Raw genomic sequence first — 55,189 nt, forward strand, 5'->3', positions numbered from 1 at the left:
ACCTCTAGGGACCCGCCGTCCCAACCGACCCCAGTTTTAACCGAAACCTAACCCGGACTTCCCCCTCTGGACTCAAATCGGACCAACTTTGGATTTTCCCCTCCCCGGATGACCAATCAGATTCTGTTGCCAGGCAGACTAGAGCCGCCGCCTGTGCGGGCCGGCGCCGAGTCCCGGCGGCGGCGGCGACCAATGAGCGAGCAGGCCGTCGGAGTATCCGGGCAGACGGCGGCCGGGAGCCATTCAGAAAAAGCGCAGCCCAGCAGCGCAGGCGCCCGCCGGCCGGCCGAGCGCGGGGCCGGCAGAGTGAGGGCGGCCGCGAGGTAGTTTCTCTTTCTCCTTATCTTTATTGTGGCGTGCGTTGACGGCGGCCGCTCCGAGGTAGGGAGGGGAGATGGGAGTTGGGAGGAGAGCAAAGAAAAGATAGATTCCGGCCTGTCCGCAGCTCCCCGCACGCGCACGTGTCCGAGTCGGGACCCCTCCCTCCCCGGCTCTCCGACGCCCGGCTCGGAGTCCCGCGGCCCCGACCCGCCGGGGCGGGAGGGAGGGGGCAGGGCGGGGGCGCCGGCGGGCTGTCGTGGGAGATGACGTAGGCCCGCGCGGGCGCGGGGCGGCGGGAGCGGCGACACTGGGCTGGGAGCTGGCCGGGCTCTCCCCGCCCTAGCGAGGCAGGGCCCGCGCGGCCCCGTGCTTTCTCACCTCGCAGGTAAGATGAGAACTGAACTTTGTTTTGCGGTTGTTGTTGCCGTGTTTGAGGGGGACAAGGACAGCTCGGGACTCCAGAAGAAATGAACATTTCTTTCTAACGTGGATTCCCCACCCCCCTGTCTATTCCCGGACGGTTTTCCAATTTTAGGAGTCTTAGAAAGGTGGGCAGAGAGAATGGAGATGGCAAAGATCTCTTTGTGTACAGAGGGCCCTGGTGAAGTAATGGAATGATTTCTGGATTTTGGAGACAGTTAGTGGCGAGAAAAAGATCACTGGGGAAATCTGGAGGCTCTTAGTTTTTCTTTCTGGGCAGAGATGAGGGCTGCCCTGAGATCTTCAGGGGAAGAGAAGGCCAGTGTGAGTTAAATCTTCATATCCTGTCCCTTCTCAGCTCTAGCCCTCATGCCAGGATGGCAGAAGATGAGCCTGATGCTAAGAGCCCCAAGACTGGGGCAAGGGCCCCACAAGGTGCTGAGGCTGGGGAACCCACAACCCTTCTCCAAAGGATCCGAAGTACCATTTCGTAAGTACTCATTGCTATCTCCATATTCCATATCCTACTCCAGAGCGCAGGATAGATCCCTGTAGCACTTCACTTTCTTGGGAGATGAATTGCGTCTTCCCAGACAGGTGCCTCTGAGCAAGGCAAGATTCTTGGTCATTCTTGGTCCACAGCCCTTGAGCACCCGCCCGGTGTTTCAGGCCTTTACCCTCCCTAGCAGTCAAAGGGATGGGAAAACAGTGTGTGTGACCTCCAGCTTTCTTTTTTTCTCCACAGCAAGGCCGTACAGAACAAAGTAGAGGGAATCCTGGTAAGCATGTTGGGAAGAGAACAGCAGAGAGATGGCATTGGTGGGGGATGAAGATGGTGGGATGCTATGGGTTTATGTCTACCTTGTCAGAAGATATTGGCTTTGCAACTTGCTGCCAGTTTGATTTTGAGCATCTTACCTCATCTCTCTGTGACCCCTTGTGTACATGTCCAGTAGAGATAAGATCAGAGCTGATCCCCTCTGCTTTCTTCTCTCTGTGAGAGCCCATAGGGTTCCTTAGAGCACAGTGAGCACCCAGCAGCCTCCAACCTCAAAAATCATTTATTTATTTTTTGGTGTTGGAAATCATCAAACCCTGGGTCTGGTGCCTGTGAGGCCAGTGCTACACCACTGAGCTATCTCCCTAGCCTCAAATCATTTCTAAGGTCCCTTCCTAGTCTTGACAATCTCTAAGTCAGCTGAATTCAGACTTTGTGTAGGGATTAGGGGGTCCTACATTTCATTGTTCTTGGCCTTATTATTTCTCCTGTGTCTCTGTTCCCTCCTACTTCAGCAAGATGTTCAGAAATTCTCAGACAATGACAAGCTGTATCTCTACCTTCAGCTCCCCCCAGGTCCCAGCACTGGAGAAAAAAGGTAAGCCTTGGTGGTAGTTTCGGATGTCAGAGGTTCTCATTCTCGCTGAGAATGGCAAGCTGAGTTGGATTCATAGCTGTTGGCCTTGATCAAAAGGGAGGCCCCTGCCTTGGGTTTGGTTTCTCAGAGAACAGTGAATCTGGATGAAGTAATTTGGTTCAACATCATTGAAGTGTTAGTCTGGGAAGGACTGTAACACTGAGCATGATGTCAGGTGGGTTCTTTTGTCTCATGAATTTAAAGAATGAGATACATGTAAAGGACAGTAGAATAGCAAGATTTACTTAAAGCAGAAAAAGCTCCTGAGGTGCAGGAGGGGTCCCAAGGGAGGGTACGGGTCTACTGTCTTCTGTCTGGAGTTTAATTTTTTTTTAGTTATAGATGACAGGATGCCTTGTTTATTTTTATGTGGTGCTAAGGATCAAACCCAGTGCCTCATACATGCTAGGCAAGTACTCTGCCACTGAGCTATAGCCCAAGGCCTGCCTAGGGGTTTTTAATGGACTTGATCTGTCCCTATAGGTGACTGGTAGGATGACATGTAAATATAGGGTTCAGAAAGGGGCTAATCAACTCTATTTTGTCATCTTGAGCAAATCAGGAGAGAGTGATTTCTAAGCCTTTATTAGCATGAGGGTAGAGGTGAGGGTTTATTGGTATAAGAGGAAGTACTATAGAGAACGTTTTGTGGTTGGTCATTGCTAGGGGTTGTTAAGGAACTAACCTCGTGGCTAGGACCAGCTGGGGACAGAAGCTTAGTTTCCCAATCCCCTCTTTCTCCTTTTTTTCTCTGAGACCCTTTCCCTAGCTGCCTATGTATGGTCTATCTTCCTGTCTCAGAACCAGGACAGTTGTTGAGATCTTGGTAATACTTGTTCCTTTAACTTCTTTTGCAGCTCAGAGCTAAGCCCACTCACCAATGAGGAGTACATGTATGCCTATCGGTGGATCCGCAACCACCTAGAAGAGCACACAGATACCTGTCTGCCAAAGCAGAGTGTTTATGATGCCTATCGGTGGGTGAAGGGGTTATGCCTGAGTTGGTAGGTACGGGACTAACCCTCATCCCTGGAGAGAACCCTGCCTTGATACAGCCTGACTTTTAAAAGAGTTGCCCACACAATCCCTAGGAATCCTCTGTATCCTCCTTCTTTGAGTAACTTCCCATTCTGTACTCTACTCACTCAGGAAGTATTGTGAGAGTCTTGCCTGTTGCCGCCCACTCAGCACAGCCAACTTTGGCAAAATCATCAGAGAGATCTTCCCTAACATCAAAGCCCGAAGGCTTGGTGGCCGGGGTCAGTCCAAGTATCCTTGACTGGAGAGGATGGAGCTGGAGGACATGGGGAAGAAGACATAGGGTATGGGGAACCAGCAGTGGGAACAGCCTAACTTGCCTAAGGGGTTGGGAGAACCCCAAGTGTTGGCTGCTCCTTAACTTGCATCAGGTACTGCTACAGTGGCATAAGAAGGAAGACCTTGGTATCTATGCCACCCCTACCTGGACTGGACTTAAAGGGTTCTGAGAGTGTAAGTAACGGCCCTCCCCTCTTCTCTTCCCAGTAAAAGTTGGAGGTCTTCGGGACATGTTTTAAGGACTGACACAGCCTAGCTCATTGTACACATTGCTTCTGGGTGCCCTTTGGCTACCCTGAGACCAAAGTAGATGAAAAAGAGTTTGTGGGTTCTGGGGCAGGATGGGTAGAGGCTACTCCCAACCCCAGTCTATTTTCAGCTTTGGTCAATTAGTAGTGTCAGGAGGAAAGGTCCTTTAGTATGGAATGTGATTGGGCATTTCCTTTCCCACCACAGCCAGAAATGGGTCCAGAAGTAACCCCCGCACCTCGGGATGAACTGGTAGAGGCAGCCTGTGCCCTAACCTGTGACTGGGCAGAGCGAATCCTGAAGCGGTCTTTCAGTTCCATCGTTGAAGTCGCCCGCTTCCTGCTACAGCAGCATCTCATCTCTGCCCGATCTGCACATGCCCACGTGCTTAAGGCCATGGGGCTTGGCGGTGTGTAGAACCCCTCTTATGTTTAGTACTTCTCTCATTTCTGAGAAACCCTCAGCCACTTTCCACTTTAAAGGCCTTCCCACATCCTAGAATAGACACACCTTGGAATTGCCTTCTATTCTTGGAGACTCTTCTTTGTTTTTTAAATTTATTTTTTAGGTGTAGATGGACACAACACAATGCGTTTTATTTTTATGTGTTGCTGAGGATCGAACCTGGGTTCTGCCCGTGCTAGGCGAGTGCTCTACTACTGAGCCACAATCCCAGCCCATATTCTTGGAGACTCTTCTTTTTTTGTTTTTCTTTTTGGTACTGGGCGTTGAACCCTGGGGTGCTTTACCACTGAGCTACATCCCCATCCCTTTTTTATTTTGAGAAAGTAGGTTTAATAGCCTAACCCTCCCCATCGCTGGGATTATAGGCATGTGCCACCATGCCTGGCTTCCTGGACAACCTTCCAAGGCATGCTTTAGATATCCTGCTTTTCCCTGCCTGTCCCTTCATTCCTCAGTACCCTCCTTCACCCTCACTTTATCATCTTTTCTGGGCACCTCTGCAGAAGAGGATGAACATGCCCCTCGGGAACGGTCATCGAAACCCAAGAATGGAGTAGAGAACCTGGACGGGGGAGCCCATAAGAAACCAGAGAGACTGGCCCAGGTAAGGAGGTCTTGTCCCTGACTTGCTACCCTGGGCTGGGGGTTTAGTATAAGTATATCCTTTTCCCAGTGGGTCCCCAACTTTTCCAACTCTGGTTTCTCCAGTGCCTACATTTCCTCCAGTATTCAGTCTTCACACCTTACTGTGGTCTTCTCTGCATTTTAGTCTCCAAAGGAGTTGGAAACCCGGGCTGGGCCCAGCCCTCAGGCACGTGGAGAGCGCAAGAAGAGTGTAATTGAGAGCTCTGCACCATCAGCCAGTAACCCGCAGGTCAATGCCCTAGTGGCCCGGCTGCCTTTGCTCCTTCCCAGGGCCCCTCCCTCACTTGTTCCACCAATCCAAGTTTCTTCACCCATCCTGGCCCCCAAGCTTTCTTCAGGCACCCTACTGCCCCTGCCCAGTAGGGTTGGGGGACCCCAGGCAGCTGTGCCTATCATTAACATGATCTTACCAACAGTTCCTGCTCTGCCTGGACCTGGGCCAGGGCGAGCTTCACCTGGGGGACTCACTCATCCCAGGGGCACAGAGAACAAGGAGGTAGGCATAGGTGGTGACCCAGGACTCCATGATAAGGGTGTCAAGAGGACAGCTGAAGTACCTGTGAGTGAGGCCAGTGGACAGGACGCACCAGCTAAAGCAGCAAAGCAGGATACAGAGGATGTAGCAAGTGATGCCAAAAGAAAACGTGGGCGCCCTCGAAAAAAGTCAGGTGGAAGTGGGGACAGAAATTCCACCCCCGAGAAGTCAGCAGCTGCCACGGACTCTGCCCACTCCTCGAGGTTACCATGGGAGACATGGGGCTCAGGAGGGGAAAGCAACTCAGCTGGAGGATCAGAGAGGCCAGGGCCAGGGGTAGAGGCTGAGCAGGGAACAATGTTTGCCCAAGCTCAGGAAGATGGTGCCGTTTCCAAAGGAGGAAGGGGCCCCAGTTCCCGGCAAGCCAAAGAAGTAGAAGATAAAATTCCTCTTGTCACCTCAAAAGTGAGTGTCATCAAGGGCAGTAGAAGCCAAAAGGAGGCTCTTCAGTTGGTAAAGGGAGAGATAGATGCAGCAGCACAGGGTAATAAAGTCTTAAAGGGGCATGTGCTTCAAAGTTCTTTAATCCATGAGCATAAAGACCCAGAAGCAACACCCCCATGATATCTGTGGAGAAGAGTGTCTGTTGTCCATATATTAACTCTGCCTGCCTGCCTGGTAGAAGCCCTTCTTTACTGCACTTGCTTCTCATTTGCTATTCTTTGCCTAAGGTAGTCATTCTCTGTAAGGACAGCTGAGTCGCCCAGTCTTACAGAGTGCCTGGTGGCTACCTCTAACCTTTCCAGCTTAATACCTTGGCTTTAGTGTAACCAATAAATCTGTAATGACCTTCTTACCTGAATCCCTGTGCTCTCCTGTGGGAACACAGGGATGGGTAAGTATGATGGATATACAGGTTAGAGATTTTCTGGTTTTCAATATAGAAAAACCTAACTCAAACTGGCTTAAGAAAAAAGAATTGCTGGGTGTGGTGGTGCATACCTGTAATCTCAGCTACTTGGGAGGCTGAGGCGGGAGGATTACAAGTTTGAGGCCAGCCTAGGCAACTAGATCAGGCAATTTAGGGAGACCATGTCTCAGAATAAAGGTATAGGCAGAAAAAAGTGGCAGAGACACTTGGGGGTGAGGGTTGGTGGGTAGAGAAAGTAAAAAGGATTTATTGTGTGTAACTGGAAAATCCAGAGGTAGTGCCAGATCCAGTGAAGCTTGATATGGTTGCTCAGTATGTCTCTAAATATCTGATTGGTTTTTAATCTCACTGCTCAGCCTAATGTAAAATCATCTTAAGTCTGGGCTACCTCATAGCTAGCAGCACTCCTAGGATTATGTTTACTCATTTATGTCTAGCCAGAAAGAGAAGGTATCATTGTGCCTGAAAATCCTGAAGATTGGTTCTGATTAGTCCAGCCTGGGTCAACATCCACCCCTCAGTGTGGCCAGTAGGATGATACATTAAGTTGCTTATTCTATACCATGGACCATACCATTGGGGAAAAGGGTGGTGGAATCAGAGTCCACACATGGAGACTGGGCAAGGGGAGTTGCTAGGAGGCAGCTGACACCCAACTACAACTACAAAGTGCATGTGGTCTTGCCTTGCTGGGCTGAGACCAGCTAGGGCTGCTTCTTTTCTCAGTCTTGTATTTCCCTTCCTGTAACTCTAACTTCTTTCTTCTTGTGCCAATCCCAGAAAGAAGGAGAGGGAATTCATTCTTTAGGGACTCTTCTCAGTCTTACTTAGATGGCACCATCTTTTTTTCCACCTATATCTCAGTGATGGAGCTCTTTCCATTTCCTGTTTGAACTTTCTCCTCATTTTTGCTTCCCTATCTCCTTACTGACACTTTCACCAACTAGAGTGAAAGATTTACTTCCTAGTCATTTCTCTAAATTCATTCTGCGTCCACCAGGTGTCAGTCTCTTGTCGTACATAATCAGGACGGACTTGGCAAGACTGGGGTTTAGGCTAGAAGTATGGAAGGACGTTGTTCTGCATGTCCTGGAGCACTAAAGGAAGGAGATCCAGACCTTCCTCATGTGTCCCTGGGAAAAGCAGTAAACCAACTCCTTTGTTCTCTACATAGGGTAGCTTTGGTCAGGGAATCTTGGTTCTTCCCAAGAAATATGGATTTGTTTCAGGGAGATACTCATTTGCCCATTTGTTTCCATCACAGCAGATTTTTTTTAAAAAAATATGTAATATTTGATATATAAAGAATATATGTAACATGAGTAAATTATGAAATATAATAATAAAATGAGTAACTATGACCCTGTACTCGATTCACACATTAAAATACCATTGAGTTTTTGATCCTCCCGATCTTGTCCCCCCCCTTCCTGTCTTTAGAGGTGAAGACTGTCCTTAATTTTGTGTTTATTAATTAATTGTTTTATATATATATATTTTAACCACATATGTATACTTTAAAAGTATATTGTTTAGTTTTGCTTGTCTTTTAGCTTTACAAAAATGTTACTCTACTACTACCTTGATGTTTGCCTTTTTGCACTTACCATTGTTTCTGAGATTCATCCATGTTGTAATAGCTGCGATTAACCCATTTTCATCTGTATAATATTACGTCAAGAGCATAAACCACAAATTATTCACCATTCACCTCTCAATGCATATTTGGGCTGTTTCCAGATTTTTGCTATTATGAACAATGCTGCTATGAACATTCTTGTACATGTTAGTGCCTTTGTTTTTAGCAAGATTTCTAAAAAGGTTTCTAAGATGGTCCTTTTGATGGTACACCTTTTGAGCTGGAAATGTTCCCTCTTGTTTTATTCTCTGGATGAGTTTATATCAGAATGAAATGAACTGTTCTTGAATATTTGGTAAAACTCACCTATAAAGCCACCTTAGCCTGGTGTTTCTTTGTGGGAATAATTTTAACTATTGGTTCAAGTTCTTTATTAACATAATTAGACTATGTAGGCTTTCTGTTTCTTCTTGAGTCAGTTTAGACCAAGTGTTTCCTTAGAATTTTTGCAATTCATATCTTTTCTTCCTCTTATTTTCTTACATGATGTACTTTTTCTTTTTTTTAAAATTCTTTTTTTTTAATATTTATTTTTTAGTTGGACATAATATCTTTACTTATTTTTATGTGGTGCTGCAGATCGAACCCAGGGCCTCGCACCTGCTAGGTGAGCGCTCTACCACTGAGCCACCCCAGCCCACATGATATATTTTTTCTATTTATTTTTTTCTGCTCCTGGGTAGTTCATATCTTCCTTTTCATTTCTTCTGTTTACTTGCACCTCTTTTTTGCTCTTGATCAGTTGTACCAGAAATTTGTGTATTTTATTTTTTTGGTACCAGGGATTAAACCCAAGGACACTTTTAACCACTGAGCCATATCCCCAGCCTGTTTTATTTTCATTTAGACAAGAGCCTCCCTAAGTTACCCAGGCTGGCCTTGAACCTGAAATCCTGCCTCAGCCTCCTGAGTAGCTGGCATTACAGGCATGTGCTACTACACACCCAGTTGAGCTTCTCTCGTGTGTGTTTTCTGTTTTCTTCATAACTGCTCATGTATTTATTTTCTTCTGCTTTCCTAAGGTTTTAATTTTATGTTCTTTTACTTAAGTAATTTTAAGACTCTTCTCTACATCCTATATATTTTTGTATTATACAGTATTTTGATTATTATTTAGTTCTAAAGGTATTTAAATTAGCTTTGCCACTTTTTTGATTCATGACTTGTGGGCTGGAAGATACTGGGGATCAGACCCAAGGCCTTGTACATGCTAGGCAAGTGTTCTGCTACTGAGTTAGGCCCCCAACCCCTCAAATTATTTAGAAATGTTTTGTAAATTTCCAAATATCTGGAACTTAAAATTTTATTTTTTAATACTAATTTTCAAACTAATAATTTGTATTCAGGAAATGTAGTGTGCAGTGTGTCTGCTACCCCCCACCCTCACCCCCAGTGCTGGGGATTGAATCAAGGGCCTCATGGATGTTGGACAAACACTGTATCATTTACCTATATCCCCAGCCCTTTTTATTTTATTTATTTTTAAAATTTTATGAATTTATTATTTTTTGTGTGTATGTGATCCTAGAGATAGAGCCCAGGGGTGCTTTATACCTGAGCTTTATCCCCAGCCTTTATTTTTGGTGGTGGTAGTAAACAGGGATTGAACTCAGGGGCACTCAATCACTGAGCCTCATCCCCAGCCCTATTTTATATTTTATTTAGCAACTCTCACTGAGTTGCTTAGCACCTCACCATTGCTGAGGCTGGCTTTGAAATGGTAATCCTCTTGTCTCAGCCTCCTGAGCCACTGGGACTACAGACGTGTGCCACTGAACCTGGCCCAGCCCTTTTTTGAGAGTTTCACTAAATTGCCAAACTTGCCTCCAACATACAATCCTCTATTCTCATTTTCCCAAGATTCTGGAATTACAGGAGTACACCACCACACCCTGCCCTGCTACCAATTCTCAAATTTGATGGGATTATTTAATATTCTGCAACTATTTTTTCCATTCCTAGTCCTTTTTACTTTTTGAGACAGGATCTCACTAAATTTCAAAGGCTGGCCTTGAACATGTGACCCTCCTGCTTCAACCTCCCTTGCTAGGATTACAGTCATGCGCCACTGAACAGTCTTCTCTAACTTATTTTAGATGTCTGAATCTCTTTCGTTGTTTTCTCATCAGAAAAAAACCTACTCTTGGTAGCTTGTTTCCTTGTATATTTTGTATTTGGGGGTTTAGAACTCATTTCGTTAAACTTTATGGAAGTCCTAAGGGTCTAAATTGAGGGGTACTTTCCTCCAGAGGGGAATGTACATTTGCTTGTCAGGAACCAAGCGATGTTCTTGACCTGGGACTATGTTAGCCCCTTCAAGAGTCCAGGTTTAGTGGGATAGTGCATGTAGCTCAGTAGTTGAGGTTTGTCTACAATGTGTGAAGCCATGGGTTTGAGTGGGGAGGGAGTCCAGGTTTAATTAAAAAGTCCCAGATTTTTCACACCTGCCTGGACTAGACCCAAGATTGACTCTGTTCACAATGCTGACTTTGGCACTTGTCCCCAGATTAAATCTATTTCTGCATGTTGCTCATCCTTTATATAATAGTTTATAGCTTAAAGTTATATATTTTTTCTCCTCCTTTCCTCCCATCTTCCCTTCCTTCCTTTTTTCCTTTTATTTTAAGATGGTGCCTCCTCCTTTCACCCAAGTTGGCCTTAAACTCCTGGATTCAAGTGATCCTCCTGCCTCAGCCTCCCAAGTAGTTGGAACAACAGGTGTGTGCCACACCTGGCTACTTTACTGCCTTAGTTTCTAATAAACTCAGCAATGTGCTAAAAAATATGAAATTGCTGTAATTTATCTAGAATCTAGTTGTAGTTTAATGGGAAAATGCTTTCTTTTATCCATGCTGCCAAAAGCAGGAATCCATTAATGTGGTTTTGATTAGGCACTTGTTAAAAGTTGTTTTCCTGCTGGGAATGGTGGCACACACCTGTAATCCCAGAGGCTCCAGAGGCTGAGGCAGGAGGATTGTGATTTCAAAGCCAGCCTCAGTTTAGCAAGGCCCCAAGCAATTCAGTGAGATTCTGTCTCTAAATAAAATACAAAAAAGGGCTGTGGCTCAGTGGTTTAGTGCCCTTTGGTTTAATTCCTAGTACCAAAAAAAAGTTAAAAAGAAGAGGGCATTCCAGGAAAAACAAGGTTGTAGAGATGTGGCGTGGTGATGCAGAATAGTAATAAACATCTCAACCAGAAAAGATGTACATTAACAACAGTAATTAATAAACTAGAGTCCAGGAGCAGTGGTACGTCGGGAGGCTGAGGTAGAACTGCAAGTTTAAGACTAGCCTCAGCAACTTAGCAAGACCTTGTCTCAAAAAATAAAAAGGACTGGGATGTAGCTCTGGTAAAGTGCCCCTGTGTTCAATCCCCAATACCTAGAAAGAAAAGAAAAACTACAGGCTGAGGACACAGCTTACTGTCAGACTGCTTGTCTCACATGCCTGAGACCCTATGCTCACTCTTCAGCACTACGATAGATAAATGGGTAAGCAAACTAGAAGACGAACACAGACCATTATCAATCATCTAGTTTTTAATTTTTTTTAAGTTATAGAGGGATATAATACCTTTATTTATTTGTTTTTTATGTGGTGCTGAGGATCAAACCCAGTGCCTCACACATGCTAGGTGAACACTCTACCACTGAGCCACAGTCCCAGCCCTATCTGTTGATTGAAAAAATAAATGAATGAAAGGCATGAAGTTTGTATTAGAGAATAGGGAACTGGAGTCCAAGGAACTAGTCAGGCAGCTACTGCTGTGATCCTTATGTGAGATGACTGACCCAGGCTGCTGACAGATTACAGGTGATAGGCATATGGAAAAATAAACCACTGGTACTAGGATAGAAGCATCCAAGGAAATATTGTCCTTACCAAGACGTAGGTTGGAGATGTATCCATTTACTAGGATACCAGGCTACTGGATGATTTTTATATTTGCATGAGTGTTATGGGATTTAAGAGTAGCTTCATCTACACTGTTTTTAAAATGTAACAAAACAAGTTGTTATTCTATAGTTCAAGCAATCTTCAATTTTTAGATGAAGGGCCGGACTTAGATTTGGGGAAGTATATACTGCTTCTACTCTACCATTCCTAACTCTCCCTTTAGCAACAATTCTCTGTTTCCCCACTCCCATTATTCCCTGCCCTCCATGTCTTTTTTTCATTTTAATGTTACCATAAAATAAAATTTAATAAAGTAATCTTTCTATTAAATGAAGACAAACTCTATAGGCCTAGTCTATGACCTCAAATAAATGAATCTATTTATGTGGTTAACAATCTGCTTTCTTTAGAAACTAAAGCAAATGTTGCATCCACAAAGCATACTGAATGGGGGAATTAATGTCATTATGTATTTGTCTATAAGTGTTTTTCTCATATTTGGTTCCTCAGTAAACCTACATCATCTGCTAATTTCATCCTATGAGAGAAAACTAAGCATTTTATACATACAGATGGACAGATAAATCTCACAATATTTCTTATATACTCATAAGGGAGCACTTGCCTAGAAAACGCAAAATCCTGGGTTGAACCCAACACCACAAAAAAAAAAAGAGAAGAAATGCTCATAGGGAGACATTCATTCACTGGAAAGATGAATTAGGTTCATATCTTAGCTTTTCTGATTAACATATGATTTGGTGGGGGGAGGTGTTTACGGGGATTGAACTCTGGGGTACTTGACCACTGAGCCACATCCCCAGCTCTATTTTGGTATTTTATTTAGAGACAGGGTCTCACTGAGTTGCTTAGTGCCTTGCTAAATTGCTGAGGCTGGCTTTGATCCTCCTGCGTCAGCCTCCCAAGCCCCTGGGATTATAGGTGTGTTCCACCGTGCCCATTTATTTAGCCCAGTTTTTTCAAACTGTAGATTGAATCCATTAATGGGTTCTAAAATCTGTTTAGCAGAATGCAAAACAATTTTTTAAAAAGTGAAATAAAATTGAATCAAAATATCAAGAGTGTATTGCACATAGAGTCAATATTGTTTCATGAAACTTATTTTAGCTAAGTTATGCTTATGTGTTCTTCAGTGGTCATGATAAATAAAATGCATTTATTTTGGAATGAAGTAGAACAATTTTTAAAAGCAATGACTTAAATCATTCTGAAGCTCAGTTCCCATAATATGAAATACAGTCTCTTTCACGGGGGTTATAGTGAGGTATAAATGAGGTAATGTTTGTGTTCATACATAATTATTGCTCAAAAAATAACTGTTAGCTGCTTTTTCATTTCTCAGGGAAGAAAAGCCCATAATATCTATGATTCAGGAAATAAATTAACTCTTCCTAAAAAAATATTAAGCCACAAGGGTATTTGAGACATAAGTGGAACTGTGTTATGACATAGGTCCTCTATTTTTATGAACTTTTTAACAATAAGCCTACTTCTGTCCCCTATTTGATGAAATTTAAACAAGACCAATAAATGACATTGTCTTGCCCTGTTGGTACTTTCCTGCACTCCCCAAAACCCAGTGTACCACACATGCATATTTTCCCACCAAGGCAAGAGGCTTCAAATGTATACACAACAATGTGGGTTCCTTTATAACCACCTGTCATCCACGTACCACCATTCACACCTGAATGGCTCCCTGGGATCTCAGAGGCGATTTTTTTTTTTTTTAATCAAAAGAGAATTAAAAGAAAAAAAAAAAAGGTTCTGCCTACCACAGTGGCACACATCTAGGATCCCAGTAACTTGGGAAGCTGAGGTAGGAAGATTATAATTTTGAGGCCAGCCTCAGCAACTTAATGACGCCCCCTAAGCAACTTAGACACTGTCTCAAAAATAGAAAATAAAGATAGATGTGGCACATGCCTGTAATCCTAGCAACCCAGGAGGCGGAGACAGGAGGATTGCGAGTTCAAAGCCAGCCTCAACAATTTAGTAAGGCCCTAAGCAACTTAGCAAGACCCTGTCTCAAAATAAAATATACAAAATCCAGCTGGGATGTTGCCCAGTGCTTAAGTGCCCCTGGGTTCAATCCCCAGTTCCAAAAATAAATAATAAAAAGTACTGGGGATGTAGCTTAGTAGTAAAGTACCAAGTTCAATCCCCAATAACCCTCACCCCTCAAAAACAAAGGTTCAGTGGGATGGGGGATTTTAAAGAATCTGAAATTTTTTTTTTTTAAAGAGAATTTTAAAATATTTTTTATTTTTTTGTTTTTGGTGGACACAACATCTTTTTTTTTTTTTGAGAGAGAGAGAGAGAAAGAGAGAAATTTTAATATTTATTTTTTAGTTTTCGGCGGACACAACATCTTTGTTTGTATGTGGTGCTGAGGATCGAACCCGGGCCGCACGCATGCCAGGTGAGAGCGCTACCGCTTGAGCCACATCCCCAGGCCCGACACAACATCTTTATTTTTATGTGGTGCTGAGGATCGAACCCAGCGCCCCGCGTAGGCCAGGGGAGCGAGCTACCGCTTGAGCCACATCCCTAGCCCCTGAAAACTTTTATACTTTAAAATTTTTTTATATTTAGTTGTTGATGAGCCTTTAATTAATTAATTAATTTTTATGTGATGCTGAGAATTGAACCCAGTGTCTCACACATGCCAGGCAAGCACTCTATCGCTGAGCCACAACCCAGCCCTTAATATGTATTTTTAAAAAGTTTTACTAACCAGGTGTGGTGGTTGCATCTGTAGTCCTAGCATTTGGGAGGCTGAGGGGGAAGGATCACTAGGGCCCAGGAGTTTAAGACCAGCATGGGCAAGATAACCAGACTCCATCACAAACACATACACACATCCCTCAAATAAAAAACCCAATATATTTAATTTATTAACTTACCTTAAATAACTATATTTCCCCAGGCATTAAAATAATAGCCTTGTTTTACAATTGTAGAAATCTTTTTAATACTGACTGGACTGCCTTATCTGCTTCTACATTCAACCCGGTTCTATATCAACAAATATGAACTTTTTTCCTGTGTTAAAAACTAGGATACAGCCAGAATTCAAAGATGAGTCCTTTCCTGCTTTGAGGAGTTCACACTAGAAGGGACTAATAGAAATAGGGCTGGGGGCTGGGGATGTGGCTCAAGCAGTAGCATGCTTGCCTGGCATGGTGGGGTGCTGGGTTGGATCCTCAGCACCACATAAAAATAAAATAAAGATGTTGTGTCCACCAAAAACTAAAAATAAATATTAAAAATTTCTCTCTCTCTCAAAAAAAAAAAAGAAAGAAAAAGAAACAGGGCTGGGGTGTATAGAGAGCTCAGCGGTGAAATAGGTGGTTAGCTTGCAGATAAGGCCCTGGGTTCAATCCCCAGCACCAAAAAAAAAAAAAAAAAAAAAAAGAAAAGAAAATTATAGAAGCAGAGAGTGACCCAAAAAATAACTATTGAAAGGCTGGGGTTGTGGGTCAGTGGCAGAGTGCTTGCCTCACACATGTGAGGCATTGAGTTCAATCCTCAGCACCACATAAAAATAAACAAATGTATTGTATCCGTGTATAACACTGTAAGTTTTTTTAAAAGGCATAAAGACGAATTAATAAATAGACACAAAGAAATTTACACATATGAGCCCAGCTGTAAACAGAAAACTGAACTATTCCCTCCTTTAAATACTGTTGTGTATGTAAGAAAGTGGAGTGGTCTCACTTGATTAAGAAAAGACTTGCAACTGACTGTAGGTATGAAAAAGTTTCTTTTTAAGTAGTTTCTTCTTAAGTTTGAGCAAAGCTATTCCCAGAATCTTGTTTTTTTGTCACTGGAAAAGTTAAAAAACTTTCTACTTAGAGGGCTGCCACATCTACTTCTACAATGTTTCAAAAGCCTAGTCTTGAGGCCCTTTGGAACCCTATCCCCTTGAGGGAATGTGCGACATTTAAACTCTAAGCTAATGCAGGGTCATCACCTCTTGCCTGACAGCTGGTTGGAAGCTGCCCAAGAGCTGCTGGCCCTGACAGGTGGACTGGTGATCCCCACCTCAAACCAGTGGTAACAAATTTAAACTATCTTTGGCACTCCTGATCTCTTTCTGCTCATCTTTCATTATTGTACTACTGCTTTAACCTAGCTTATCTCTTGCCCTGTTCTCCATGATTTGAGCAAATTCCAGTTTCTATTCCTCAACACATTATTTTTTGGTCTTTCAAATTCCCTCTCCCCTTTTAATTTTTAAAATTGTTGAATTTTTAAAATTTAAGTTTTATTTATTTATTTGTGAACCCTGGATGCTCAACAACTGAGCTACATCCCCCATCCTTTTTATTTCTTATTTTGAGATAGGGTGTCAAAAGTTGTTCAGGCTGGACAACTCGCAATCTTCCCACCTCAGCCTACTGAGAGTTGTTGGGATTACAAATATGTACCCTTTTTATTCTGCTGGATCATACCCAAATCTATTCTAAGACCTTGCTTACAAATATCTCTAAGAAGTCTTCCATTCATTCACTCACTATATACTGTGTAGCTGGATTCTTCATATCAATTTAACCATACTCTGCCATGTTCCTTCAACAATTAAGTACCCATTTTTTCTGTTTTGTACATACTGTATACTTTACCCAGGCTACTCAAGCTATTACTCTTTATTTTGCCCCCCAATTAAACACTTTTCTTTCATCATCTTTCCTGTATTATTGGCCCAATAATAGTAATATAGTACTATATAGTAATCTGGACTCTCTTGACCCACACAAAATCCTGTAAGGTGTTAATATTACTGCATACACCTTGCAGACATAGAAACTAAGTTCAGCTGGGCACAGGTGGCGCCTGCCTTAGTGTCAGCTATGAGAGGCTGCAGAATTGCTTAGTCCAGAAATTCCAAACCAGTCTGGGCAACATAGTGAGAACAGAAAAGGGGAAGAAGAATGGGAAGGGGGAGGGAATGAAATTGAGGGAAGGGAAGAGGGAAGGAGGGAGAGAGGACAGAAACTAACGTCCAAAGAGGTTACATCAGTTATCCCAAAACAAACAGCAAGGGTGTGAGGGCATCCAAGATCCCAGCTCAAATAGCTATGCTCGATGCAGAATTGATTGATTAATTAATTAATACCCTATGAGGGGTGCTGGATGTTAAGTAAAGTCCTAGAAAAGGAAAGGGAGCTTCTGAGGAGAAAGAGGGCTCTCAGTCAACCCTGCTAACAGACAAAACCGCCACCAGAGGCCTGCTGGCGGGCGGCTTTGGAGATTTGTTTGGTCTTGGAAAAAGGTTTGTGTTCCCAAGTCTTGGCCATCTCACTCACCTCTCCCAGCCCGGCTCTGTTCAGACCTCTCCGTGGAGGGGTCTGCGCCTGGATGCGGAGGCCAGAGGCTGCCCAGGTAGAGGGTGACCTCGGAGCAGAACGGCAGCCTCGAGTCGGCCGCTAACGGCGAAAGACTGACGCGGTTGGACCGCGCCATTCCGGAAGCGATAGGGGCATAAACTTGGCGTCGTCCTTAAAGATGAGTATGAAAAGGGTAGTGAGGGTGACTGTCTTCCTCGGGGCCTCGCTCTCTTCTCTCCCTTATGCCCCCACAGCATTCCTTCCGCCGTCTGATTTACTAAGACAGTCCTGAGTGACTGGGGAGGGGAAAGTCACTGACTGCAATGACGCTAACTCGGCGGCTGACTCAAAGGGCTCATTTGCATACAATTTGCATGTCAATATACTTATAGAAGTACACAGCATATCAATACTTCTTAAACTGGGCACCCACGCCCTCCAGCCCGCACTGCCATTTATCCACCAACTTCTACTTCCTTTTCGGCTTCCTTAGTCGAGCAAACGCTATCTTTTAGTTCCGCCTCTCAAATGTTGGCCCCTCCTCCTACCCCCGCCCGCTCCTCCCCTCCTAGCTTCCAAACATCTTTTCCCCGCCCCCTTTTCTTTTTCTGAACAGGCGTGTTCCAGGCAGCTCCTCCGACTCCTTAGATTACTATGGCATCGGAAGGGTCCTGAGCGTCGGGGAAGCAGGAAAGCAAATCCCGGGAGAAGGGCTTGGGCTCAGAAGAAGAACCTTACATCGAGACCGGCTAGAGGGTTGTTTGTTTGTTTTTTTGGTCCTGGTATTGCGGCCCTGTCCAACTTGAGGCAGAGTGAAGGCCCCTTCAGGCAGCGCTGCGGGCAGCCCCGCAGCCGGGGCCTGGTGCAGCCGCCGCGGCCGCTGTCAGGGAAGCGCAGGCGGCCAATGGAACCCGGGAGCGGCCGCTGCTGCTGAGGCGGCGGTGTCGGCAGTCCGACCCCGACCGCCCGCACCCCTTCTGCGGGGGTCCTCCGGAGGTAAGCGACTCCTCCCCGAAAAGTCACCTTTGCTCTGTTTGGTGTGGGGGGGTGTCCTTTTCCCACCCCACCCTGCCCCGCACAGCCTCCCTCGACCTGGGGTCGACTTCAAAACTGCTCTCTCGGTGGCTGCTGCACCCTGGGTTTCTTCTCCTCTCAAGCCTGGGGTCTTTCTCTGCTTTTTGGCTTCCTTTTCTGTTTAGCTCCTCCCTCTACCCTGGGGATTCCCTCCCCCCTTCTTACCCCTATTGCCTCCGTCCCGAAATATTTTTTTAAAGTCGTGAACCCTTTTCACATTAGACCCCTTCCATTTATATGTCTATCCTTGCTTGTCCTTCCTCATCGTCCGTGCTTCAGCCCCAGACCTTCTCATGGACCCCGCCTTATCCCTTTTCCTATTTTACCCCACTCCTTCAGGATCTGTGCAACCTCAGCACAGAGTTCCTATTTTCCTTGAGCTAAAGATTGTATCCCTCTCTTCCTCTGCCTTTTCTGATTCCATTACCTCACCATCACCTACCCACCCAGCTCCTGGCCTCCAAAAATTGCCTATTCCCCTCTCCGAAAGGGATCTCGGGCCCTCCTCATCATTCCCAAAGTATCATTTACATTCTACTTTGACCTTAGTCCTCACCATTTTTCTTTAGGGTGTTTTATGGTCCCTGTAGCTGTCTTTACCCTCCCTGTCCCCCTTCTCAATCCCCAGACCTTTGCAGGATTGTTCCCGTAGGAGAGAGAGCTGACAGTACCCCTTCCCATTGATTTCCAACTTTGACACCTCCCTGTAGTTGGAAGGCTTTTGCTGATCCTTGTGTCATTTGGTTCTGTTTTCCCTGTACTCTTTATGTGTTCTCTGTCACACTCTTTATCTCCACATACCACTTATTTCAGGATCAGCTAAACCTTGAACTATGAAGAAAATGTGTTGGGAGGAGGGGGAGCCTCAGCTGTCTCAGGCTTTTCTGAACAGAAGGGTGTTTCTGAAGGATGGAGCAAGTTTTGAAGAAGTCCCTATCAGATTACACTTTGTTGACTACTCAGGAGCAGCCACTAGGAGGGATGAACAGGCCTGCATGGAAACTGAATGAGGTTGTGAGAAATTTTGTTTTGGATTATTTATTTTGGGGCTTGTGTTAAACAGATCACAGAATGAGTGTCTTCCCACCCCAATCCAGATCTAAGAGGAATGAGTTTACTGACTTTGCCTTACAAGAGTAGTTTTGGTTGATTTCGTAAGCTTTCAGGCCTGGGGTGGGGTTGGGGGGTAACTGGGAAAAAGAGGATGAGACAATGGAAAAGTTTGTACATTCAGAATCAGGACTCCTAGGTTCAGCATGTGACTTACTCACTTGACTTCCAGAATGGTCGTTTTGAGGAAATGGCCCACTCTATAGGCATCAGTGCAGTTACAGGCTAATAATAGTAGGGTGTGGGTTGGGGAAAGAATTAAACTTTGTTGACAAAACTTTCTGGGTTCTGAGACAAAGGTATTTATTATCAGAGGTCTTATCATCCTGAGAATTTTTCTTCATCTCAGTCTTTCTGTTGGATCTTTGTGGTCTTAAGAGTGTCAGTTTGAAACTCAAGCTCCTGACTTGTGTTTCATCTGCCTTGCTTTTTACCCCCAGAGCATTAAGTTGCTGACCACCTACACTATTCCTTCCATACTTAATCCATAACTGCAGATTCTAAGGGAAGAAAGAAAGTGTGTTTTTGGAAAAGTTCTTTGAGGAAGCTGACTTGAGAAGAGAACTTGGAGTGAGTTGGGTCTTAGGAAACTAGTTGCTGCCATGTCTTTCTCTTGGCCTGTGATAGTGAAGAGTGCACATGAAGTTCCATCCATCTTCTGACTCTAGACCCATCTCATTCCACTTCTTCATTTCCCCCTTGTAGTTAGCCAAAGTGCATTCTGCTTATAATCCCTTTATAAGAGAAGCCTCACTCCTTGGAAGCAGCTCACTCAACCAAAAATCATATTTACCCTAGTTTCCCTGATTCATCTTAGCTGGGTCCACACTTAATGAGAACACGTTTGCTGAACACAATCCAAAGGAACCAAATGAGAGTCTTTGATTTGGGAAAGAGGTTTGGGAGAATCCTTTCAATAATTGGTATCGGACAAGAGAGAGCCTGATCCAAGTGCAATTAGGACTGGGAATGGGGAGAAGAAACAGTTCAGAGAAAGGTGAGCATACAGGTTGCTTTCTTTGCCATCTCTCTGTTTCATCAGGGGCTCCCAGAGCTGGCTTGGGCTGTCTGGCTGGAATCTGCTTATACCAGCTTCATGGCCCTGCACAGAGTTCTCAGCCTGATTCAATATTGACTTAACTACCTTGAGACCACTGCCTTCCGGAATGCCCTCTCCCCTGATGCCATCACCCTTTAGAGCATTCAGTTAGCATTCACCTGGTTCCTGGTGAGACTTGAGCCCACTCATTTTTTTTAGCCCTGAGTTTTCTACAGGAAAACTAGAGTACTTGTCCTCTACCTTTACCATTAGAGGGGAAAGATGAGTTGAAACCTTCCTAAAGTAAGGTTTGAACTAGGAATGGTGATGCATGCCAAAGCAGGAGGATTGCAAGTTGAAGGCCAACCTCAGCAACTTCGCAAGACTGTCCCAGAATAAAATTTAAAAAGGGTCTGGGTGTAGCTCACTGATATTCTCCCTAGTACCACAAAAAAAAAAAGAAGAAGAAGAAAGGTTTGAGACCTTAATACATATAAAGAACTTCTCAACACCAGTATAGAGAGCCTAGGGTGATACAAATAGGTTGAAGAGCAACCTAATTTTTTTTTTTTTTATTTTGAAGAGCGAGTGAGAGATAGTGAGAGAGAATTTTTTTTTTTTAATATTTATTTTTTAGTTTTCGGCGGGCACAACATCTTTGTATGTGGTGCTGAGGATCTAACCCGGGCCGCACGCATGCCAGGCGAGCGCGCTACCGCTTGAGCCACTTCCCCAGCCCGCAACCTAATTTTTAAAAAATTATTTTTTTAAAAGGAATGCATGTACTCGATAACAAATCCAATGGTAGTGTAAGAGTTTGTGATGAAAAGCAACAGTCCCCTTCATCTCTACTCCTACTCCCTTAGAATTAACTTCTTTCATTATCTTAGTGTTCAGTTCTGAAGTTTATCATCATAGCTTTAAATAAAATGCTTGTGCCTCTATTTCTTGACTCAGTTGTTGCAAAAGAAGATTTAACTTTAGAGGATTTATACCTCTTGTTTATGTAAGTATGCTGTTATTTTAACTTTTAAAAATAATATATTTGAACCTTTCTTTTCCATTATTAAATTTTTTTTTCCCCACAGTGCTAGGGATCAAACATAGGGCCTTCCTCATGCAAGGCAAATGTTCTGCCCTTGAGCTACGTCCCCAACCCAGGCCCTTGTTCATGCTAGTCTCTCTTAATTATCCACCTTATAGGATGAAAATATTGGTTCTTCTACCCGTTTTTCCACCTTTCATGATTCATCTTACAGGATCTTTTAAAGGAAGAGGGAAATTGAGCTTGCCTGCCTGCTTGAAGGCAGAGTACTAGATCAAATGATCTCTTAAAGGCCATTCTGTGACATTAGGATTGGTCTGAATGAATCCATATTTATCTGGTCCATGGGAAAAAAATTGACAAGGGAGATAGTGATTAGCTGAGTGAAGGGATTGATTGGGGCTCCTTACCATCCTGTCCTTCTAGAGACCAATCTAGTAAGTTCCTTAATGAAGGCCGGTGAACAATTGTTTGCTTATAATCTTTTGAGGAGATGGGAAGCAAGAAGCCAGGTTAAGTGATCATCCCCTCCAGAGTCCTCTACAGATCCCAGTGTCTCGCCGCACACCTGTAATCCCAATGACTAGGGAGGCTAGGGCAGGAGGATCACAAATTCTAGGCAGCCTCAATGACTTAGTGAAACCCTATGTCAAAATTAAAATAAAAATAGTAGTAGTTTAGTCATAAGTACCCTGTGTTCAATCCCTGCCCCCAAAACCCAAAACCAGAGTCCTTTACAGACTTGCTTAACTGCCCATGGTCCAGCAGAACACGTATGTACACCCTCTCTGTCCTCTTCAGCCACTGCTCTTCCTTGCCTTGCCCTGACCTGTAGCAACGCCTGATGCTCAAACTTGAGTCCCCTGCTTTGCCCAGGTGGGAGCTGTGGAGCCCAATTAGTTGTCAGTGCACACAGTACTCCCACCAACCTTTCCTGGGAGCTGCCTGTCAGGCTGGAGCAGAGGAGGCCTCTTCTTTTTCCCTTGTAGTCTGTCTGGAAGGAAAGTTTAGGCTTCTGGAATAAATACAGGACTTTTCTTTTGCATTCTAATCCTTTGATTTTCTTTAGAATTGTTAGCCATTAAGGGCATATTTTCTTTGTATTTGAGAATGAATAAATTTGTATTGAGGACAATATCTGGATTTAGGTTTTAAAGAATCCTTTTCCTATTTTTATTGTCCACACTGTCAACATCATCTAACCCTGTTCCATCCAGCATTCCTTCTCCCCGTGACTTGCTTCAGGTACAGGCAATCCCTGAGTCCCTGAGAGCCAGGAGAGGCCCAGGACCAGTTTGCTGGTTTCTACTGGCAGAGCTGCTTATAGAGGACAGGAGTCTGATTTTCTTACACCTTTTGACATCACTGGAGGAAAGGTGGATAGAGGCATCTGTTCATAGGGAAAGTCCTCTAAATACTGTGATATGGAATTCCTAGCTGAGTCCTAGAAATTTTTCTTCTTTTATCTATGGAATGAAGAGATAATGATATTCTTACCTGCCTTGCTATGCCAATAATAATCCCAGTCATGATTAAAATTGGAGCAGGAATCTGCTTAACTTCTTACATCTATGACATTCAATGTGAGCAAAGGTGTGAATTTCATTTCCCTTGAAAGGTTGGGGTTTTGTTTGTTTGTTCGTTGTTTTTGTCACGCTAGGGATCGAACCCAGGGCCTTGTTCATGCTAGGCAAGTGTTCTGCCACAAAGCTACACTCCCAGCCGCCCTTTAAAGTTTAGAAAAGGGGACTTTAGGAGTTTTTAGTGACTTGGAAGTCTCTAGAGGAAAAAGAGGAATGTACCAAGCATAGACATATTGAGAAGAAGAGTTATTTGTGCAGTATGATTGAGGCCATCATGTGAGTCTCTAAGCAGATCTAAAAGGCAGAGAGTTGAATTAAAGTGACCTTCTGATGAGAGTGCCCTACAAAGTTTAGCAGGGAATGATTAAAGCTTCTTTCTTATTATTCCTGTGTAACCCAATGTTGCAAGTAGAGACAGATCCACATAGGCAACCATGCTGGTTCTACGACTCAGGGCACTGCCTAATTTTGGGAGAGAGCATAGTGAAAGAGTTGCCACCTTCTTACCAATACAAAGTTCAAACTGCATCAGGGAAATTAAAGAGACTTGGAAGACAGTCTTGCCTGACAAACGTGGAAGAATAATGAACAAAAGTAGCCTTTTTTGTTGCTCTCTGAGAACAGAGGAGTTCCCCATCTGTCTTTCTACAAAACTTTAGGAAACTGGACTGTTTGATACTGGGCAGATGAAAGCAACCTTGACACTTAAAATTTCAGAGATGCAATACAAGGAAAGGTGGTGTAGAAAACAGTGCTTCCCCAAATGCCTAGAGAATCTATATGCTTAGCACCATTTTTCTACCCACCCAAATCTTTATGCTTAGCACCCAGGCTCTTAGGATCAAAGGTGATGTCACTAGGAAATTACCTGCATTGCAGCTCCACAAAAGCTACTTCTCTCTTGTTTGTGCTCTTAAGTATGTCTTAGTTTCAATCTATTTGCATTTTTGCAAAGAGGACTCTGAATCCATTGCTGGCTAGAGCCAGATTCTGGAGACAGGTTGGTCTGATAAAATTTCCTTCTGTTCTGCACTGATTTTCCTGGTCTGGATTTGGTGAAGCTCTGAAGAATTTCTCTTGGAAAATAGTGGCTTTTGTCAATGGTGTTCTCTAACCATTCTTAGTTATGATTTCTTTTCCTCTCTGTTCTTTAAAAGTTCTAGATCCATGAGTGCCAGCCTGATTTCTTATTGCCTCATAGCCAGCCCTCCACTTCTTGGAGTGTGTGTATAATAGTGGGAAAAGTAGTTTGAGGGCAGGAGAAGGCCATTATAAATATCTTGGAAGAGTTTTAAACAACTAATATAATTCTAATTCACTTCTCCTACAAAAATAATATATGTGTATAGACACACACACATTATTTACTAACCTTTCAGGTGGTTAAGATTCAACTAGCATTTATTGAGTACTACCATGTGCCAAGGACTGTGCTAGTTCTTTTCATACACATTAATTTATTTCTTCTTCATGGCAACAACGAGAAGTAAGTTTTTTTTTGTTTTTTTTTCCCAATTTGCAGTTAAGAAAACTGAAACTCAGAAGATACGTGGCTTGCATAAGTCTGTACATCTCATAAAGGCAGAGTGAGAATCTGAACCCCAGCCTATCTGCCTCCAAGTCCAGGGTTCTTTCCACTGTACTTCAGCTGCCACAGCCCTGGAGAAAGGGTATGCAGTCATGAACCCAGACGAGCAAAGAAATGGCCCAGCTTCAGCGGGGTTGATGATGCTTGTTTTAGAGCTGTTTTCTTCTAAACTAAGCATGGCATGGTATTTGCTGGCCCTTATTCCCTGGGAGCTTTGAGTCTAAAAGGGAAGGTAAGAAAGTATCTGTAACTAGAAAAATATATCAAGACTTTAACACTAAATAGAGGTGAGATGCATAGGACCCTGTGTGATTTGTCATATGAGTAAGGAAATAAAATTTAAGGAGGGGAAGAAAAAGTTATGACAGGCTTTTGAAGGGGGACACAAGAAGAGGAAGAGGGCGGAAAACTATTTGGAGAATTAAGAACAAGGGAATAAGACTCATATTGCTACTCATTTTCCCTGAGGCATTTGTAAGCCTGTGTGAACACAATGCATATCAAGCAACATTTCACAAGAACAGGCTAAGAAGTGAGGCTAAGCTGAGTAACTAAGTGCAGAAGGAATGAAGAATAACACAGTGATCAGAAGTGGAGACAGTGAAGGAAGCCTCCCTGGGAGGAGATGACTGTTCTGATTTTGAAGGAGTCTAGGAAGACAGACAGAGGAGGTGCCTGGGGAGGTTTCATGGTGAAGGGAAGATCTGAGGGGCACCACTAACCAGTGTGTATATGTCTCCCTTTCTGTTCCTCCCTCCTTCTCTCTGCCTCTCTCCCTCCCTCCCTCCCTCCCTCCTGTAGCTTGGAAGCTTGAAGTCTGGCTGTAGCCATGGGAGACACGGTAGTGGAATCTGCCCCCCTGAATCCAACTTCCGAGCCTACTCCTGGCCCACCAGGGAATAATGGGGGCTCCTTGCTAAGCGTCATCACAGAGGGGGTCGGGGAACTATCAGTGATTGACCCTGAGGTGGCCCAGAAGGCCTGCCAGGAGGTACTGGAGAAAGTCAAGCTTTTGCATGGAGGCATGGCTGTCTCTAGCAGAGGCACCCCACTGGAATTGGTCAATGGGGATGGTGTGGACAGTGAGATCCGTTGCCTAGACGACCCGCCTTCCCAGATCAGAGAGGAGGAAGATGAGATGGGGGCCACTGTGGCCTCAAGCACAGCCAAAGGAGCAAGAAGGCGGCGGCAGAACAACTCAGCCAAACAATCTTGGCTGCTGAGGCTGTTTGAGTCAAAACTATTTGACATCTCCATGGCTATTTCATACTTGTATAACTCCAAGGAGCCTGGAGTGCAAGCCTACATCGGCAACCGGCTCTTCTGCTTTCGCAATGAGGATGTGGACTTCTATCTGCCCCAGTTGCTTAACATGTACATCCACATGGATGAGGACGTGGGTGATGCCATTAAGCCCTATATCGTCCACCGTTGTCGCCAGAGCATTAACTTTTCCCTCCAGTGTGCCCTGTTGCTTGGGGCTTACTCTTCAGACATGCACATTTCCACTCAACGACACTCCCGTGGGACCAAGTTACGGAAGCTAATCCTCTCAGATGAGCTGAAGCCAGCTCACCGAAAGAGGGAACTTCCCTCCTTGAGCCCAGCCCCTGATACCGGGCTGTCTCCCTCCAAAAGGACTCACCAGCGGTCTAAGTCAGATGCCACCGCCAGCATAAGTCTCAGCAGCAACCTGAAACGAACAGCCAGCAACCCTAAAGTGGAGAATGAGGATGAGGTAAAGCTGTGGGGAGGTACAGAAAGGCCGGTTGGCAGAGGGCTGCACGGAGATAGGATGTCCTACATGGGGTTACTCTATCCTTTCTGTCCTTTCCTCTGTTTCATTTCACTGATAAAAGAATGGAATGTTAGAATGGAAAAAAGCCTTAGAATTCATGTATTCCAACTGACTCCTTTATAGGGGAACTCAGAGATAAAGTGACTTGCCTCAGGTCGTATAGCTGATAGTAAGGCCCCTGGCTGTCCACAGAGTCTTTACTAGACTGTACTGCCGTCCATTAACTCCATACTTACTGGAGGAGACCCTCTCCCCCTGGCTTGAGACCTGAATGCTACCAGAGCCTCTCAGAGCCGCACTCCTAGGGAAGGAGAAGGGGCTGTGGCTTTTGTGTGTTCTGGGGGAGGGAGGATGTTAAATAGAATGTCAGCTTCATTCTCCTGGCCCTCCTTTTCATAATCCCTCTCCCCTATGCCCTGAAGAGCCTGCTTTTTATTGACAACATAGGATCCGCTTCATTCCATATCACTGAGGCATCTCAGGGGTTCTTTGGCCTGACTTTCCTTGTGCAGTAGAGTTCCTTGCTAGTGTCTTTCCCATATCGTATCATTTGGGAGAAGCACAAAGGGACAAGAGAAGCAGTAAGTCTTAGTGCCTAGTCCAGGACCTGAGGCTGGAAGAAAACGAAGCTGAGTAGCAGTTGGGGGTGTGCGATACAGAACAGGGAGGAGATGCGCACATCAGTAGGATATGGTCACCGACCACTCCACATCTGGACAGATAACAAGGGAAAGTTGCCCAGTGGACAACCAAGTTCAGAGACCTGGTATCCCAGCTAGACAATGGTTCCCCAGTCTTCCTCTCTGATTTGCCATTGGCCGGCCTCCCATCTTGGCTGCCAGCCCAGTCTAGAAAAGAAGGGAGGAAAAAAATGAGGAATTTGCACTGTTGGAAAATGTGCATAGCCACAGTGCTGGCATCTGCCTCCGTGGGGCATAACCCACCCACGTTGTCAATACAGTAGGGCTTCTTCCAAGTAGAGGAAGGTCACAGTGACGAGGAGGGGGGAGGGGAGACTGCAGAGCCTGCTGTCTCTGAAAATGTGGTATTTTATCAAGATCATGCAGGGATCGTAAAGCTAAAAGTGCTAACATTTATTGAGCACTTATGTGCCAGGCATCATGCCAGATTTTTGACATTTAATCCTCACAACAACCCTAACAGCATATATTATTTTACCAGCGAGGAAACTGAGGCTTAGAGAGGTTAAATGATTTGCCTAAGGCATCAACTGGTGAATATCAGACCAGGACCCAGATCACGGCTTGTGCTCATAATCACTCAGCTGAGCTGCCTTGGTGGGTGACCTTCTTCCTCGGGTCTCAGCTATCAGAGGCCATTGGGAAGAAGGGCTGTGCTGTGGCCACCTACACTTCCACATCTATTCACAGACAAAGCCTAAACTATTCTCAGACCAGAATGAACCATTTTCATTTTTGTTTGAGCTTGGCAGCAGATCTCAGGGTCCATGAAGAAAGGTTGTGGCAGAGCAAGAAGAATCCTCCAGATTCTGGTGAAATTAAGGACATGAAGGATTTGAGAGCTGCCTCATCTTGGGGGTCCAGCCTGGGCATTATGGGTGTGAGCAGCAGAAATGAATTCCTTGATACTCTTGTCAGGCTTGGCTTTTCTCTGTATCCACTCTGTAGACCTCATCGTAGGACCAGGAAAAGCCGAAGCTGTAGGGCTTTCTCCTTGCACTGGTCCTGATCCTTCTTCCTTGCGTCTAACTTCTGCTCTAAAATGATGGGAGGCTCTGAAAGGCAGGTGTTCTGTGAGTGCTTAAATCTCTGGGGTGGGTTCTCCAGCTGCCATTCTTCCTAACCTGGCTTCTTATCTTGGGTCACTAAGATCCAGGAAAGGAAAGAGATAACATGTTCCCAGGCTCTCCTGGGTAATCATTATCTGATGCTGGCAGAATGAGACACCTGTCTACTGTGGCTCCTTAGGAAATGTGAGCGCAAGGCGGGGATGGGATAAATGTAAATATTGCTGGGTTTCTAAACACTGGGCAAGTCTTCAGCACAGGGGTTTCTTCTAACCCCTCTGACATTTTGAGGTTATGTCTATCCAGGCCGTGTTCCCCAGTGGAAAGGAAACGGCTTTCCTTCTTCTGTCCGTCCTCCTCCCTGTCATGCAACATTCAGTCATTCCTTCAACAAGGAGTTACTAATCTTGTACATCATCAAAGCCCTGTTTGAAAGTCAGCAAAGAGTAGAGGATAAAATGTGTTCTTTCCTCTAGGAATTGCAGAACACCGCAGTATCTAAGGTAACTGGTTAGTTTGTGACTTGAAAGTTGTTAACTGTGCATAGGCAGTAAGTAGACACCTTACTAAAGTGAAGCACAGAATTTTCTAAGTGTTGCACTGACATTCTAGAAGGAGAATCTCTAGGTGGGCCCTGACACTCTTTTTTTTTTTGTACTGGGGATTTAACCTAGGGAGGGATGCTTTACCACTCAGCTACACCCCCAGGCCTTTTTTATTTTTTATTTTGACACAGGGAGGGGCTGTGGCTGTGGCACAGTGGTGGAGCATACTTGCCTCATACATGTGAGGCACTGGGTTCGATTCTCAGCACCACATAAAAATAACTAAAATAAAGATATTGAGATAGGGTCTCACTAAGTAGCTTAGGGCCTTGCTAAATTGATGAGGCTGGCTTCGAATTTGGATCCTCCTGCCTCAGCCTCCTGAGTTGCTGGGATTACAGAAGTGTGCCATGGTGCTCAGCTCTACTTTCCGTTTGATTTCTGAGTATAATCTTCTGCAATGGAGAAGTGCCAGAGGGTGAAGTGAGCCTCAGTGAGGAAGCTCTGTTCTCCTGCCTATGGTCTATCTGCAGAGCTCTGGCCAGATCTCACCGAAGGTTCCATTATCTTTTCATGAGGAATTTTTTATACTCCAAACAGTGGACCTAGCACTCAGTTCTCTCATCTCCCACCATTTTCCTCCAAACCCAGTTTTTATCAGCCTCCTCCGAGACCCCTGCACAGATAGATTTTCTTCCCATGTGACCAAATGATAAAATATTTTTGGCATAGAGAGAGGCATAGGGAGCAGAGAATGATTTGGGTACTCCCCCCACCCCACACCCTGCCCTACATAATGACACTCTAAATAGATCAACTTTGTCTTCAGGACTGCGACCTTTGTACACAGAAATCTGTTAGTTGTCATCCTGGAAGCCCAGTGGGCCTTCTAGCCTGATACGGTGTGATGTCAGCTTCTTGGCCTGAGCTTTACTCCCTGGAGCTGACTCAGTGTGAATGACTCAAGCCCAGGAGCAGGAAGAGAGCAGGTCCTGATGCACCTCCTTTCCCCCAACGCTGTTAATGAGTCTGCTGGGACCTGTCTATGAGAGAGTCCACAGAGCGTTCATGGAGCCAGTGTCCTGCCTGCTGCCCCTTCCCCAGCCAGTTCATGGGGAGAGGTTGAATCATTCTGGCCTTCTCACTGCCTCAGTTCTCCCTCCCACTTTTACCCACAGTGGAAGAGTTGTGGCCTCAGGGGAGTGTGTCCAAGTGTGACTTCTCCCTTAAAAGAGTTCTTCAAGGAAAGACCTGCCTATGGGAGCCCCTGCTGGAGTAGAACTTAAGTTATGGTGTTAAGTCAGTGCTTGAAATGCCAGTTGCAGAGTGGAAGCTCAGGGTTCACTGCCCTCCTCCCTGGGGGCTCTCAGGAGTTTGCCTCTGAAGTCCAGGCCCCTCCCCTCCTGCATGTTTGCATACAGTGCACCCCGTGCTCCTTGCCTTGGTAGACCTTGTTGGGTAGAACCCACGCTAGCCCTGTGGTATCAGAGCTGCAGAATGAGAGTTTGACCACCATTCCTGTCCCCTGTTTTGTTCATAGACAGCAGTAAGACACAAGAATGGGGGAAAAGTTTAGATTTTTCCCCAAACTGGGACTCACAGAGGTGCTGCCTCAGCTAATCAGCTTTCTCAGGTGAATTTAGCTAGTACCTGACTCTCAAACTTAAGTCAAAAATTTGTAACATATTGAGTGTCAAGTGCAATAACCTGATAAGAAGCCTACGGACATTTGATATGAGACTGACCTGACTGACCTGTCCTCCACTTCCACCAGCCTCCAGCCCAAGGGGTTCAGGTTCATGAGTCTGGGATGACTTTGGGTTCAAGTTGTTATTGGACTTCCCAGGGTGATAATGAGTCTGATTGAAAAGGAGATACACACATATACTAGGCACTGAAGGTTTAGCTCTTCTTCCCCACTGAGATTTCTGAGAGGCTGAAAAAACATGGGGTTTCCAATGTGGGGGTTGTGCAGTGTGTTGAATCCAGTCTCTCTGTGGGAATCCACAGAGTGGATCCATGGGTGGAGACAAAGAGCAGGGAAGGTTGGCAGTGTAGTTACTTACCTAGGGACCCAGCTTTAGGGTTTCATCCTAAAAGGAAGATTCATTCAGGCCAAATGCAGTGGCACACACCTGTAATCCCAGCAATTTGGGAGGCTAAGGCAGGAGGATTTCAAGTTCACAGCCAGCATCAGCAATATAACAAGGCCCTAAGCAACTTAGTGAGACCCTGTCTTAAAATGAAAAATATAAAAGTCTGGGGATGTGGCTCAGTGGTTCACTGCCCCTGGGTTTAATCCCTGGTACCAAAAAAAAAAGAGAGAAAAAGAAAAAGAGATTCATTCAGGCAAGAATAAAAGGGAACAAGTTGGGTGTAGTGGTGCACACCTATAAGCCCAGTTACTCAGGAGACTGAGGCAGGAGGATCGCAAGTTGAGGTTAGCCTTGGCAACTTAGTGAATCCCTGTTTCAAAATAAAATAGAAAGGGAAGGGAATGTAGCTCAGTGGTAAAGCATGCCTAGGTTAAGTTCCCAATACCCCGCTCGCCACCCCCCCCCTCAAAAAAAAAAAAAAAAAGAGAGAAAAGAATCAAAGGGACTATAGTGGAAAACAAGCAATGCCTGTTTCTTCAGCCTTTCTGACCTCAAGTTCTGAGCTGGCCTTCTAGCGTCTCCCACAAGTGTCTAATCTGGGCAAGTGACATTTCTGGGTTGTCTCTTGTTCATTAAAGCAGAAAGGTAGAGCTGCACAGGAGTAGCCGTTATGATCCGAGTTGAGCTAAACTCTTTGCCTTTGTCTCTCCCCCTTTCCACCCTGCCCCCTCTTTTCCCCTTTGCCCTCTGGCCCTTCCCAGGAGTTCTCCTCCAGCACCGAGAGTATTGATAATCCATTCAGTTCCGTAAGTGGGGCCAGGCTGGGACGGGTGGCAGGCTCCCCCCATGGCCGCATTTCCTCTCCCGTCCCAGGTCTTCAGAGCCCCCAGGCCAAAGCTGGAGTTCAGAGGCCCTTTGATTTCTGAGGCTTCTCCCTCCCAGACACGGAGAAGTCTCCCTGACCTTTCCTGCCAATGCCAGGCCATACTAAGATGAGCTCAGTGTATTCCTCTCAGAGACAGCTGGGCTGCTGTGCTCTTCTACCCCAGCTCCTGGGTCTCTGGAGCAAACAGCTGGGAGAGAGGTAGAGTTTACTCCTGGATCAGAGCCAAGAACTGCTTGGCAGAAGCCCCCAGGACCCCATTTCTCCCACCCAGACCCTTTCCCCATGGCTTTTGCCATCAGACCATTAAATATTTATTCAGCGTTCTAAATGCTAGGCCCCGCGCTGGGTGATTCCACTCCAAAAGCAAACAGGACTTGGCCTGAAGGGAAGCTTTACCTCTCCACAGCTCGTTTTCTTTTTAACATCAACCACCTTTTTTCCAGGTCGGAATTCTCCCCTTTTCCCAGCTCACTGCCCAGGATGTTCCTTAATCCCCATTCTCCTTCTTGCTCCCTCTGGACTAACCCCTGACCCTCTGGTCCCACAGGGTCTTGGACCTTGTTGCTGGGCAAAGACGTGAGAGGAAATGCTGGACCCTCTGGGAGTTTGGATGATTTTTTTACATTTTATTTTCTGTTTGTCTACCCAATCAGTTTTCTATGTTCTGTGCCAATCCCCTTTCAACCATGATTCCTATCTCCTCCCATGCAGCAGAGCCTTTCTCTGGAGGCCTGGGGTAACGTTTCCAATGCTCACAGAACTTGGGGGCCCCCAGCTCAAATGCTGATTTGAGGATAGGAAGAAATTCTGCCATTTCTAACCTGAGATGACTTTAAATTGGTTGGGTAGAGGGTCCTTGGGACAGTGACCACTTGCCACCTGAGTGGATGGTTTAGGGGATCAGGATGAAGGAGTGAGTCTTCAAACTTCCTGTTTTCTTTTTCTGTTAAGCCACCAGGATATATCTGGGGGCCATAGAAACCCAATTCTGTTGTCTTCCTTTTGTCTCTTTTTAACCCTGCTCCTAAAGCATTCCTGAGGGATTTCAGCACCCTGTTACATTACCACATGGTGCTCTAAGCCCGCCCACCTCCTCCCATCATGGGTGGAGGCTGAGAAAAGAGCTGATCCTCTGTACTCTGGCTGTCGCCCATGCCCAGGCAGACCAGATACTTCCCAGTTTTCAAAAGAAGCTCTTTTTCTTGCAGTGTGAGGGAGTCAGGGTAGAGATTCTCAATCAGGAAACTAAGCAAGACACACTCAGAAAGGGAGAGAAAAACCTGGTGAGTGAACTACTATTTGCTGTAAGAGGAGGAGACACCATCCTTATCCAGCTGTGGGGAGGTGGGCTGGGGAGCTGGGTGGCTAGTTGGGTGGCTGTCTTGAATAAATGCCCCCTGTGGTAGAAGAAGTGAGACCGGGAGCAGAGCACTTCTGTGTGTGCCGCTGAGTGCATCTTCTCCCACCTCACTCCCCAGACTGACCGTGCCCTTTCTGGGGATGACTAACATGCCCAGTCTGAGGAGCCCAGCTCACAGCAGGGTACTGGAACAGGAAGCCTAGCTGCGAGAAGTAGAGGAAGAGGACCCCAGGAGGAATCACTAGAGACAGGCCTTCAGGGCCGTCCTCAGGACTGAAAAAAAGAGCAATTGCTTTCTTTCTCCATCCTCCTACACACACCTCCCTCCCTCTGCTTTTTTTTTTTTTGGTTATAGATGGACACAATGCCTTTATTTTATTTATTTATTTTTATGTGGTGCTGAGGATTGAACTCAGTGCTTCACCTGTGCTAGACAAGCGCTCTACCACTGAGCCACAACTCCAGCCCCACAGTCTGCTTTTTCTTTTCCCATGATTGTGCCCTCATTAATGCAGATTTGTTCATCCTCTTCTCATGCCCTGCATGGCATTGATTCCTTGTAAGAGACTGTGGGGTGGACAGGGCATGGGGTACCATGGAAAGCAACAGGAGTCATTTGGATGACTTTGAAAGGAGAAATTGACTTGAAGCTTCCTTCCTTACCCTTGTGGACCCCAGCAGAGCTCTCCAAGCTCCCTTGCCCAGCCTGTGGGCTTTGGTAGAGTCCCACAGCAGAGATCCAGCCCAGGGTCCAGATGGGGAGAGGTACAGCCTTGAGTAAAGCACCTTAGATGTAAGCAGTTCTGTCTGGGGCCCTGACTGACCTCCAGATGTCCCCTTCCCATCTTAAAACCTTGAGACATTACTTGAGGGTCTCAATAAGAGGAGGGGTACTTCTCAATAACTAGGATCCTGGCCCCATATACCTTCAAGAAGTAGCACACAAAAACGGAACGTGCTGGCTATTGTCAGTTCACACAGAAACAGTGGGGTGAAATCTCCTGCCATGGCCAAAAGGTAGCCTTCTTCCTAGAGTTCCCCAAATGCTGGGGTCCCTGGCCTGTGTGGCCAGGAGAGATTGAGGGGTGGGCCACTTTTTTTTTTAAAGGTTTCCTCACCATATTTTGTTTCATCCCACCCTCCTGTAGCCTGTCCGACTGGCCCCTGAGCGTGAATTCATCAAGTCCCTAATGGCAATTGGAAAACGGCTGGCCACGCTGCCCACCAAAGAGCAGAAAACACAGCGGCTGATCTCAGAGCTCTCCCTGCTCAACCATAAGCTCCCTGCCCGAGTCTGGCTGCCTACTGCTGGCTTTGACCACCACGTGGTCCGCGTGCCTCACACACAGGCTGTTGTCCTCAACTCCAAGGACAAGGTAGGTAGACTCTGGCCCAAGCCCTAACTCTGATATGATTCTCCCCCCATGATTGTCCAGAGTTTGTGTACATGCACAGGGATTCGCCTAACACATCTTCGACATCTTGCATAGTTCATAATTAATTGCATGTGTCAGCCATGATTCTTCTTCAGTGCTGTAAAGATCCTGTGAGTCCTCCTCCTGTCATACCCTTCTTGGACTTTCCTTTTCTGGGTCAAAGCAGCCTGATATTTTCTGCTCACCTCTTGCTGGATTTTAGGGGAATTACTCTCCCCACCCACTCCTTACAGTCATGTTGGTAGCTCTTCTCTAGCCCTCCTATAACTCTCTTGGGCTGTCCAGATACAGCAATCATGATGGTAGTGAAATGTTTTGTTTCTAAGACCTTTTCTGATCAGAGTGGGCAGGGAGGAGAGAAGGATGCCCAATTCATACTGGAGAGAATTAGCCGAATTTGTTGATTGAAGTGAGTAATGATGGTTCAGATTTTTCTTTGAGAGGAAGCATTGAAGGTTAGAATCCTCCTTGGGACAATGCCCAGTTTTATCCAGTCTTTGCCACAGCAGCTCCTTTGGCCCTGTCTTTAGGACAACCCCACAGAGACCTCTAGGCTTCTCTTACAAGCTGCGGTTGATAGTTGGAAGAGTTATTCCCAACCATATTGACTGTGCATTTTGAAGCCCAACTGAAAATTTGAAAAACTTGTATACTCTCTTACCAGATTCTTTACATAGGTAATCATATGACAAGTTCCTGCCCTAAAAATATGGCGTCCATAGTATTAAGGGACTGATGATGAATGCAGGTTGGGGCTGGGCAGTGCAACAGGAAGAACGTGGTATTGAGATTTGGGAGGTAGTTGTGGAGATAAGCTACAAATCCTGTCCTCACTCCCCACGTCAGGCTCCCTACCTGATCTACGTGGAAGTCCTTGAATGTGAAAACTTCGACACCACCAGTGTCCCCGCCCGAATCCCTGAGAACCGAATTCGGAGCACACGATCTGTAGAGAACCTGCCTGAATGTGGCATCACCCACGAGCAGCGGGCTGGCAGCTTTAGCACTGTGCCCAACTATGACAATGACGATGAAGCCTGGTCGGTGGATGACATAGGCGAGCTGCAGGTGGAGGTGAGGGAGCTCCAAGGAGGTAACCCTAGGGCACAGCACCTATTCTCCACAAGCTTCGATATATTTGAGACAAGATAACAAACCCCCTGGCAGGTGAGGCACGTGCCCAAATGAATGGCATGAGTAGTGTGAGGCGAATGCTCTGAGCAGCCGTCTGGACGATACTTAGGTAGAGCTCATTCTCCCACAAAAGGAATGCAAGTTAATGTAATGAGGAAAATTTAATGAAAATATTTATTGAAGAACAGCTGCTCTATAAAGTTGACTTAGGAGAACAGAGAGTGGTAAGTCACACAGTCTCTCATTCCAGACCCAAGTGCTATATACTAGTAAACAAGGGAGTTTGTGAACTAACAGGGGAAAGAACAAGACTAGGAAGCAGGAAGTTAGAGTGAGATGTGATCCAGGTTGTGGTGCCTGCGGAGGACGGGGTGTTAGGAGAGCACCCAGTGGGGGAGGTTGTGCTTACTCCAGACTTGGGGAGGGAGTCATAAGATTTTCTGGAGGAAGGAATCTCTCAGCCGAGGCTGGAAGCATGGTAGGGATTAGCTGGACAAAACATTTGGGCAGAAGAAGTACATATAAAGACTAGAAGATGAGAGAGAGCTTGGCTCCTGATAAGAACTAAAGAAAATTTGTAGAGCTAGAATAAGGCTGGAGAGTTGGTTAGGCAGGATCCTGTCAGCTGTGAAAAGAAATTTTATTCTGGGATTCTAGGGAGCAAGAGCAGGATTACATAGAGCCATTCTATGAAAAAGACAGAATCTTTGTCTTTGAACATACATACATGTAGCTTAGTGGTAGAAGACCCCTGGGTTCAATCCCTATTACCACAGAAGAAGAAAGGATGCATAGGGTTGTGTACTGGGTGACAAATGGAGTACAGAAGTGCTCTGGTACAGAGACTTGATATCGGACTTGATACGGGCCTTCAGGCCTGGTGGAATGTTTAACTGTAGGGGGCTCTCAGTATGATACTGAAAGTTCAAGTTTCCATGAGGTCATGGCAATGATTTGCAAACTTTAGTGTGTTGGAAATCTGGAGAACTTGTTAAAATTCCATACTTCCAGATTTCATCCCCAACAGTTCTAATTCAGACCAATGCCGAGGCCTTGTAGTCTGCATTTCAGCAAGCATCTCTGCTAATTCTGATGCAGGTAGTTCACTTTTTGAGAAACACTGCTATGGGGCCCATGTGAGTGCCGCGGCACCTTGCAGTCCAAGTAGTCATGATCTGCTTGGGGTCCGTAAGAGGGGAGGCTTTTGTGAGGACTCTGGAAGGGAGGGCTGCGCATGCCGTGGCAATGGCAACCAAGCAGGAGGCAAGAGAGGGATCTGTGCTCACTTTGCACGTCTGACCAGCGCTCCCCTGCTCTCCTCAGCTCCCTGAAGTGCACACCAACAGCTGTGACAACATCTCCCAGTTTTCCGTGGACAGCATCACCAGCCAGGAGAGCAAGGAGCCTGTGTTCATTGCAGCAGGGGATATCCGGTATGACCAGATCACATTGCACTCATTAAAAAAAAAAATTTTTTTGTAGTTGCAGATCGACAGAAAGCCTTTATTTTATTTTTATGCGGTGCTGAGGATCGAACCCAGTGCCTCACGCATGCTAGGCGAGCGCTCTGCCACTGAGCCCGAGCCTCAGCCCCAGCCCTGCACTCATTTTTTTAATCCCTCTTTCAGTCGTTGCCTCTCTCTGTCTCCTTCCTCTCTCTTTAGCACCTGCTGTCAGCCTGTCTTTCCTTTTTCTTTCCTTATTCTGTCCTTGTCCTGAGGCCATCAAACTTGAGTCAGTGAAAGTGCAGGTTGAAACATTGCTTGGGTGACTACAGAAAATTATATTACTTTAAGAGGATCCCAAGGGGATGACAGCATCCAAGAAAGGAATTCAAGCAGTGTTTCTCAAAGTGGGGTCTCATGGTGACGTGCATCACAGTCAGAGGGAATCTGCAGAAATGCAGATTCTGGGGTTAGGCTCATTCTGTCAGTCTTGTGGTAGAGGAATGAGAAGAGCCAGGAACTCTTCATTTTTAGTTGTAGATAGACACAATACCTTTATTTATTTATTTTTATGTGGTGCCAAGGATAGAACCTAGTGTCTCCTACATGCTAGGCTGGCGCTTCACCAGTGAGCTACGACCCCAGCGCCCATTCGTTTTAACATGATCACAACTACTCGAGTAGCATAACTAGTTATGCTTCCTCCTGTGAGTCTCTCTCTGTCTGTACATCCAGAATCCAGAACTGTAGAGAGAGTACCAGCAGAGTCAGGGGCATCGGGCTCTGGGGGCGCTCCTCCCAGCAATGGATGTATTTTCTTCCTGCTAGACGGCGCCTGTCTGAACAGCTGGCTCACACCCCCACAGCCTTCAAGCGAGACCCAGAAGACCCTTCTGCAGTTGCTCTCAAAGAGCCCTGGCAGGAGAAAGTACGGTGAGTAGGGTGGTCTCAAGGCCACTGCTGGCGCTCACAGCACCACCTCTGTTGGCCATCAGCCTCCAAAACCTTCATCAGACTTCCAGGGAGTTTAAGCCCTCACCCTGGCATCACCCTGTGACACCCTTTACTTCTTCCTAAACAGGAGGATCAGAGAAGGCTCTCCCTATGGCCATCTCCCCAATTGGCGGCTCCTGTCAGTCATTGTCAAATGTGGAGATGACCTTCGGCAGGAGCTGCTGGCCTTCCAGGTGTTGAAACAACTGCAGGTAAGGAAAGGGAAGAAGAAAGATAGCCACCTGAGAGACCACACAGGTTGTTCTGCAGGGAGCTCTCCTGGGGATCAGCTTCTTGCCCAAGGGTGCTAAAGTTGGTGCTTTTTCCCCTGGGAAATGCAGCCACAGGAACAGCTCCACAGCGGCCTCTGTTGGCTGTTTTGGTGAACTGCACCTGCCCTGTTGTGACCACTGAAAGTCAAGGTGCCTTGTTTGTCCTTTACATCAGAACTTCCTAAATGGCCTGTGGTGGGCGCGTTATAGTGTGTCGAGATATTGATCCCCTGAGCCCCCTGGGTTGGTTGTCTGCAAAGAGCTTCACCACTTTAATCCAGTTCTTTATTTATTTTATTTATTTTTTTTTTTTTGAGAGAGAGAGAGAGACAATTTTTTAAATATTTATTTTTTAGTATTCGGCGGACACAACATCTTTGTTTGTATGTGGTGCTGAGGATCGAACCCGGGCCACACGCATGCCAGTCGAGCGCGCTACCGCTTGAGCCACATCTCCAGCCCTTTAATCCAGTTCTTTATGTCAATATTTTTATTTTCTAGAGATTTCTTTGGTCCTAAATTTTTTCCTGTTTTTTATTATTATTATTATTATTATTATTTGAACTTACACTAATAGTTCCCACTCTCCCTGCTTGTAAGGTGACAGTAATATTTCCTATTCTATCATTTCTTGGACTTTGTACCTATAAGAACCTTTCCCCATATACCTCTTAAGTATAGCTTCCTGTCAGGCCCTAGATGTCCTTTCAAAACTTCCTGGTCCTCATTCGATCTGTGAGTCTTACTTAATGGCCTATAATGCAAGGCCACCGAGGAGAGAGGTACTGGAGAGAGGGATTTTAGCCTTCTCTCTAGTTTGGAGAAAGATGAGAGTCTGATACCTCTGTGTCTCCTCACAGTCCATTTGGGAACAGGAGCGAGTGCCCCTTTGGATCAAGCCATACAAGATTCTTGTGATTTCGGCCGACAGTGGCATGATTGAACCAGTGGTCAACGCTGTGTCCATCCACCAAGTAAAGAAACAGTCTCAGCTCTCGCTGCTCGATTACTTCCTACAGGAGCATGGCAGTTACACCACTGAGGCATTCCTCAGTGCCCAGCGTAATTTTGTGCAAAGTTGTGCTGGCTACTGTCTGGTCTGCTACCTGCTGCAAGTCAAGGACAGGTATGGGTCCTCTGCCCTCATCCTAGTTCTGCACCAGGGTCTGCTGTGTCCCTTCATACATAATTCTCCATTGATAGAAACAAACGATGTATTTTCAGTAGAAACAGATGTATTCATGTGACATTGAGCCAAGGAGGATGCTGACAAATCCTAGGGTGAAAGAGCATAGGAATGTAGGATTTATGGGAGGAGTAAAGGTTTGAATGAATAGGGACTGAAAGGACAGGGAGAATGAAGACAGATAAAGCTGTGGAGGAAATATGTCCCAGGTGAGAAAATATTTCAAGGGGATTAAAGGTTGAGCAGGCAGTGACATCAGACAGGTATGTTGAGGCTAAATTAAGAAAGCCTTCACTGTAGCCAGGCACAGTGGCGCACGCCTGTATAATCCCAGCAGCTCGGGAGGCTGAGACAAGAGGATCACAAGTTCAAAGCCAGCCTCAGCAAAAGTGAGGCACTGAGCAAAAGTGAGGGAAGTGGTAGTGGCTGAGAATAGAAAGGAGAAGGTGGACATGAGGAACATGGAGAAGATGAAGTTGAAACTCCTAGCCAATGAACACTCCTTATCTCTCATTCCAACAGATGTTTTTCACAACTTTTAAGCACCCACTATTTTGCCCAGAACTGTTATTTCTCTCAGTTTCACATGATTTTATAAGGCCTAACTACACAGAGTTAGTATACATACACATATATAGGTTAAGTACATATTGCACATAATTACAACACTGAGGACCTGCCTTCTCAGAGTGTCTCTAGACAGTGACTTGGGGTCTATGCCCCAAATGCTTCTGTGAGTTGCAGCTCTCCCTGGGCACAGAGAAAGAAATGTAGGGTTGGGGCTGTAGCCCAGTGGTACAGCGCTTGCCTAGCATGTGGGTGAGGCACTGGGTTTGATCCTCAGCATAAAAATAAACAAACAAAGACATTCTGTCCATTTAAAATAAACAAATAAATAAATAAAAGGAAAAAGAAAAAAAAAGAAATGCAGTGGCCTATGCTGCCAGGGCTCCTGGTGACATGGTGGCCTATTAAGATTAGCTACAGAGAAATCTGACATCACAACGCCTGCCATGGCCCTACATTCTTACATTTAAACCAGATGAAAACCTTGTTGGACAAGTGTTTCCTCATGAGGGAAGTAAGGGTCGGGTAGCTCTTGGAACCTGTGCTCATTCTGCCCTTCCACCCTACAAATGAACCAACACAAGCGCTGCCTTTGACAGTTGCTGGGGAATGTGATCCCAAGGAACTTGGTTGCCAGCTTTAGACTGTGCCTGGAAACATCCAGATTCTGAGCCCATGCCCTGGAGAACCTAGGGTTCAGCCCCAGCATTGAGTACATGGTGGCAGGGAAGCTGGCTCTAGTCAGGCCTCAGGGCCTTCCCTTAGGAAACGGGTAGGTTTGGAAGATGAGAGTGTATCCTCTAATAGGGGAGTTGGGAGGAGTGTGGGAGCAGGCAGCTGGGAAACTGTTCCTAGTAACTTCAAACAGAGTAGATGCAGGGCTGCTCATGGTTGGCGGCCATCCTACACCTATGGCAGGAACATGGTGGCAACAAAGAAAATGAAAAAGATGACTGAAGTCAATCAATTCCAGGCTCCCACTTGCTATAGGAAAAGTGGTACTTGAGGGGCTGGGGTTGTGGCTCAGTGGTAGAGCGCTTGCCTTGCACAAGTGAGGCACTGGGTTCCATCCTCAGTACCACATAAAAGAAAAAAAAGAAACGTATTGTGTCCATCTACAACTGAAAGAAACAATTTTTTAAAGTGGTACTTGCCAGAGTACAAGATGACCAGACAAGGTGAAGCATTGGTCATCCTCACCAGCAACTGCCTAATTTTGAGGAAATCTGAAGAAAAATACTGTGCCATGTTGGCCAAAACTGGTATCCATCAATACCATGACAATAAAAATATTAAATTAGACACAGTGTGCAGAAACTACTACAGAGTGTGCACACTGGTTGTCATTGATCCAGATGATTCAGACATCAGTGCAAGCATCCCAGAAAAGTAAACCATGCAAAATTTTTCTCTAATTAACCTTGCCAGAGCTGCTTTTTTTTTTTTTTTTTAAGAAAAAAGAATATAGTCAAGCCATGAATGGAATCAGCCACTGGAAAGAGGTGGCAGCAATGAACGGACCCCCAGTCTGGAAGCAGGTTTTAAGATCTCTGTACTTCAAAATGAGTTCCAAGCAGCTTTCCTCCTGGAGCCAAGTCTGGTAGTTAGTGTAGGAGAGAAATTAGCCTTGGGATCTTAAGAAGCGAGTCAGTTATTTGACTTCTCAGGGCTGTTTCCTCACCTGTAAAAGGGAGCAGGACATCTCATAGTCTTTCTGGCTCTCAGTGTTGTGCAGGTGCTGCTAAATCTTTAATGTTTTTCCAGAGGGGGAGGATTCAGGTGGGACTTGTTCTCCCTTTTGGTCCTTCCTGTTTAGGTCAGTCAGACCAGCCCCAGAGAAGGTGACCCTCAGACAGACTGTGAGCTCTTTGGACAGTGAGAAGGTTGGTTGTGCTGAATAGGCTAGGCTTCAAGTGCTTAGCATGTTAGTTGTTCTTTCTCCTGGCCATTCTAGTGGGAATGACAAAGACCTGGGCTTTACCTCCCTTCAACTCTTCTTCCCCTACAGCTGGCCTGCAGTACTTGCCTACTGGGGTGATTTTTGTGTTTTGGTGCTAGAGATTGATCCCACAGATGCTTTTAACCATAACTACATCCCCAGTCCTTTTTGTTTTTTGAGACAGGATCTTGCTACTTTGCTGAGGCTGGCCTGGAATTTATGATCCTCCTGCCTCAGTCTCTTAAATCACTGAGATTACAGTTGTGCGCCTGACACCTTTTGAGATTTTTAAATAATGATTTAAAACTTAACTGCTTGAAGCACACACACTATTTTACACTTAAACTTCAGAGTCTACTTGCCACTGATTGTTGTTTCTTCTGATGGGGCTTGATTTGCAGTGGGCTGATAGGGATTACAAATGAAACACAGGTGGATTAATTGGTTGATGGAGGTTTCCTACACAGCGAAGTGCCTGGCCTCTGTGACAGCTGGCTGGAGCCTCACAGGCCTTATTTCCTTGCTTCTGGATTCTCTACTAGATTGGGACTAGTTTGAATACTAAAAGTGAGATTTCTGGGAAATTGGGATAACCCTAAACTTCTTATTTTTGGTACCTGCGATTGAACCCAGGGGTATTTAACTATGAAGCCATATCACCAGCCCTTTTAATTTATTTTTTATTTTGGGAGTGGGTTTCACTAAATTGCTGAGGCTGGCTTTGAACTTGTGGATCCTCCTGCCTCAGCCTCCTGCATCACTGGGATTACAGGTGTGTGCCATTGTGCTCTGCTAAATATTGTCATTAAGTTGTTAATAATAGGAATTTTAGACACCAGCTTTTGTTAGTGGTTCTCTCTTCTGCTTCCTTTCTTTTCACTGCTAGCTTTAGATCCTAGGAGACTGGACTCAGGATTATAGGCAGCAGAAAACATGGCAGGGGATGCCCCAGCCTGGTGTCCTATGGCCAGTGTGTTGCCGTTTTAAAGTCTGGTCTCAGGGGGCTGGGGTTGTGGCTCAGTGGTAGAGCACTCACCTAGCATGTGTGAGGCACTAGGTTCGGTCCTCAGCACCACATAAAGATAGATAAATGAAGGTATTGCATCGATCAAAAAAGATCCAGTCCCAGTAAGACTTACTATGACTCTTCCTCTCCTCTTTTTCTCTTCTTCAGACACAATGGGAATATCCTTTTGGATGCAGAAGGCCACATCATCCACATCGACTTTGGCTTCATCCTGTCCAGCTCACCCCGAAACCTGGGCTTTGAGACATCAGCCTTTAAGCTGACCACAGAGTTTGTGGATGTGAGTCAGGAAGCAGAGGCGCCTCAGGGTCACTGTTCTTTCTCTGCCATGGCAGGGGGAGCTGATGGGCTCCTCCCCGCTCCCCAATTAGGGATGAACAGAACAGAAATGGCAGTAAGTCAGGGTGAGGCAGGATTTCCCGAGTGGGGAACAGTGGAGTTTGGCATGATTGCTCTGGGAAAGGAAGCAGCACTTCTGGAAGGCTCACAGGACAGGGACCACTCCTACCATAGTCCTGTGGTGCACACACTCTTCTTCCCCCCCAGGTGATGGGTGGCCTGCATGGCGACATGTTCAACTACTATAAGATGCTGATGCTGCAAGGGCTGATTGCTGCTCGGAAACACATGGATAAAGTGGTGCAGATCGTGGAGATCATGCAGCAAGGTGGGCTGGGGAGAGCTCAGGGGCCTGTGGTACCCTCCGCATCCCCACTCAGGTTGAGGCCCTAGAGCTTAGGACTCCCATATCAAGATGCAAATTGGTTGTTGGGGGAGAGGGATCCAGCTCAATCCAGTGCCATTTCTCCTCCAGGACACTCTTCCTGACCCTGGCAGAGCTGGGCCTGGGAGGAAGAAGGGGCAGCAGAAACACCCTCCTTGGCACCCTCAGGGAAAAAAGAGCCCCATTTGTAGCCTCCTGGTCCTTCTGATGTCCCTATCCCTTTACCACCGAGTCTCTCAGTCTCCTCCGTGCGTGGTTCTTCTCTTGACCCACTCAGGGGTTTCTACGTACTGGACTTTCCTCCCCATTCCACTTGACCTGCTTGCCCTGGCCTCTGCTCCCCCATGTCAGGCCGCCTTCCTTTCCCACTATTCACCTGTCCTGCTCTGAGCTGAATTTCTCATCTTTCTCCTCTACCCTGTCTGACCTCGATGTCCACTGTCTTGCCTAGGATCCCCTCCTGTGAGCTCCCCTGGGCCCCAGTCCTTGTCCCCCCTCCTCAAGGCTCCAGGTGGATACCACATCTAAGCTGCCAGTCTCCTCCTCCCCACCCCTGCCCCTGCCCCACAGGTTGTCGCCGTTGCTCAGGAGCATCCCCGTCTGGCCCCATGATGACGGTGGCCCAGGTCATCTGTGAGTGTCAGACGTAGCATAGGCAGAGGCCTGCAACCAGATAAGTGTGCCCAGCTCAGGGCCCATCTCGAGTTTCTTCCTGGCCTTCCTTTTGGGCCCCGCAATTCTGCTCCCTCAACCCTTTCTATGGCCCTCTCCCCTCCTCTGCCCACATACCCTCACCTACAGAGGGGCTTAGAAGCACGGGATGCAGATGAGCTCAAGACAGGACCTCCCACCAGTTCCTCTTCTCTGCACAGAACGGACTCCACAGCTCTCGAGTGGGGAGGGAAGGGGCACTTCAGGAGTACCTGCCTGTGCTCCTGGGGTGGTGGCCACTGTACCTCCTTCCTATCCGGGATCCTCAGTCCCCACTCTTCCCTCCAGGCTCTCAGCTTCCTTGCTTCCATGGTTCCAGCACCATCCGCAACCTCAAAGAGAGGTTCCACATGAGCATGACCGAGGAGCAACTCCAGCTGCTGGTGGAGCAGATGGTGGATGGCAGCATGCGGTCCATCACCACCAAACTCTACGACGGCTTCCAGTACCTCACCAATGGCATCATGTGACACCCTCCTTCTTGGGCCTAAGAGTGGTGGGGGGATCCAGGGTACCCTCCTGGGAGAGCCCTTGTCTGAGAAGTCACAAACCAGGAAACCCCATCTACCCAACCATCCACCCAAGGGAAATGGAAGGCAAGAAATATAAAGGATCATGTGGTAACCGCGAGCGCTTGCCAGGGTGGGAGGAGCCGGCCATGGGGTGCAGGCTTGCTGGGGCTTCCCGCCCCTCATTGTGTATTACCATCTGACAGGTTCCAGGACTCCCTGCCCTCCAGAGAATAGAGGTGATGAATGCGAGGGGTACCTGGCCCTCCTCCCTCTCACCGGGACCGAGAGGTTCTTTCCACAGGCTGCCCCTTATCTGTTCTGAGTCCCAGGAAGAGGGAAGGCTCTTGGTACTTAGGACTTGATCCTGTGGTTGGCCTTTGGCCATGCTGCTGCCCAACTCTAGATACTCTCCCAGGGACTGACCCCTGCCAGAGTTCCCCTTGATAGGAGGGCTCTGTCACAGGGTCCTGCACTTGCTGAGGTTCCCCATCAGTGGGATTGAGAAGGGGAATTACAATCCCTCCAGTTATTGAGGGTATTGACCTAGCCATGGGGAATTCCTACCCCTGATCCCTTCCTCATACCCAGGGAAACAGCTCTCAATTTTTTATTTTTTGTTTGAAATAAAGTCCTTAGTTAGCCATCTGTGTCATTTCTGAGTCTCTCCCTTTTTGGGGGTGAGTGAACAGATGCCTCAATGTCCAAGATACAAAAGGCACCCCACAGAAGAGGGGATGGCTTCTCCCTGCCTGTCTTGGTCAACACCACAGCTTCCCAGAGGACTCCTCCCCTCCCACCAAGTCCAGGGTTCAAGTCACGTAAAAAGAGAAGCCTGATGGGGATTAAACCACAAGCAGTTTTAATGGTCTGGTTTTCTCCCATGTTAGTATTATTATTACTACAAGAATAAAGGATTCCTGAGAGCCTGTCCCCTCCTCTCCCCGGGCCCCCCGACAGGACTCATCCCACCAACCCCTCTGGATTTCTGGGGGAAAAGAAGACAAGTGAAAGGCACTGCAGGGGTGGGGGCTGGAGTGCCAGGGAGGGGGTGCTAGTGTGGGCCCAGCCCAGAGGAAGAGATCTCAGTCTGTGCCTGAAGGACTGGAGGGTGTGTCCAGGCCCCTGTTCCCATCAGTCCTTCCCTGTGCCTGTCTAGCAGACTTACCAAAGTCCCACTCTCCTACCCACAGTGGCACACTGGGGGTGTGCAGCAGGAGCATAATTAGTGTTGGGTTCAGAAAGGAATGGAGGGCCCACTTGACTAGGGCCCAAGGGCCAAACCCAAAGGGGGGGGTTGTAAATCACTATGATCCTGAAAAGCTTTCTCCTTTAGGGTTAGGAGGAGGAGAAGTGAACAAAACGTGTATTAGTTTAACTCTCCAACCCAGGGGCCGGCAGCAGCAGCAGCAGCAGCAGCAGCAGTGAAATCCAGGCTCCCAGGGAAGAGGGAGGGGCTGGTCAGCCCAGGGAGGCAGCCTAGTTGTCCCCACTGCCCCCCTGCCGAGCCCTAATGAACGCCATGCCATGTGTTCGGAAATGAGTCTTGAGATTGAGAGGGCTGTCACAGCTCTTGCCACAGACCTTACAGGTCAGTGGGCCTCCAGAACCAGGCAGGGGTGAATCTCCGCCCTCTGGGTCAGACCGTGACGGAAGAGGGGCCTCCTCCTCCCCATCCCCCAGCCCCAGGACACTGGCTCTGCCCACACCCCGTCTCTTCTTGTGACTGATAAAACGGTGCCGGCTCAAAGAGCCAGGGGAGGCGAAGCACAGGCCACAGTCGAGGCACTGCTGGGCACCACCATCCACCCTCAACCCCACCACAAGACTCTGTTCAACTGAGCTACCGCCCCGATAGCGCAGGGGACCATGGCCTCCTGACCCAAGGCCACCTCTGGGGGACTTGGCTGGGGGTGTTGTGCTGTCAGGCTCCTCACTGCATGAGTCAGAAGACTGGCGGCGTTTCCGTCCTGGGCCCTGAAGAGGAGCAGAAGGAAACGGGCCTCACCATCTCCCGTGTCCCTGGCAGCCAACCCTGCAGCCTCCCGCTCCCGTGGGCTAACACAGCAGGCCGGGCTTCTGCCTACCTGACCTCTGGCACCAGGCCCCCGAGCCAGGGCACCCCCTCGGCCAGGGGACTGGTCCCCGAGCTGCAGGCCATGCCGGACCTGGACGTGCTTCTCCAGGATCAGGCGGCTGCTGAAGGTGCGCTTTCCCTCTGTGCAATACCTGGGAGGGGAGAGGGGGGAGGGATGGCACCAGGGACACAGCCAAGGGCCTGGGGTTCCTGAGAGGCCATGGCTGCCAGAGCAATTGGAGGCCTCAGCCAAAGGGAAAGTGGGGAGCACCCTAGGAAGTTCAGGGGTGCAGGTGGGGTTACCTACCAGGCAGGAGGAAGGGAGGGGGAGCAGGGGTTACCTGCATGGGTACACTCGCTTGATCCCCTCGTGATTGACCCTGACGTGGCGTCTCAGGCTGGGGGCGGAGCAGAAGGACCGCTCACACAGGCGACAAGGGAACTTCTTCACCGACTGGGAGAGCAGGGGGTGGGAGGTGAGAGCCAGGCTCTGGGGGGGCCCCATTCCCACTGGCCCACAGGCCAATCCCAAGGCTGCCCCCCCGCCCCTCCCCCAGGGCCAGGCTCCCACTCACCTTGCCATGCTCCTTCTTCATGTGAGCCACATATTCATCCCGCTCAGGGAACCAGGAGTGACAAAGGCCACAGGTCCAGCCCCCAGGCCCCCCACCCCCACCCTTGACGCCTTTGCTCCCCAGTTCCCGCCTGGGTCGTTTGGTTGGGCGGGGTGGCTCAGGGGAGCTTGGCAGTTCCTCTTCTTCTGAAGATGAGGACGACTCCTCAGTGGCAGGGGCTGCCCCGCCCCGGGACACCGCCAGCTCCTCAGGCTCAGTCTTGGGAGTCAGAAGGGCGCCTCCAGCCCCTTTTCCAGCAATCTCCTCCCCCAAGCGCCCAGACTGGTGGGTGTTCTGTAAGAGGGAGACAGGGGCACAGCTGCTTGTGGGAGAAGCTGGCTTTGCAAAGCTCCCACTTCCCGAGGGCTGTGACCCTAGCTCAGGTCCGCCCAGCTGAGCAGCCCTTCCGGCCCTCTGCTCTGGTACCTTGAGGTGCTCCAGCATGGTCCTTTTCTGGGCAAAGAGGAGAGGACAAGATGGGCACTTAAAGACACTGACACGCTGAGGCAGCAAGTGCTGGTCAAAGTGAGAGGTGAGGAGGGGCTTGTGAGTGAAGACCGTGTCACACATGGCGCACTTGTAGATGAGCCTGTGGGGCGGGGGGGACAGTGCGGCATCAGGCAGAGATGGGTGGCCCTGGCTCCACCCCTCCGCGCCCTCCACAGGTCTCACTTGGCTTGCTGCGTGAGGAAGCTGGGGTGCTGGGAGTAGAGGTGGGCGTGGGCGCTGGGTGCGGACTTGAAGGCCATGGGGCAGATGGGGCACTTGTGGAAAACCTCGCAGTGCGAGGCCTGGATGTGGGACTTGATGGAGTTCACACCCCCGAACACCACTGCGCAGCTAGGACACCTTGGGGAAGAAGCCGGAGGCAAGGTGGTGAGAGGGCGCGTCTGCACACCCACTCCCCACCCATTTATCCCCAAAGCCTGGTGGACTCCAGGAAGGCAACCAGTGGTGGAGGAGCACCAGCAACGTGGAGGGGGACCGGCCACCGAAGGCCGTGGAGGCAGCGCGGGAACCCAGCAGGCCCGCTTCCCCATCCTCACGGGGAAGGACTGGAAGGCAGGGCCGGAGTCTCAGGGCTGAGTCTGCCAACACAACAGAGCTGAGGGGTACCGAGGTCGGCATTCTCTGAGGCCATCTGAACAGTTAGTGCCGAGACGCACGAGACCTAAAGTTCTACAAGGGGAGGGGTCCGAGGCACCTGTATCCCACACGGCGAGAGAAATGCAGACAGGCCTCCCGCAGGTGGGTCTGAAAATTGGCTTGCAGGAAGTTGCCCCCACACTCAGGGCAGACGTGGGGGGGTCGGTTCTTATGCGTGCGCTGGTGGGCACTGAAGCTGCAGCGATTGGGGAGCATCATGGGGCAGGATGGGCACACCTGTCGAGGGGGTTATTAAACAAGGTAAGTCCATGGGGTGGGACTTGTCCCCTATTACTCCTGTTGTTCAGGCCCCCAACACCCTGGATCCTATCCCCACGGCATCTGGTTGTTCCCACCCCAGAGGAACGTAAAGGCAACTCACGTTGCTGGTGGCCCCAGGGACAGGGGGCCCAGGTTGCTGGAAATGGGCTGCCATGCCAGCCTTGTCCCGGCACTGTTCCTTGCACTCCAGGCAGCGAAAGCACGTGTAAGCAGAGGTGGCAGGGGCAGCAGGCGGCTCTGTTGAAAGTGGCAGCACGGGGGCCTCGGTGGCAACTGCAGTAACGGCGGAAGAGGTGATGGCTGCCTCACTCTTGCCCAAGACAGGCAAAGCCAGAGGTCCAATGGCAGGTGGGACAGCTACAGGCAGCAGAGGAGTGATGTCCGGCTGGCCCACCATCTGATCAAGGGCCACAGGCCTCATGACCAGGTGTGAGCACTGCATAACGAGCCCCTTGTCCTTGTGCTCCCGCGCGTGCAGGAGCAGGCTGCACTTGTTGAAGAAGACCAGGCGGCGGGCACAGTGGTTGCAGGTAACCTCGATGCGCATGCTCCGCCGGTCGTAGTGCCGTGCCAGGCTCTTCTCCAAGGAGAAGGCATCCCCACACTCAAGGCAGCGGTAGCCTGCTGGAGGCAGGGCCAGTCCAGCCTCGGCTGGCGGACTCAGGTTTGGCCTGTAGGCGGGCAGCAGGTTCTTGCTATTGAGGATCTTGTTAAAGGCCTCCACCAGGCTGGACTGGGTCCGCGAGATCACAGTGCCACTTGCTGTGCCTGGCCCACTGGCCGGCTTTGAAGGCTGCACCATCACTACTGAGGCACCATTGACCTTCTGCCCCCCTGCCCCCAGTCCTGTCCGCCCCTCAGCCTTGGGCAGGGCTTGGGGAACCAGGCCTAACACATTCTTAGCCATTGTCTTAGGGCTGGTGGCAGTTCCCCCAGGCAGAACTACAGCTTTACGGGCCACACTAGCTGCCATCAGCATAGCGGTGCTGGCATTTTGGATGGTGGCCACAGGCAGCACAGTGCCTTTCAGCCTCGTGCCATCACCCAATTGTACGCTCACCACCTTTGGACCCTCAGGAGTTGGAGTTACGGGGGACAGCTTCAGGAGGCTGGCCTCAGCCAGGAGGCTGGCCTCAGCCAGGAAGGCCCCCTCAGTCAAGGGGGCAGGGGGATCAGGATCGGAGGGGACCCGAGTTACAGTCCTCGTGATATTCCCACAAGATGTTTTAATGGTCTTGATCCGCACCTTGAGGGGCCGGGAGGAGCTGGAAGAGGCAGGGGAGTCATTGCTGTCCTCGTCTGCAGCCTCAGCTCCACTGGAAGGACTCTGGGGACTTCTCGGGGGAGACTTGTCCACTGGCCCCTCATCTTCTTCCTTCAGGGGCTTACAGCTGGGCACTTTAGGGGAAGGAGGAGGGCTCTGGTGCCCTGGGGACTGCTTGAGAAAGGGCACTCCTGCAACCTGGGGAGGGGAGGCACTGGCAGGATCCCCTGCAGCCTCAGGACTGGAGCCTGAGCCTTGCTGGCCCAGTCCCTGGGGATGATGGGGGCTGCAGCTGCCCTGCTTCAAGGTCCCAGCGGGTGGGGAAGAGCTCGGGGGCAACAGGGGTGGGCCATTCTCAGAGGCCAGCTCAAAGGGAGAGGGGAAAGGAGGTGGGGTCATGGCTCCCTCTGGAGGGGGAGAAGGTACAGGAGGAGGCAAGGGATCTGGGTGCTCCCCTGGTTCAGGCCCAAAATGAGCAAAAAGGTCCAAGGGAGCTTTGCTTTCCATGGCTTTTTCTTTCCAAGTACCCCCACTGGGAGGAGCAGGAGAGTGGGGGGTTCCTGGGAGGGATGGCTCAGGGCCCCCAAATCCATTTTGCATCAGGCAAGGTCCCACAGGTCCTTCCTTAGTTCCCTCTTCAGCCTGGGCACCTTCTCCTCCTGAACCCCCAGCCAGGGTCTCCGACGGCTCAGGACACACGGTGTTCTTGACAATAACGCTGACTGTGGAAATGTCCGATGGCGGCAGGCTGTGGTCAGAGGCCTGAGCTGAACCCTCAGGGTCATCCCCAGCTGTTGTGGCTATGTCTTCCGATTCACCTCCTGCACTGGTTTCTGACTTCTCGGGGATTCCTGGCCCCTCATTTTCTTCTGGCCCAGAATGGATGGCTTCATTTGCATCAATGTCAGGGATGTCAAAGGCAGCAAGGAGATCATCAAAATCAGGGGTCTTCATGTCCCCCATAGCGGAAGATCCCAGACCTGATGAAAAAGGACAAAATGAGATGCTTGAAATAGGGACCCTACGCCTTTTCTCTCAGGATCCCCTCCAACTTGGTACACCTCCACCATTCTGTGAATCCTAGAGAGCTGCTGGAAGTGCTTGGTACGCCAAACCCCCAAATCAAAGATGAGTATGTACATACCAGTGCAAGCACCAAAATCCAGAGAGAAAGAAGAAGGAAGACACTCGAGGAAACACTGAAGCTGGGCAGTGACTCAAGAGGCTGAGGCAGGAGGATGGCAAGTTCAAGGCCAGCCTCTGCAACTTCGCAAGACTTCCTCAAAATAAAAATTAAAAAGACCAGGAATAGGGGCTGGGGTTGTACCTCAGTGGTAGAGCGCTTGCCTCACACGTGTGAGGCACTAGGTTGGATCCTCAGCACCATATAAAAATAAATAAAATAAACATATTGTGTCCACCTTTAAAAAAATCTTAAAAAAACAAACAACAACAAAAGACTAGGGATGTAACTCAGTGATAAATTGCTTCTGGGTTCAATCCACAGTCAAAAAAAGAAAAAAGAAACAGAAGAGTAATGCAGGTTGAGGGAGCTCAATGAGCCCCTAGGTTAAAACCAGTTCATCCCTTCCTGTGCCCAGCAGAGAACCAATCAATTGATACAGTAAGGAGGATGCGGACACAATGTTCTCTAGGGTTACAGGTTCATTCATGTCAGCATGGGATCAACTCATATTCTTCGTGGAACTCTTGGGGATCTCTTCAGAGATATGAAAGGCTATCTGTACAAAAGGGCAGTGAGCAACTTATGCCAACGCTTAAGAAATTGTTCTAGTTTAGCTTTATCATGGGCCTTTATCGCAAGCAAATCATTTTTGCTGTTTGAGAGGAAACGAGTAATCCATGTATCACAGGGTTATTCTGAGTATGATATTAAAATCTAAATGTGAGAATTAGACCCAGAATACGATTTATTATTTCAGCTGGACCAAACAAGGACATGTAAGGTGGAGAAGGAGCTGGGAGGCAACATGCGCCAGACATTTAGGGATGGGGTCTGAAACAAAAGTCGGGGGTCATGCAAAGCAAGTCTGGAGCACTAGGGGCCGGCCATCACTGCACCTGTCTAGCTTGGTCAGCAGGGAGAAACAGACTCAGGGAAGTCACACAAGAGATCAAGATGGAAAGAACAAAACAGGGAAAGACAAAGGGAAGAAGGACAGAAGGGAAAATGGTGACGGCAGCCTAGTCACAAGGGCCCAGCCTAGGTCTCTCCTGTCACAAACACCTGCTGCTGGCTCACCTCCTTCCCCAGAGTACCCCCTCCCTCCTCCCATCTTGCTCTCTCAGGGCTAAAACTCCAGGGTACAAGCTTATCCAGCACAACTGGCCCAATGGAGAAAGCCAGCTCTCTCCCCTGCCATTTCTCCTCAAGTCTATCCCTGACTCAAAACTCCCCTTTCCTTTCAATTTTCCTTTGAAAACAGCAGCTCAGGGAATCTCCACCAACCTCCTGGCCTGGCCCACTGCAAAAAATGTCCCATAAGACTTAGGTGACACTAAACCAACAAGGAGACTAGATCAGTATGTGAGACCTGGTCTATCCTCCACCAGTTGTTCCCCTTGAGTGAAGAAGTCTCTCCCCTCACACTCTCCCTGCCCAGGATGCAAGCCATTTCCCAAGGCCAATTCTCTCACCTCTTTCCAGCCTTCAGACTGTAACTGGAGATAGTCCCAGCAGGTGGCAGCTGGCATTGCTCAGACTACAGTGGGGGTGGGGGAAAGGGTACCAACTAAAGGAAGAAAGGGGAGCCTTCCCTGCACCTTGACCCCCCCCCCACGCACACACACTGAATTCTGCAGACTTAAACAAAGCCCCAGCCTCTGCCTGATGAACAGGTAGAACCCCTATAGCCTGGTTCTGTCCGGACCAGGAGAGGCCTAGGCTACCTTCTCCTCAGGCCCCCAGCAAAGTAGCCTGGTGGAGCGCGGAACAGTGAGAAAACACCTGCGAACTTGCTTCTCCCACCCACCTTTCCCAATGACGAGCAAGTGACTTAGAGGTCATCCGATAGCCACCTGGAGCAGCCAGTTGACCCAGCGGCGGAGCTCAAGGCCGAAGAGGCTCCCCACTCCAAAGCCCAGGCCTTTCTGCGGCTGCTGGCTGCTGCACCCGTCTCTAGGTCTCTCATCTCCCCCCCCCCGCCCCCTTTTCCCTCTGTTCTTCCTCAAACGCCAAAGGAAAGGGCTTAACAGGAAGAGGGTGCGCGGGCCCGGGTCGGGTGGGGGCTCCACTGCCCTCGGCCCAGGCCCAGGCCTGCTGCGCAGAGGAGGGCGAGGGGCGGGAGCCTGGCTGGGGTCGATTAGGTTGCGGCCAAACTGGGCAGCGGGCGGAATTAAGTCCCTGCCATCTGCCGAGGGCTGGCGCGGGGAGCAAGTCCGGGATTGCGGAGAGGGGGCGGGATGCACATACAGGAAACTAGAGGGAAACTGAGGCAAGCGGCACTCCTTCTGCTCCCACCGGCCGGGCCTCGACCAGGCCAGGCCCTCTGGGAGCTGCCCCACAGCACCCCGCGGCCCAGAACCACACTGGAAGGTGGGGAGCGCGCACGGAAAAGGGGAGGGGGCGGTCCCAGCAGGACTCCCAGCGCTCCGGACGGGGTCGGACCCAACTCGGACCTCGTTTCTCCCCTCCGTGCGGGGCGCAGCCTCCTCCCCGCGCGGACTCCCCGAGGCTCCGGAGGCTGGGGAGCAGGGGGCGGGCGCGCGGCGGGCCCGGGGCGCTCGTGGAATCCTGCGGGGCCCGGACGCGGACTCGCGCCCAGTGGGGATGAACGCTCCGCGCCGGCCGGGCCCAGTTCCCCCGCCCCCACCCCGGGCTCGGACACCATTTTAGGTCGCGACATCCTGCAGCCTTCGGTCCCCGGGCCGCACTTCGGTTGCCTCTCGGGCTAGGGGCGCCAGGACTTGGGGTCCCCGACCCTTCCTCCACGTTTACCCGGCTAGGGGCTGTGCTTTCAACAGGCTGTGAGTTTCGCCCATCCGCCCCGGGAGACAGAGGTGGTGCCGGGCCTCCCAACCAGCCGCCCCAGGGGGCGGCGCGGAGAAGGGGTAGTTGACCAAGTGGGGGAGGGGCGGGGGCATTTACCCGCCCCCCCAGGGGGCGGGGCCGAGGGCGGGTATTCGCCCCAAGCGAGCTAACCTGTTCGGTTCCTAGTGCGGGCCCAAACCCGGCCGTCTCTACCCTGCTCCAGCCGCCAGCGCTGCCGCCGTCGCCGCCCTCCCCGCGGCCGCCGCTACTTCCTGCTTCTCTCCGGTTTGGCCTCCCCCTCCCTCACACTCCCTCCGCGCTCCTGGTCTGGGCTGCCCGCTTTCACACTCGCCATTGGCCAGCACCTCGGTCGTTCAGTACTGCGCCCCTCCCAGGCTCACACTGGGTTGGCCTTAAGTACTGCCGCTCGGAACTAACCCCGCACAGTCCTCTCATCCTCGTTGGGCAGGGGACCTGGGCCCTCTGAAGAAGCCTGATCTCATTGGCTGCGCCCTAGTCCACCTGCCCCATCGGCAGATCTCCAAAAGCGATTGGCCGCTGCTACTGTCGCTTAGAAAAGAGCGAGCCGGACTCCCTGCTTTCCGCCAGGAGGCGTGGCTGTCCAGAGGCGTCTCCGCCCCCTCACTCCCTATTGGCTGCTGGAAGCTGGAAGCTGCGGTTCACTAAAGCAAATTTAAAGAACTCTGAGCTTGTGTGCAGTGGGCACTTTAAGGAGAATCTCCTCGAATCCCAGTGGAAGGTGGATACCGAGATCTGTGTGCGCTGAGCTGCACTCCAGTGCCAGTGATGCAGTGCAGAAGTCCCCGAATGGGACACCACCCCAAACAT

The 55,189-nt window shown here is 48.4% G+C and overlaps 3 protein-coding genes across 14 annotated transcripts; 2 read left to right on the forward strand and 1 right to left on the reverse strand.

Annotated features, from left to right (window-relative positions):
* Nucleotides 1-215: 215 nt before the first annotated feature.
* On the forward strand, nt 216-8,194 carry Rfx5 (regulatory factor X5). 5 transcript variants are annotated; one of them, XM_027953681.2, is made up of 10 exons: nt 216-323; nt 1,100-1,231; nt 1,487-1,520; nt 2,035-2,117; nt 3,014-3,133; nt 3,306-3,425; nt 3,566-3,647; nt 3,930-4,131; nt 4,691-4,791; nt 4,957-8,194. In XM_027953681.2, exons 2-10 carry the CDS (start codon nt 1,119-1,121, stop codon nt 5,929-5,931), a joined length of 1,830 nt encoding a protein of 609 aa, XP_027809482.2. In that variant the 5' UTR covers nt 216-323; nt 1,100-1,118; the 3' UTR covers nt 5,932-8,194. The 5 variants fall into 5 exon arrangements, with proteins under 5 accessions (XP_027809482.2, XP_027809483.2, XP_027809481.2 ...); XM_027953682.2 differs by having other exon boundaries at nt 301-381; XM_027953680.2 differs by lacking the exon at nt 216-323 and adding an exon at nt 608-706.
* Nucleotides 8,195-17,736: 9,542 nt separating this feature from the next.
* Nucleotides 17,737-45,610, forward strand: Pi4kb (phosphatidylinositol 4-kinase beta). 6 transcript variants are annotated; one of them, XM_027953745.3, is made up of 15 exons: nt 17,737-18,127; nt 19,019-19,216; nt 24,505-24,802; nt 25,372-26,308; nt 31,539-31,583; nt 34,172-34,399; nt 35,306-35,533; nt 36,917-37,026; nt 37,867-37,971; nt 38,120-38,243; nt 39,164-39,429; nt 43,170-43,302; nt 43,569-43,689; nt 44,317-44,379; nt 44,746-45,610. In XM_027953745.3, exons 4-15 carry the CDS (start codon nt 25,400-25,402, stop codon nt 44,925-44,927), a joined length of 2,514 nt encoding a protein of 837 aa, XP_027809546.1. In that variant the 5' UTR covers nt 17,737-18,127; nt 19,019-19,216; nt 24,505-24,802; nt 25,372-25,399; the 3' UTR covers nt 44,928-45,610. The 6 variants fall into 6 exon arrangements, with proteins under 6 accessions (XP_027809546.1, XP_027809545.1, XP_027809548.1 ...); XM_027953744.3 differs by lacking the exon at nt 19,019-19,216; XM_027953747.3 differs by lacking the exon at nt 19,019-19,216 and having other exon boundaries at nt 24,505-24,652.
* Nucleotides 45,611-45,805: 195 nt separating this feature from the next.
* Nucleotides 45,806-54,793, reverse strand: Znf687 (zinc finger protein 687). 3 transcript variants are annotated; one of them, XM_071618439.1, is made up of 10 exons: nt 54,308-54,396; nt 53,008-53,072; nt 49,186-51,329; nt 48,862-49,040; nt 48,330-48,506; nt 48,084-48,246; nt 47,619-47,951; nt 47,385-47,497; nt 47,054-47,195; nt 45,806-46,943 (listed from the first exon to the last, which is right to left on the reverse strand). In XM_071618439.1, the coding sequence occupies exons 3-10, from the start codon at nt 51,310-51,312 to the stop codon at nt 46,446-46,448; spliced, it is 3,732 nt and encodes a 1,243-aa protein (XP_071474540.1). In that variant the 5' UTR covers nt 51,313-51,329; nt 53,008-53,072; nt 54,308-54,396; the 3' UTR covers nt 45,806-46,445. The 3 variants fall into 3 exon arrangements, with proteins under 3 accessions (XP_071474540.1, XP_027809544.2, XP_071474541.1); XM_027953743.2 differs by lacking the exons at nt 53,008-53,072; nt 54,308-54,396 and adding an exon at nt 54,512-54,793; XM_071618440.1 differs by lacking the exon at nt 53,008-53,072 and having other exon boundaries at nt 54,308-54,390.
* Between the last annotated feature and the right edge of the window lie 396 nt (nt 54,794-55,189).

Source organism: Marmota flaviventris, chromosome 10 (assembly GCF_047511675.1).
Source record: "Marmota flaviventris isolate mMarFla1 chromosome 10, mMarFla1.hap1, whole genome shotgun sequence".
Lineage (NCBI taxonomy): Eukaryota > Metazoa > Chordata > Mammalia > Rodentia > Sciuridae > Marmota > Marmota flaviventris.

Excerpts from the sequence above, each read along its gene's own strand:
- Rfx5 (XM_027953681.2), top strand. The coding sequence starts at position 1,119 with ATGGCAGAAGATGAGCCTGATGCTAAGAGCCCCAAGACTGGGGCAAGG. Across the intron at positions 3,426-3,565 it reads GGTGGCCGGGGTCAGTCCAA|GTACTGCTACAGTGGCATAA; the intron begins GTATCCTTGACT and ends AACTTGCATCAG. Across the intron at positions 3,648-3,929 it reads ACTTAAAGGGTTCTGAGAGT|CCAGAAATGGGTCCAGAAGT; the intron begins GTAAGTAACGGC and ends TTCCCACCACAG.
- Pi4kb (XM_027953745.3), top strand. The coding sequence starts at position 25,400 with ATGGGAGACACGGTAGTGGAATCTGCCCCCCTGAATCCAACTTCCGAG. Across the intron at positions 26,309-31,538 it reads AAGTGGAGAATGAGGATGAG|GAGTTCTCCTCCAGCACCGA; the intron begins GTAAAGCTGTGG and ends GGCCCTTCCCAG. Across the intron at positions 35,534-36,916 it reads TAGGCGAGCTGCAGGTGGAG|CTCCCTGAAGTGCACACCAA; the intron begins GTGAGGGAGCTC and ends TGCTCTCCTCAG.
- Znf687 (XM_027953743.2), bottom strand. The coding sequence starts at position 51,312 with ATGGGGGACATGAAGACCCCTGATTTTGATGATCTCCTTGCTGCCTTT. Across the intron at positions 47,952-48,083 it reads CCATGCTGGAGCACCTCAAG|AACACCCACCAGTCTGGGCG; the intron begins GTACCAGAGCAG and ends TCCCTCTTACAG. Across the intron at positions 47,498-47,618 it reads TGAAGAAGGAGCATGGCAAG|TCGGTGAAGAAGTTCCCTTG; the intron begins GTGAGTGGGAGC and ends CTGCTCTCCCAG.